The sequence below is a fragment of the Canis aureus genome, chromosome 4, assembly GCF_053574225.1.
Source record: "Canis aureus isolate CA01 chromosome 4, VMU_Caureus_v.1.0, whole genome shotgun sequence".
NCBI lineage: Eukaryota > Metazoa > Chordata > Mammalia > Carnivora > Canidae > Canis > Canis aureus.
In genome coordinates this window covers 10,115,600-10,186,865 of record NC_135614.1, presented here as the reverse complement: position 1 = coordinate 10,186,865, position 71,266 = coordinate 10,115,600, and the positions used below count along the sequence as shown (strand labels likewise).

Sequence of the window (71,266 nt, the reverse complement as noted above, 5' to 3'; positions counted from 1 at the left end):
CCTGCCCTTCTGACATCATATATTTTTTCCAATGATATTAAAGAAAGTTAATAAAGTTAAATAAAGTCGACACACTAGGAAAAAAACACTAACATGGAGCCTGTCAGGTCTGGTTCCTAGAAGGTTAATAAGAAGAAGCTTTCTCTAGCTGGGGATTCAAAACAACTCAACTTTGAGACTCAGATGGTGCATGACCTCTTTAGTTTCAGTGGCACTGCAGTCCTTCCTGACACTTATGGCTCTGCTATAGGGACGGAAGTCCACATGGAAATGAATTTTGGGCCCAACTGAAGTTATATTGACTTTATTTTTGAAAAAGATAATCTCCATTACTTGGTGTCAATCTTAGAACAAGCAAAGTTGTTCCCTTTGCTTTGGGAGACGGTGTTCTGCTTCTGCCCATTTCCCCACACAGCCCAGCAATCCTCAGTGATCACAGGGAAAGGCGGACGTGGGTCCGTTTGCCAAAGAAGGTGGAGTGGGAGCTCTACTTAGATGCAAATGTCGGGTTATACTCTCACTGTCAAAGGATGGGTGGATACTTGCTTAACTTTTTGGTTTCTTTTTAAGGAATTAAAATGTAAATTGATGTTTCCATCTTCGGAAACCAATCCTTGCCAGTATCTCCCAAATGGCTTATCCCAGATATGTAAAACCAACTCCTCTTCCCCTAGCTCTGCCACACTGACAACGTCTGCACCTCTGATCCTGCATCCTTAATCACTGATGAAGTCCAACATCCTTTCATGCACCCCTGTAATCCACCCACTTCATTCCCAGTCTCTCCTTTTTGAAAGTCCAGGGAGCAGAGTAATACGGAGAACCAAAGTCCTTGAATGGACACAAAAACTCCCAAACACCAACAAATATCTTCAGTGTCTTTCCCTTGTACTTGCTTTCTCTCAAGTACCCAATCTCCCAATAAATTTCTGTAAATACCTGTCATTCTATTTAATTTTATTTTGTGTATATGCTAGAATTATACTTTATGTTTTTTATTATTTTGAGTCAAATGTACTGTGTTTAAAATAAATGACTGATTAGGAATATTTTTAGGAGAGGCTTACATGCAAGTCAGTTATTTTAACCCACTAATTCATAAAATAGCTTTCTTTAATATCATTGGAAAAAATATATAATGCCAGAAGGCCCGGGAGAACTTCCTCTCTGCTACTGCTTATCTCTTGTGTCTTGTACAGTACCTGCCCATTTATTTTTTATTTTATTTTAAAAATATTTTGTTTATTTATATGACAAAAAGAGGGAGAGACAGAGAGCACAAGCTGGGAGAACAAGCAAAGGGGGAGGAAGAAGCAGGGAGCTTGACATGGGGCTCCACTCCAGGACCTTGAGATCATGATCCAAGCGGAAGGCAGATGCCTAATTGACTAAGCCACCCAGGAGTCCCCGTTAATTTATTTATTGATATAATAATATGATCATATTTCATATATTATATTTTGTATATCATATTTTATATTAATACTGTATATTCTTTTATAATTCTGTATTATGTATTAATACATATATCAACATTTTGTTATATAATAATTGGTATTCGTATGGAATATTAAATATTTATTGAAGCAGATTCCAATAAAATATTGGTTGAATATGTAAGGGTTCAGAAATAATATCTTTAGATTCACACATCAGTATGCCAATGTCAATTTTAACTCGAGGAAATACTTTGTAAAAAGTTTTTATTAAAGTAATAGAAGTACTAAGCTTGCTTAAGTCTCTGTCACCTTGAAATCTATTGGGCAGAATTTGAAACAGCTAGAGGAATTTAGGGGTGAATCCTGGCACTCATGATTGTGTCTTATCATCTTGTGAGAAAGAAGAACCAAGAAAACATTTATAGAAGAAAATACAAGAAAGAATAATCAGATGGCAGTTAGGGACATATGTCCTAGTCATGTTTTGCCATATTTGCTTTGTCTTCAGCAGGGAGGTTGCTTCTCCCCCTTTGCTTGTTCCCCCTGCTTGTGCTCTCTGGCTCTCCCCACCCCCACCTGCCACCCCGTATAACACCAATTCTGGCAAGACTGTGGAGCAACAAGGACCCTCATTCATTGTTGGTGAGAATGTAAAATGGTACAGCCACCTTGAAAGGTGATTTTGCAGTTTCTGGGACACCTAGGTAGCTCAGTGGTTGAGAATCTGCCTTCCGCTCAGGTTATGATCCCGGAGTCCTGGGATTGAGTCCCACATCAGGCTCCTGCTTCTCCCTCTACCTATGTCTCTGCCTCTCTTTCATTGTCTCTCATGAATAAATAAATAAGATATTTTTTAAAAGGTGATTTTGCAGTTTCCTACAAAACTAAACATACTTTTATCATAAGTTCCAACAATCATGCTTCTTAGTATTTGCCCAAACGAGCTGAAGAGGTATGTCCATACAAGAACCTACACAAAAGTATTTATAGCAGCTTTATTCATAATTGCCAAAATTTGGAAAAGAAAATATGCCTTTCAGTAGGTGAATGGATAAATGAACTATGATATGTCCATAGTATGGAATATAATTTGCACTAATGGTAAAGATCAGAGAAAGAGGAATTTGACTCTCTCCTGTCTCTTCCCACAGGGCACTAATCCCATTATTAGGGCCTCACCCTCATGACCCTAATAACCTCCCAAAGGCCCTATCTGTAAATGTCATTACATTGAGGATTAGAGTTCCAAAATATGAATTCTGAGGAGGGGCACATTCAGTCCATAGCAGAACCTAAATAAATTCTTTTGTAAAAAAAATGGGAAAAAATTAACCAAAATCCATTAATGTAAAAAGCAATAAAAGTATATTTTATTACTATATGTTTATTTCACAACTGCAAATCTATAATATTTACCTTCATATAGTCAATCACCTGACTTGATGGAAAATGTGTAAGTAGCAGTTGTGGTTGACAGTTTGAGTCAGCTTCCAAACTATATCTGTGTTTTATTGTATGTTTACTTGTAGTTGTTTCTTGAGAAGAATTTGATTATAGAGATAAGTAATTGTAGATAAATGCTGACTCATGACAATTTGCCTTGAAATCTCAGGGCACTCTTTAATTAACCTAAAGGCTCGAAGAAAAGATGATAAAGAGTTTTGCTTCAAAGTTGAATCACTAAAAACGTTAAATATGTGTTCACGTTCCTAAATATAAACACGAACATTTTATTAAAGCAGTTGAAATTTACACCGTGATATGTTAGCTCTCACTTGCTGTTGTATAACGGCTATCATATCCCCTCCAGGACATTAAAATCTCAGGAAAGAACATGCAACGAGCTATGCCCATTGGAGCAAAGCAAGTGCCCATTTAGCATCTTTGCCTATGGTTTTACAGAATAGTTCAGAAGAAGATACTTTTGGCTGAAAACCAACCTGTACTTTGCTCCTCAAGCAGCTTGCACAACACAGAGCTGCATCTGCCCAAAGGAAGGAGCTTCTTTTCCTAATTCACACACAGACATCAGATAAAGATAGGAAGGCACTATATAACCAGCAATGTGAGGGGTAGTTATGTATTCATGCATACAGTTTCGATTTTATATGCATGGATATTCACAGGCCTGAATTTTTTAAAAGAGCAGTTCAGAGTTTAAAATTTCCTAATTAACTGAGTATTTGGAAGGTCAAATATATGCATAATAATGCAGAGAAAAAATGTATTCATTAGTCTGAATGAGGATAAATGAATAGTGACTGCATAAGTAGATGGTGGTGGCCTGTACTGCATTGAAATTCAGAATATACTAAACCTAGAGTGTTGTTGTCATCATTTTAATAAAAAATATGAATAAAAATATTTTTAAGACACGTGAGTAAAGACTAAGTGTGCAATCTTACAGGCTCTCAGCATAAAATGAGGTCACATATCCATTAAATCAAAATTAAAATGGCTTAAAGTTCTCACTTACTTCCCAAGAAGGAATGTAAAGGTCAAAGATTGGGCAGCCCCCGTGGCTCAGCGGTTTAGCGTTGCCTACAGCCTAGGGCATGATCCTGGAGACCCTGGATCGAGTCCCACGTCAGGCTCTCTGCATGGTGGCTGCTTGTGTCTCTGCCTCTCTCTCTCTCTCTCTCTCTCTCTCTCTCTGTGTGTCTTTATGAATAAATCAACCAATCTTTGAAGGTTGAAGATTGCTGGAGCTATTGCTTGGGATACCATTGTTGGCACTGCCACCTTGCAATGACAAATATACACAAGTTATTGTGGGATTATAAAGAAAGCACACATAAACCTGGCTTGGGGGAGAGACTTAAAAAGTATCAGGGATGATGAGTAATCATATCTTTTCTTTTCTTTTTTTTTTTTTTTTAGATTTTATTTATTTATTCACAAGAGACACAGGGGGAGAAAGAGGCAGAGACACAGGCAGAGGGAGAAGCAGGCTCCATGCAGGGAGCCTGATGTGGGACTCCATCCTGGGTCCCCAGGATCACACCCTGGGCTGAAGGCGGCGCTAGACCACTGAGCCACCTGGGCTGTCCTCTTTTATTTTCTATATTCTGATGCTTTGATAATTGGGGCCTTGCTGACCCTAGAAGGACTGCCCCTCCAGGGTTGGTCAATTCCTAGAGAGAGTAAACAACTCACCTGGGAGTGTGCTTTTTAAATGCAAAGCAATTAATGCAGAGTCTGGATCCCTGACCACCTCCTCTGTAGAACTCATCACTCTTAACCACCCCCGGCCAGGTACCAGACAACCAGAGACAGCCCCTAGGCCCCAGCACCTGCTGAAGTATTCAAGTGAGCCAGTCCTAAACTGCTGTCCCTGCTTCCCCCATTCCTTCCTGCAGGAATCACAATAAAGGTTCTTATTTCTCAGTCCTATCCTGACAGACCCTCAGTACTATCCTGACAGACCCTGGTGCTTCCCTGTGTCCTCCTCAACCCTACCTTGGTGGCTTGGCTGGCCCCCTTCCTTCTGGGATCTGTGAGTAACCAACTATCTTTTCAATGGCAGTGGTCTCCTGGTCTGTTGGCCTTACTATCCCTAAATAATAGTAAAACCCAGAAGTCAAAACAAAGACTTCATGGAGGAGGTGTTGTATGAAGTATATGATGTATGAAGAATGTCCAAAGGTATTACCTTCATATAACAAGCCAGCAAATAGTGTTTCAGGCACAGCAAGTAGGTGTGGCTACCTGCAGGTATGTGAGAGCCCAAACCATCCAAGAATTCACAGTAGTTCACTGTGATTAGAGCACAGAACACTAGGAAGGAACAATTAAAAGTGGAGTTGAAGAGGTCATTAGGTGCCAGATCTGCAAGGTCTTTAGGTGCCATGTTTAGTAAATGGTGGAAGCTGTTGGCCATGTGTTGTGGCTGACCACTGTGCTTTCTCACCTCTCTCTTCTAGGGACAGAATGCCCATTGCCTGAGGGTAATTTCTTCCATGCTTTATGCAGTCTGGTGGGGAACCACACATATGAACATTCAGTGATTGGTCCCCCTGACACAAATAGGACCAATTGCAGCCTCCCTGGGATTGATGTGTAAATGGCAGGAAGGAGACATTCTCTTTTTAGTGAAGTTGCTGGCCTTGCTAGATGGGATTCAGGAGCTGGCAGTGGCCATCTTCCCTGACATTTGAAGAGACTGTCCATAAAGAAAGTAGCCACGTGGAGACAAGTAATCATGAGACATGGACAAAGAGAAAAGTATTCTGCTTTCCAGTCCCTACCTCTTGACTCTGCTAGCTCTGCAGCTCTTTTGATTTTATGAACTACCACAGTATTCTTCCCTACATGAACCGGAAAATTCCCTTTTTTTGTTTTGCTTTATTTGTTTCCTTTTTCCCTTTTGTTCAATCCAGTTTTCTTTGGGTTGCTGTCACATTTAATCAAAGGGTCTTCAGAAATCCTACACCAAGGAAATTCGGACATCTTTAGGAGATACTAATTTTCAATAGGAGAAGGATATAATGAGATGTGCATTTTAGAGTGATGATTTTGAAATAAATTTTTTTACTTTTTTGAGGTATCATTTATTTATTCTTAAGGACATAGAGAGAGGCAGAGACACAGGCAGAGGGAAAAGCAGGCTCTCCATGGGGAACCCGATGTGGGACTCGATCCCTAGGACCCCAGGATCACTACCTGAGCCAAAGACAGACACTCAACCACTGAGCCACCCAGTTGCTCCTTGAAATAAATTTAGAAGATGAATTGATGTGGGGAGGGGAAGGAGAGAGGCATAGGGCTGGGGATGGGAAGACAAATTGGAAGGCCATTACAGTAATTCTGGCAGTGTATAGTTAGTGCCTGAAGCAGAAAAGGGGGCAGTGGAAAGATTAAACATACACAAGGTGAAAGATTAATGAGACTTTGTGAAATCCGAATTTGTGAAATCCAAAATCATTAATTAGGCTTTTAACACACTTATTTTGGGATCTAATATTTAAAAACTTTAAAATTATCTCTAGTGGTGATGATACCGTAATCTTCTCAGTGATTAAGAACTCTGAAATCTTTTTTTAAAAAAAGATTTTTATTTATTCATTTGAGAGAGAGAGAGCACGGGGGTTGGGGGTGGGGGGAGGCAGAGAGAAAGAGAGAAGCACACTCCCCACTGAGCCGGGAGCCCCTGGAACTCAATGCCAGGACCAGGAGATCACAACCTGAGCCAAAGGCAGATGCTTAACCATCTGAGCTACCCAGGTGCTTCAAGAACTCTGAAATCTTCATCTGGCCTGGTCTGAAGACTGTCAACTGAGGCTTGAGCACAATGAAAAGCCATTGAAGGGTCTTGTTGTGGTGGGTTGTGGGTGGTGGTGGTATTCCTTTTGTATTTCTAAAAGATCATTTTGGCTGCTGTGTAGAGAGTGAGTAGAATGAAGGCAAAAATAGAAACAAACCATTCTGCAATATTTATGGAACACCTACTATGTGTCAGGTACTGTTCTAAATTTTAGAATAGTTAACAACAGACAAAATAAATTTACTGCCCCCATGGAACTTCCATTTTAGTGGTTGAGTGAAAAAATAAGCAAATAAATATACATATATGTCACATGTCAACATGGGTAGAAAGAAAAGTAAAGCTACATAAGGGGACGTGGAGGGTGGGGGTTTAAGGGAGTAGGTTGGTACTTTATAGAAGATTGTGTCAGGAAAGTCTCCCTCATTTGAGCAAATGGAGGAAATTAAGGAATAAGCAATCGTGCTATTTGGAGAAGAGTATTCCAAACAAAGCAAACAGCAAGCTCAAGGTGGGAGCACATCTGGTGTGTTTCAAGAATTACACTGTGACCAATAGTGCTGGATAAAAAATGAGCAAGAGGGCAAGTGGTAGGTGATAGGTAAGGAAGGTGGTAGGCTCAGATCACGTAAGGCCTCAAAGGCCATTGTAAAGATTTGTCTTTTTTTTTTTTAAAGATTTATTTATTCATGAGAGACACAGAGAGAGGGGCAGAGACATAGGCAGAGGGAGAAGCAGGTTCTTTGCAGGAGCCCAATGCGGGACTCGATCCCGGGACCACAGGATCATGCCCTGAGCCAAAGGCAGACACTCAACCGCTGAGCCACCCAGGTATCCTGTAAAGATTTGCCTTTAACTTTGTGCTAGACAAGAAGCCGTTGGATGGTTTTGAAGAGGCTTGACTTGACTTAGATTAGAAAAGAATCACTCAAGCTACTGTGTGAAGAATAGACTTATGGTGGGGGGCAAGATTGGAGGCAGGAGACCTGTTAGGAGGCCACTCGCATTAATATAGATTGAGATTTCATGACATTTTGGGCCACATAAATTCTTGTTGTGGGGGCTGTCCCCTGCACTACAGGATATTTACCAGGACTCCTGGCCTCTGACCACTAGGTGCCAGTAGCACCCTTTCCCCTAGTTGTGACAACCAAAAGTGTCTCCAGACACTGTCAAAGTCCCCTGGGGGGCAGGTGCACAAAACTCTCCTGCGTGAGGACCACCGATGTAGGTGAGAGGTGGTGTTGGCCAGGACCAGAGTGGTAAATGTGGGGGTGGGGAGAAGTGGTGAGATTCTGGGTGTATTTTGAAGGTGAAACACACAGGATTTGTAGATACATTAAGTGTGGAGTATGTGGAAAAGATGAGTTGGGATGATTTTATGATTTTTTGGCCTGAGGCACTGGAACGATGAAGTTGCCATTTGCTAAAATGGGAAAGACTCTGAGAGAATCAAGTTTGATGGGAAACAGGTGTTTGGTTTTGGAGACGTTACATTTGAGATGGTGGTTGTATCCACATTGAAATGTCAGGCAGGCAACTGAATACATGAGTTCAGAGTTGAGGGATGAGGTCCAGGCTGGAGACATAAATATGAACATCATTAGGATTTAGGTGATATTTCAGGCCCTGAGAAAGAGTGGACTTAGCTATGCAGTGAGTGTGGTTAGAGGTGTGTTCAACAGCATCTAAGGCAGCTTCGTGATACCTGTCCCCTTGTGTTTATCCTTTGAGTGTGGACGAGAGTTTGGATGGGACCTGGGACTTGCTTGTAGAATTTGGCAAGGTAAGGGGATGTCATTATTATGATCACAAGTTATTAAATAAGACTGTTTTTACTGATTGGACTGAGAGGCTTTCCTGCTGGCCCTGAAGAAGCAAAGAGCCATGTTTTGAACCACCTGTGGAGGCAGTCATACAACAGAGGACTGCAGGTAGCCTTTGGGAGCTGAGGATAGTCTCTAGTTAACAGCTAGAAGACTCTCCTCCTGACCTCCCATCAAACTATACAGGTGTAAGGAAATGAGTTCTGCCAACAACCTGAGTGGGTTTGGAAGCAGATTCTTCCCTGGTGGAGCCTGCAGGTGAGAATACAGATGACACCTTCTCTTGTCCTTTGAGTGAGACCCCAAGTGGAGGACCCCATTAAGCTGTGCCTGGCCTCCTGACAGACAGAAATGGTAAGATAATAAACTAAGTTGTTTAAAGCTACTAAAATTGCTATTATTTGTTATAAAGTAACTGTTAAAAACAAGACAACAGGCACAAAATGGAGTTGCTTATGCTAAGCCCCATGTCACTGAACCGAGACTTACTTATGATTTCAGCTCTCCCAGAAATGGAATCTGAAACCAGTCAATCAGTCATCACCTGATCAGCACTCCTTAGGTCTTCTACCTGATGGACCCCCACCACCCCCTGAAGGAAAGTCACCTTGCAATAACCAACCTGCTTTTTTTATTATTATTATTATTAATGTGACTTGTTTGCTCCTTCCTCCTTCTGCCTATAAAAGTCTTTTATTTTGTACAACTCCTCAGAGGTCCTTTCAGTCTGTTAGATCAGGTGCTGCCCATTTCATCAATCACTGAATAAAGCCAAGAGGTTTTTAAAAATTTGCTCAGTTGAATTTTGTTTTTAACACAACAGAAAATTCAGCCTGAAGTTCTGAGTCCGGGAGCACACTGATGTTTAAAGGTCAGGAAGTTCAAGAGAACCCAGCAGAGAAAGGAGCAATCAGTGACAAATGTGGAAAAGGAAGAGAGAGCCAAAATCTCGATGAGTAAAATAGAACACTTTAAGAGAAGTGAAGGGACTTCTGTGTCATTTGGAACTGATGGATTGAGTCGTTTGAGATCTGAGAATTAGTCATTAGATTTGGCAATGTGGTAGTGATTAGTGATCTTCAGCGATTTTGTAAAATATCTACATAGGTGTAGTCGTGAGACCAAAGTCTATTTGCAGTATCTGAAATGCAAAAAAATTTCAAGGTCTGAGTTCAAATGGGAGCAGTGGATATGAAGAGCAGTGATCAAGTCTGACTTCTGTTTTAGAGGTAAAATCAGTTGGCTTTGCTGATGGATTAAATATGAGATAAGGAAAGAAAGAACCCATCCCAGGGACTGAGGCTTTAGGTGGTAGGTGGGGATGCCATTTATTAAGACGGGGAGACTGGGACAGGAGCAGGTTGAGGAGGGAGCAGGTTAGAAATCATGGTGAAAATAAGACTCCTGTTACATATTCCTGGAGAAATGCTGCAGGCAGTCGGGCACAGGAGTCTCAGCTCCAATGTCAGGTGAGGATTAAAGATGCTAACTTCAGAGCCTTCAGCTTATACGAAGTACTTAAATCAATGATGCCAGATGGAATCATCTAGAGCAGTGGTTCTCAAACTGGGGCTGGGAGGCAAGGAGCTTTGCTCCCAGGGCAGATTGAACAATATCCAGACACGTTTTTGGTGGTCACAACTGGGTCAGGGGTGGCTACTGGCCACTCTGGTGGCATCTGGTGGCTAGAGACCAGAGATGCTTATAAACATCCTGCAGTGCGCAGGACAGGCCCCATAGCTGAGAATAATCCAGACAAAGTGTCAATAGTGCCAAGTTGTGAAACCCTGATGGAGAGAGAACAAAAAACCCACAATCAAGCTCCTTAAGGTGCAGAGATGAGTCAGAGAAGCAAGCTGAGGGTATAGGTCCAGAATGGTAGGAAGAGAAACCACGTGACTAAGAGTGCAGTAGAGAAGAAATGCCAAGTGTATGTCCATGTTTTCTAATACTATGAGGGTATGATGCACAAACCCCCTACAAGAATTCATGCACCTTGCACATTTGTAAGTTGACATCTGAAATTTTTAATCATAAATGTTTCATTGCAGTTTATGTATATTTTATTAACTAGACATTGAAAATATTAAACATTAAAAAAATGAAACAGGAAAGGATTGACTTCATTGGAATACAATTTTCCTGCTACAATTTGATTTTTTAAAGGAAGAACAACCTAGTTTTCTATTATTTTACTTACCAAACTACACTGGAATGAAACGACATCATTAAAATGCTTACTTGTTTTTTTCCTTATTATGTTTCTAAAAAAATATAATTTAACTTAAATATAGAGGAATCAGTGTCACTAACCCAAACTGGTTGTTTTTCTGATTTTAGAGCTTCAACATCAACCCAAATACCCTCTTTCCAATGCTAACCTTCAACCTTAATAAGGAGAAGAAGCCCTAGTGGTGGAGCCCCAAGATTACCCACTGAAGGATGTTACTTGAAACAAAACCAATAATTTCAAGTTTGGTATCTGCCCAAGTCATATGCTAATAAGATTTGGGAGGAAGTGAGAAGAGTATCATGAAATCAGACCCATTCTTGGGCATATCATTTATACTACAGAGTATAGATGGTGTTTGGATCTGAAAATGGATTTCCTTAAAATGATCTGCACATGTGGATTCTTTGAAGATTTTTCAGGTATCCTTGGGGACATGGTACCCTAATAGTGTACCCACAGGTATAGACAAATATTTTATAAGTAATGCTAGGAATGAGATGGGGAAAGAAATATAGAGGTGGCTATAGGAAGATGTAAAGTCAAAGGAAGTCTGTTTTATCTTGAGACAAAGGTCATTTATATGCTGATTGGAAGGATCCATTGGAAAGGAGACCTTGATGTTAACCCTGGGAGTGGAATCCTGACAAAGGCTGGAGGGAATAAATCCCAAACATGGGAGGGAGGCCCCACTGGGTGAATTATAGCCAGTGGGCACATGCTCCCCTGGAATAGTCTCTCTCTGCTCTTCTCAATAAACCTGCTCTGTCTTCAGCTCACATTTTTCTTTTCTCTGTTTCTTGTACATTTCTCCAATTACCATATAAAGTCCAGGATGCCAGGGACTTTTCCGTGTTGTTCACCACAAGTTTACAAACACTCAGGGCAATGTGTAGCACATAGTAGGTACTTACTAAATATTTGTTGAGTGAATGTTTAAAAACAAATAAAAATGGATACAAATGCAGGTATAAATGTGATTTAAAGGTGGTAAGAAAAGGGAATTCCTGCATAAAGTGGCTTTTATTCCCCACTCCCCACCCCCTCTCCAAAGTGTGACACTAGGGCATGAGCTGAGAGTGAAAGGACATTGTTCAGAAAAGGAGAGGCTGGGGGTTGCTGAGGCAAGTCTTGAAGGTGTGAAATTAGTCATCATTAGAGGCAAAGCAAACCCACTGGAGAGACAAGGGAGTTTGAAGTCAGTGTTGAGTATCCATGGAGGTTTGTGGGCAAGGGTTTTAAAGTACAACAGGTAGGCTCAGTCATATGATTGATTCCTGGGTTTCTGGTATATGCAGCTGGCATTGGTAGAGCCATTTTTAAAGAAGCAAAATGAAGGAGGATAAGCAAGCCTTCCAGAAAAGATAATAAATCAAGTTTTGAGCATTCTGAGTTTTGAGGCTCAGGTGAAATGAGGGTATAGGTGTCTAGGACATCAGAGTGAAATAGCACAAGTAAGTGGTCGGTTACATGAGTCTGGTGGGGAGGAAAGAAACAGATGGTGGTGATACAATGGGAGAAGTGTTCTATCGTAAATGGGAACTGAAGCCAAGGGCACAGTTGATATCACTACAGGAGAGGGTAGCATGGAAGAGAAAGGTTGGTTAACTGAACCCTGAGAAACACTGACGGGAAGTGTAACGTACACTTGTCAGGTATGACAATGTCTACACAGATTATTGGGGCTCCTCAGGGCCAGATCCTGGAGTTTGAGCTTCATTCATTCTCCCCACTGGCATAGTGCTGGCCACGCAAAAGGTAATTCTAAAATTCACTGATTTGATTTCTCTGCCCTTTTCATTTACCAGAATCCTTTCATAGGATGCAAACCACCCTGAGATGTAACCACCACTTCAAGCGAGAATCTCAAATGCAGACATGTATACAATCAATAATACTTAAATGAATTTGCTTTGACAGAAGCAAATAGATATGCAAATAGAATGCAAATGGATTCTGAAATGGCTTCTACCAAAGGAAAGAGGGGGTCAACTGTCCTTTCAGTGGACAAAATTCATTTGCATGTCCATAAGCAAGATTATTTGCATCCATATCAATCATGTACGATCTATAGAATTTCAAAGTAGCTCAAAGACTAGAAAGGCACAGAATATCCCATAGGATCGGTTAGCCCAGAAGGGTATGTGAGACACCTGTCTTCCCTTTGTTTTGTTTTGTTTTGTTTTTTATTTATTTTTTATTTATTTTTTATTGGTGTTCAATTTACTAACATACAGAATAACCCCCAGTGCCCGTCACCCAATCACTCCCACCCCCCGCCCTCCTCCCCTTCTACCACCCCTAGTTCGTTTCCCAGAGTTAGCAGTCTTTACGTTCTGTCTCCCTTTCTGATATTTCCCACACATTTCTTCTCCCTTCCCTTATATTCCCTTTCACTATTATTTATATTCCCCACATGAATGAGAACATATAATGTTTGTCCTTCTCCGACTGACTTACTTCACTCAGCCTGTTTTCCCTTTGAAGACACTATGATCTTTTAGGTTCATTTCAAAGTCTTTCATGATTTGCCCTGTAATACTTAAGAAAAGGTTATCCCATTCCTATTAGTTTGAAAAAAACCTGGTAAAATGTCAGTCTGTTGTAAAATACACATGGAAGAATGTTCTGGCACTATCATACCTGATTTGGGGTACTAATTGATTAGAGAGATGAAGCAGAATTTGGGAGGCCCTCGGATTAATCTGTTTTCTAGTTGGAATGAAAAAATTTTTAAAGATTTTATTTATTTATTTATTCATGAGAGACACAGGCAGAGAGAGAAGCAGGCTCCCTGTGGGGAGCCGGATGCTGGACTCCATCCTGGGACTCCAGGACCACGCCCTGGGCAGAAGGCAGATGCTCCACCACTGAGCGAGCCAGGCATCCCAAAGGTTTTATTTATTTATTTATTTATTTATTTATTTATTTATTCATGAGACACACAGAGAGAGGCAGAGACATAGGCAGACGGAGAAGCAGGCTCCCTGTGGGGGAGCCTGATGCGGGACTCGATCCCAGGACCCTGGGATCATGCCCTGAGCCAAAGGCAGATGCTCAACCACTGAGCCACCCAGGTGCCCCAGAATGGGAAACATTTAAGAATCAAACCAAATGACCTCAAATCCACTCTGGAATGAAACAAGGTATAGCTAAAATACAGAAGATGTTGAAATGGCCCTGTTGGCTCATTGTGAGCTTTCCCAGTCACATGGAGGCCTCCCCCCTGGTGCTTGTCTCCATGCTCCGCCCACCCTGCACCTGCTTTCCTGGCAATGAAGACCACCAGACTATATGCTCAGCCTTTAGTTCAAAATGGAAACCCTCTGTTCCCACAGTAGTGAACAAGGACGACTCTGGTTGCTGGTGGAAGAGTTGGCTGCTTTAGTCCAACAGTTCAGGAGAGGCTCAGAAGAACATAAGGATGATATTGGAGAAAATGCCCGTACAAATTTCCCGAGCACAATATTTCTCTTTGCAATTTTTGAGTGTTCTGTAGCAAACCTGCCAAAAATGTGAAAACTATAAATAGAGAAGAGTGGGAAGGAGAAATGAGGACCTGTCACAGTGCCAGTGAAAAGAGGGAACTGAGAATTTTCCAGAGAAAGTCAAAGGGGGTTAATATTTACTTAGACAGGAAGTAGTGGGCATAAGCTTTAGGGTGAAATGAAGGCAAGAAAGACAAATTAGGGAATATAGAAAGAGACTTGAAGATAAAACATGTCAACTTAAAGTTTCATCCCTCTTAAGGAAAGTACAGATAGATCAGAGAAGAGAGGAGAAATTAGGGTATACTGACCACCAGTTGTCTGGCATTGATAAGAAGCTTCATATCTACCTTCAAATGGAATCTTCCAGCTCCTGTTTCCTGGATTCCAGCTCCTATTTCCTATGAAATAGGTGTTATCACCAAAGACGATAGTCAAACATTTAACACTAGACAAATATTTAACAGCGAGACAAGTAACCAATCTAAAGGTGGCCAGAGGACCCCTGCTCAGCCATGTGTTACCTTTCTAATGTCTGGATCCTGAAGCCCTGCTAGGGATCTTGGAAGGGGTCAGGGCAGCAGGGGGGACACATAGCAGGCTCTGGCCAGAGTATAGCCCCTAACTTTGTGTGGCTGAAATGGTGTGTACCAACTGAATATCAGAGTGGAAATTGGGGACAGTGTCTTCTAGGCAGGTTTCACTTTACTGTCTTTCCTTTGTCCTCTCCAGGGTGTTCTTTTTTTTGGGGGGGGGGTACAGTATACTTTATTGATGGTACATGACAAGGTAGGGCTCCCCAAGCCCCTCCCCTTCCTCGGGGTCTGGGATGTAAATTGGAGGTCAGGAAATTCTCAGTGTGTTGGGGGATTAAGTTGGGGCAGGGACTCCCCAGCAGCTGAGGGCCTCTCTCCCTCTTGTTCTTGCTGGGGCTGGTGGTCCAGGAGGCTCTTACTCCTTGGAGGCCATGTGGACCATGAGATCCACCACCCGGTTGCTGTAGCCGAATTCATTGTCATACCAGGAAATGAGCTTGACGAAGTGGTCATTGAGGGCAATGCCAGCCCTGGCATCGAAGGTGGAAGAGTGGGTGTCACTATTGAAGTCACAGGAGACAACCTGGTCCTCAGTGTTGCCCAGGATGCCCTTGAGGGCGCCCTCCGATGCCTGCTTCACTACCTTCTTGATGTCGTCATATTTGGCAGCTTTCTCCAGACGGCAGGTCAGATCCACAACTGACACGTTGGGGGTGGGGACATGGAAGGCCATGCCAGTGAGCTTCCCGTTCAGCACAGGGATGACCTTGCCCACAGCCTTGGCGGCTCCAGTGGAAGCAGGGATGATGTTCTGGGCAGCCCTTCAGCCGTCACACCACAGCTTCCCAGAGGGGCCGTCCACGGTCTTCTGGGTGGCAGTGATGGCATAGCTCATGAGGCCCTCCACGATGCCGAAGTGGTCAAGGATGACTTTGGCTAGAGGAGCCAAGCAGTTGGTGGTGCAGGAGGCATTGCTGACAATCTTGAGGGAGTTGTCATACTTCTCGTGGTTCACGCCCATCACAAACATGAGGGCATCAGCAGAAGGAGCAGAGATGATGACCCTCTTGGCCCCGCCCTTCAAGTGAGCCCCAGCCTTCTCCATGGTGGTGAAGACCCCAGTGGACTCCACAACATACTCAGCACCAGCATCACCCCATTTGATGTTGGTGGGATCTCGCTCCTGGAAGATGGAGATGGGCTTCCTGTTGATGACAAGTTTCCCGTTCTCAGCCTTGACCATGACTGTGGAATTTGCCGTGGGTAGAGTCATACTGGAACATGTACACCATGTAGTTGAGATCAATGAAGGGGTCATTGATGGCGACAATATCCACTTTGCCAGAGTTAAAAGCAGCCCTGGTGACCAGGCACCCAATACGGCCAAATCCGTTGACTCCAACCTTCGCCATCGTGTCTCGGGGACGCGGCTGGCCCTGCACCAGAAGATGTGGCTGTCTGTCGGACGGGGAGGAGCAGAGTGCCTCTCCAGGATGTTCTATTAGCATATGGGATCTTTCCTGTTGCTCCTGGCTTTGGTTAAGGGCACCATTGCCGGAGCCTGGGGCTCGAGGCAGCAGCCCACTGTAGGGGGTCTTGGTTGTTCCCTACGGACTCTTAGAAGAGCAGGCAGCAGGAATCTTCATTCTTCATTGGCCCCTAATCCCTCAACATCCCCAAGATTAGCACACCAGGCTGCACAAGTTTAGGCTCATGTCTTTACGAAAGGCCTAGCAATAATTTCAGAAGGGAATTACGATGAAGGTAAGAAACAGTTCAACTCCAGACTTCGAGGGCAGGCAGGGCTTCCCACACAGCTTTGCTTGGTCTGCCCAGCATCCTCGCCTCCTCTCCTGGTGCTTTGGATGAGTGTGGGCTTTGCAGTTTGCGCTGCCTGGGTTTGCACTTGTCACTTATTAACTGCGTGGCCTTGGGCTAAAAGTCATGCCTCTCAGAGCCAGTCTGAGGGTTTATTGATTTTGTTAGGTGGCTTTGTGGGTTTGAAAGGAAATCTCTTTTCTTCTTCATCTTTTCTCCTTCTCTTCCTTATACTCCTTCTTCTTCCCCTCCTCCTCTTCCTCTTCTCCTTCTTCTTTGATGTGTAAACCAAGGTATTTGGGGAGCAGAGAATGATGTGGTGTTTGGGATTTTTTACTTTGAAATGTATTCCAGATGTTCCCCCCCTAAACCATATAGGGTGGCGCTGCAGGGGGCATGGTAGGAGGAGGGCACATGAAACAGAGGATTGGTGAAGCAGAGTGATGAGTACATACATGGAAGAGCAGGGATCCTTACATACTCTCGTGTATGTTTGAAAAAATTCCATAATAAGAGCAAACAAAGACCAAATAATGAGGCTTTCAATCCTATACCCAAACCGACATGACAGGGACATAGAGTGCACTTTTCCTAATTGCTCCCCTGGCAATTTATTCTGATTTTCCAGCTAAGATTCCAGCTCTCCTCTCATCTATCATATTCTCTGGGTATCGGCTGGTAATATTTTCTTCAACAAGCCTTGCCAGGCCCACTGCTAGGGAATATATTGTTTCGGATTCTATATGGACATTTTTTCAAAAAGTGACCACTTTCCGGTTTGGAGTGACTCGAATACAAGACTCTAATTATAAGGTATTGTCTTCCTCTGCTCCATCCCTCTGTAAGGACTACTAAGGGCTAATGTCACCTCCCGGGGAACACAGCACCGGGAGCAGCAGCCCGGGGCTGCAGGAAGTGAAGCGTGCAGGGGCCTTCGTGGGTTGAGATGTCAGAGTCAAAGGAGAAAAAAGAGAATCGAATCATCATTCGACCACGGCGTTCACACGAAAGGGGAGGGCAGCGGGACCGAGAGCAATGGAAGAAGAAAGAAAATCTCAAAAATAAATTTGGGGTGGATGGGGGAGGAGGGAGCGCCGGGGGGGGGGGGGGGCTCGCCCCAGGGAGGGCCACACACACGCACGTGCGCGCGTCCCCGCCTTCGAATAGGAACAGCCCCCGAGGCCGCCCGGCGGGCCGCCGCCGTCCCGCAGCCCCTGGAGCTGAGCCGGGGAGCAGAGGCTGCGCCCGCCGGGGTGCCGGGGCTCAGGGCGGGCCAGCTCCCAGGGGCCCGGGGACCCGAGGGGCGACGCGGCGCCGTGCCGACCCCGGACACCGGCCTCCGAGCCGCAGGGCCAGCGTCCCGCCACGGCTCTGCTTCCCGCGGGACAGTGTCGGGGAGGAGACAGGGGAGCAGCCCCGCGGGACGATTTTCCAGTGGAATCGGTGGGGCCGGGGGTGGGGGCGCGCCTGAGCATCCCCTGAGCGTCCCCTGCCGTCCCCTGCCGTCCCCTCCCCGGCTCCGATCGGGCCCCGCCGGCTCCTGGGCGGCCCGGCCGGACGGCGCGCGAGGCCGTAGTGCCGCCCTCCGCCTCGCGGTGGCAGCACCACGCGCCCGCTCAGCGGCGGCGGCCGGCGCGCCCCTCTTGGCGGCGGCGGCGGCGGCGGCGGAGGCGGGCCCGCGGCGTCCCCGCTCATTGGCCGCGGCGCGGGCGCCGCCATGTTGGCGGAAGCGGCGCCTGCCGGGCCGTGGAAGCTGGCGGTGGCCGCGGCCGCCGCGGCAGCGAGCGCAGTACCCGGCGTCTTCTCCTCGCTCGACGGTCTGCGCTGAGCGGCGGCGGCCGGCGGGATGGACAGAAGTAGGATGAACCTGCCCAAGGGGCCGGACACGCTCTGCTTCGACAAGGACGAGTTCATGAAGGTGCGCGCCGGGGCGCGGCTCCCCGGGCCGGGCCGTGCGTGGCCTGCCCTCGCTGCCCCCCCCCCCCCGGGCCTCCCTCGGGCTTCTCCCGAGCGCTCCCCGGGCGCCCCCGCCCGGACCGGCCCTCGGCGGGGACCTCGCTGCGCTTCGCAGTGAGCCTCTTGGCCTCAGGTGTGTGGGCGCAGCCCGGAGCAGGCGCTTGTGTGAGATCGTGCACATGCAGCGAAAAGGCCTGAAAGTTCAGGGCGAGTGGTTTTGAGCTGAACGTAAAAGTCCCCGCTGGGGCCCGACTGCGGTAGGGCGCAGGGCGCGGCCGGCCCGCCGGCCCCTGGCCTGACCGCCTGACAGTGCCTGGCGCAGAAGCCCAGCCAGCGTACCTACCCGGGCGTCGGGTCGGGTGAGAAGGGCACGTAGTCCAAAGTTCTTGCCTGACTTTTCGTCTCGAGGCCCTGAAATGAGAGGCTTAAACGGCCGCGGCCCTTACTGATTGATTCTGTTGCAGTGCTCCGAAGCAAACCAAGCTCCTTTTCTGACGTTGCCCTGCTTCCCTTCGTTAAGGGGACCTCGAAGCTGGTCTGCCGATAATCGTAGCACATAGATTTACAGAATGGAAATACGAACTGAGGACATTTTACTGACAATAAAGGTTCATCGGGCACAGTCTTGAAAATGTCCAAGATTTGAATCAGAGCTAGGAGGAACTCTGGTTTACTTATTATGTGTATTCTTCTGGGTCTTGTACTTAAACTATCAAAAAAAAAAATCTATGTTTAACGATTGGGATTTTTTTTTTAAGATTTTATTTATTTATTCATTCATGAGACACACACACAGAGAGAGAGGCAGAGACACAGGCAGAGGGAGAGGCAGGCTCCATGCGGGGAGCCCGACATGGGACTCGATCCAGGATCCCGCCCTGGGTGGAAGGGAGGCTCCAAACCGCTGAGCTACCCAGGGATCCCAACCATTGGGATTTTTAACATCACTTAGTAGCTAGTCTCGTGTGAGAAAGTTAAAAGCTCGGCTCTATAGGCACCTAAAAGTTTTGAAAGGAGTTTAAATTTCTTATTTTTTGACGGCTTCAAGTCATAATACGTTTTTTTTTCTTTTTTTGAGCTAACCAACTAGTCCCTTTTTGGTATTTGCATTCAGATCACATCTCCCAGACTCCGGCTTTAAGAAGTGTTTATATCTGGATCCTCTGCAGTGTGGCCGTGTCATTTTTAACATGTAGGACTGTCTGGACCGAGGAGTGCTGGACCCTTGTTCTTACACAGGGGTGTTTCCAGTAAGCCACTGTAATGACAGGTGTAACTTGAATGGGATGTTTGCAAGAGGGCAGAGCGTGACTTCACTGATCCAGAAACCCTTTGTTAACTAAAGGTACGTGACAGGGAGAGGTCACTGGAAGAAGAAGAGGCACACACACAGACCTGAATCTCAGAGCACAGAAATCTCTGGCTTGTCCGTCTTTCGATTTCTTCAGCTTCCTTTGAGCCTGACACCGGCATTCCCTCAGCCTGACTAGCCCCGCCATCTCTCTCACTCTGAGCTGACGGAATGCCTTTGGCCAAAGCAGCTTCAGAAAATAGAAATCTCAAAATAGAAGTTCTAAAGCAGGACTTAGAGGTAGGGAGAGAGCAGACCCGGAACCTGGCTCGAATGCCAGCAACTCCCTGTTCTTTCATGGCTCTTAAGCTTTTGAATGTGCCAGATAATTTGTGGTGCTAATGAACGTGACCTCTTCATGTGATGAAGGAAAGTACATAGAACAGCTGTGCTGTGTAAAACGTTGTTGATTGTCTAGGTGAGGCCCAGAGATAAAGGTCATTTGCAATTTGTGTTTCCTTCAGAGAGACATTTTATAACTTGCAGTTCCATGGCAGAAGCGATGAGTGGAGAGCTTGCGGTTGGGGTTATACGTCTACATATATGTCTCATTTAACACGTGTTGTAACTGGAGAGGTTTTGTACCTGAGGGAAAGTTAGAGAATATGTTTTCACTGGGAGAGTTGAGATTACTTAAATCCAGTCGTTGCTGAGAAATGTGTCGTTAGTCCGCCCAATGTGATGTGGACCTGGTAGGGCAATGGTAGTTGCTCATTCAGTAAGCAGGTGTTCATTGATCACCTACTGGGTGCCAGCCAGCGATCCAGACATGATGGCACAGAGATAGATGAGATACAGTTTTGGTTCTTGAGCTGGTGCTAGGAAGAAAGAACGTTTGTGCCCAGAATCTCCCCTTAGTCCACAGTGGCTGGAGCCTGGAAGAGTGCCCAGGATTGAGACCGGGGAGGTAGAAAAGTAGATGGGCTGGGGCTGCCAACTGTACCTTGGAGACTGCAGTGATGGATTTGTGTTGATGTTGATTCATTGTGGATGTACAGTCAGGTTTAAAGCAGGAAGTTGCATGATCGTATCTGTTGCACTGGAGCTGACTGTTGGCAGGAGACTACTTAAAAAGTTATTTCGGTGGTTTTTATGAGATCTAATGAGAAATACAGAGGAGAGGAAAGGTATGTGAAAGACGTAGGTGATCACAATGCAGGGGTGGCAGGTGGGGAGAGTCACCTGGTGCAGAGGTGGTGGCAACATCATACTTTGTCAGCTTAAAAATACAAAGATCCTTAGGATTGACAGCCAACTATAGGTGAATAGCACATAAGGTATTGGTAGTGACTTGGTAGGGGAGAGAAAGTGGCATAACAGAGATAAATTAGACCCATTTACATGGGTGTGCTATTGACATCATAGCCTTTCCCTTAAATCTCAACATGTGACTCATCTCCAGTTTTACAGAAAAAATAGCAGACATCAAATGGGAGCTCCTGGGCAGCCCCGGTGGCGCAGCGGTTTGGTGCCATCTGCAGCCCGGGGTGTGATCCTGGGGACCCGGGATCGAGTCCCACGTCGGGCTCCCTGCATGGAGCCTGCTTCTCCTTCTGCCTGTGTCTCTGCCTCTCTCTCTCTGTCTGTGTGTGTGTCTCTATGAATAAATAAATAAAATCTTTAAAAGAAAAAAAGGGAGCTACTTCATCTTGCCAATCACAGTCCCATTCTTGTATTTGTACCCTTCTCCTTCTGCTCCTTGCCTGTTATGTGAAGGGGCTCTCCTCCCTCCTCAGGCTAAGTTTTCACCCTTGCTTGGCAGCCATGCCGTCTTGCCTTCCCTGGACCCTGTTAGGATCCTCTCTCCTGCGCTTCTTCTATCAGCTTGCACACATGCTCCTATTTTAGGCTCTTCCACTGGACCCTCCCACCTCCAGGTATTGCCCTGTCACTCTTGCTCATCACAGCCAGGGCTCAGGGTTGTCTTTACTTTCTCACCTTTCACTTTTTTTTTTCACCTTTCACTTTTAAGGCTTCATTGTTCCTCTGAAGTTCTTACCAAGTTAGCCAGGTGTAAATCAATTCAGCAGACCTTTTTTTTGTCTCCTTACTGGACCTGGCACCAAACCAAATGTCCTGCACTGCTTTCTTTATTTTTTTTATTTTTTAAGATTTTATTTATTTATTCATGAGAGACACCGAGAGAGAGGCAGAGACACAGGCAGTGAGAGAAGCAGGCTCCATGCAGGGAGCCTGATGTTGGACTCGATCCCAGGTCTTCAGGATCACACCTCGGTTGAAGGCAGGTGCTAAAACGCTGAGCCACCCAGGGATCCCCCTGCACTGCTTTCTGATTTTTGTCATACCTCTCTGGTCTGTCTTTTGTGCATAATCATACTTCTCCTAGTAGCCATTAAATGGCTGGTTATGGGCTCAGTCACACGTCCTCTCCTTTCCCTGGATGACTCTTCATGCAGCTTCACCTATAGGCAGCTGAGGCAGATTCCTGTCTCTGGCCCAAATGCCTCCTGAGTACCAATCTTATATACTGAACTTGCTGATTTGGGTATGTTTGTGGTCCCTCAAACTCATCATGTTGAAAACTGAATTTGTGAGCTCCTCCTCCCCTGGAAACCAGCTTTCTTATCCTATTGCCTATCTCAGTAAATGCTCCACCAACCATCTAGTTGGGAGTTGGAAAACTCAGGAGTCAACTCCTTTCTCACCTTTCCAAAATCTAGTCTGTTACCAAGTCCTGTGGATTTCACTTCCTACATACCTCTTATATCCATCTACTTCTCTCCATCTCTTTTTGTACCTTCACAGTGCTCTCTCACCATCGTGTCATAGAGGCTTCTGACCCAGTCTCCTTGCACCTGTCCTTGTCTTTTTCTGGTCCGTGGTCTGCACTGTAGGAAGTGTGTCTAGGGTGTCTCTGTTCTCAAGGAATATGCATTCTAACTGACAACATGGAAAAGGGAAAAATGACCAGCTGCTCAGATCTCTTTGTGCTGGTTGAGTAGCTGTGACCCAGAGGTGGGGGTCCACTTTCAGCTCTGCTGTCTGCTTGTGTGTGGCTTGGGGCAAATCACTCGCCTCTGGGCTTCAGTTTCCTCATTAGTATAATGAGGCAGTGCTTATCTACATGATCTTTGCAGTCTCTTCCAGCTCTTGACATTTTATGCTCCTGTGAAAAAAAGACAGTGGTCGGTTTTTCTGGTTTGCAGGTAAGGAGACTGGGGTGTCATGACTTCCCCTAAAGTCACACAGCCAGTTGGGGCAAATCACAGGCCTGATGTCCTGACCGCCATGCATCAATCCTGGGAAATCATGCTGTAACATGTTCCTTTCTAGAGGCTACAGGTGGGAACTTTGGGAAGTGGGATAATAAGAATATTAAGAATAGCCCAAAAGCTGGTACAAAGTCTGTATGCCAAAGCGCCTGCATTTTATCAGTAGGGTCACTTCTTTCTTTCTTTACTTATTTATTTTTAAAGATTTTGTTTATTTATTTGAGATAGAGAGCAAGAGAGAGAGATTGAGCACGAGGGGGGGGGGGGAAGGGGCAGAGGCAGAGGGAGAGCAGACTCCTCCATTGAGCAGGAAGCCCAATGTGGGCTCGATTCCAGGACCCTGAGATCATGACTTGAACTGAAAGCAGACGCTTAACCACTGAGCCAGCCAGGTGCCCAGGCTGCCTTTTACTTTAGGAGAAATTCCAATAGGGCTGGTGATTTGGACTCTTGGCCGGTAGCTTAGGTATAATAAACAGGATCAGAGAGAAAAGCTGACCTGTTTGAGGTGGACTTTGTTGATGGCATCAAGAGATAGCAGCTGACAGAGAAGGAAGAGGGAAGAATTACAAATCACAGACAGCAGCGTGCAAGCAGGTCAGCCACTGTTTCCCAGTGGCCCCTCCCGCCCCCGCCCCCCCCCCCCCCCCCCCCCCCCCCGCTTGTAGGAGCACCCTTTGTGTCACTGGAGCTGAGTGCTTACCTTGTAGGTTCTGAGCTTGATGACAAGATTCCATTCTCTTCATCAGTTTGAGATGGACATCATCATCATAAAATTTGAATAAGTCAAATATGGAATATAGGCTATATCTCATTTTATAGAGAAATTTTCTTATGTGAAATACTTTCCTGGGTGGTAGAGATGTAATATCAAACAATGTTTATTTAATTGGCACTTGGTAAGAAGAGGTTCTGGCAAAAAGACGTGTTTTTTATTGTCCTTTTGATTTTTTGATTTTTTTTTTTAAATGTAAGGAATCATCTGATTTATAAAAAGATGCAACAAGATTTAAAGTGATACAGAATAGTAGTTTCAAAGCAGCATCAAAAAGTGAGTGTATTTAACCATACTCCACTCATAACAGAGCAAATCGGTAAAGGATAGATAATTCATGTGACAGAGTATTGCTATATGAACTGGCAACAGAAAAAGTTTTTAAAGTAAGGTTGAGGAGCTTTATCTTTTAAGAATTAGAACTGAGGGGCTCTGTAATCATCGGCATCTGCTCAGTATTGTACCTATGGTTAGAAGTGTACATGCTGGGAACTCCAGGGATCTTCTGGATCCTGTGTTTAAGGTCAGCTGATGCCTAATGGCTCTCTGTACTAAGCAGTCATCTGCATAGGACCCCTTGTGTGTGCATGGTAATCAGTCGAATCTTGGATCCTTGGCAATCCTTAGGGTCTCTCAATACTTTTACCCCAGTTTCTCAGTTTCAGCCATTACACAGTTATACAACTCCTGTGTATAACTTGGCATACAGACAGCCCATCATTGACTGTTACCAGGTCAAGTCTGGCTTTAATGGGAAAGTTGATAAAGTCAGTGTAACCAGGATATGGCAAGGTGGCCCAGAGTGTGTTTATATTGGAAGAAGGAGGAAGGGTGTTGGGGGACTTTCTTTCCTTCAGTACACTGGGATCTTTTCTTTCTTTGTAGATTTTAATCTGTCCTATTTAAGCCTCTGATCTTGGAGCTAAACATTTGCTTCATGGTTACAGTCTTTCTACTTTTTTTTGCTTCCCCAAGTTCATGCCACACTCTTGTTTCTCTTTTCTTTTCTAATTCACTTGTTGTAATGTTATAAAACTTATCCGTTGAATAAAATGTTGCACTTCTGGCCTACCGAGTTACTGATTATTAGTAATTTTTCTTTGTTCAAAATTTAAGAGAAAAGCATTATGTAAATACATTTTTTGGTTATTTAACTAGTCTTATAGCATTTAGCATCAAATTTCTTTAAATATTTAAACAAATTAATCACAAACTGGGATTTGGGCTTTTTCTTTTCCTTTTTTTTTTTTTTTTTAAGATTTCATTTTTAAGTAATCTCTACACCCAGTGTGGGACTTGAACTCATAACCCCGAGATCAAGAGCTGCACACTCCACCCACTGAACCAGCCAGGTGCCCCTTGGGTTTTTTTTTTTAAAGTTCCTCAGGTGATTCTAATATGCAACCAGTCCTTAGAACTTTAACCAGATAATTGTACTAAACAGTTCAAGAAAATAAGTTGGAAAAGTAAACTAAAACCCTGTATGGATTATGATTGGTGTTAAATTGAGGGGAAAGGAGAGAAAAAGAGAAGAAATCAACTGGAACAGAGGTACTCAAATATTTGTTGGATGAATAAATTTACAGAATACAGGTTTTCTTTGCCTTTTTGTAAATATGTCAAACAGGTGTGTGTGTGTGTATATATATATATAAAACAAAGAAGTTAGATATAAAATTGATTAAAATGTTAGAAGTTCCTTAGAATTTAAGTGTTACTATTTCGTGATACTTTAAAGATAATCTGTAGATGGGTGGAAAGAACTCGTTAGTGTATATTTTTAGTTTCTGAAGCTTGAGTAATTTAATCACTGAATAAAGATTTAAATCTTTTTTTTTTTTTTTAAGATTCTATTTATTTATGAGAGAGAGAGAGAGAGAGAGAGAGAGAGAGAATGAGGCAGAGACACAGGCAGAGGGAGAAATGGGCTCCATGCAGGGAGCCCGACGTGGGACTCGACCCCGGGTCCCCAGGATCACATCCTGGGCTGAAGGCAGCACTAAACTGCTGAGCCACACGGGCTGCCCTGAATAAAGATTTAGAAGGAGTTTGAGAGACACAATTTGAGTTTTGAGAGACTATGTCACCTGCCTGTCCCCTACCTGGGTGAGAGATTTGAGGGCAGGGACGGGAGGGAAGAGCTCCAGGGACATTTTTATGCATCTGCTGTTCCTTAAGCAGGGGCACTCTTCCCATGGCTAGCTCCTTTGTGTCATTTGGATCTCAACTCAGATGTCATTGTTCTATAAGTGTCTTTCTTGGTCATCCACATTAAAGTACAAACCCTTTGTCACTCATCTTTACAGTGTCCTGTTTTCTTTTTAGCTTTGCTCACTCTTCATTAATATGTTTGTTTTCATGTTTATTTTTTCATTTCTGCATTAGCATATATGCTCCTTAAGAGCAGAGGCCTTGTATTTCTTTATCATGGCTGTGTCCCCAGGTCTTAGAGCAGAGCCTAAGTTACATGGTACATATTTAATATTTGTGGGATATTACAGGGGCATTTCTTCATCTCTGTTGTCCATTGGTTTTCAAGAATGGTTGGAAATACATACACACAAGCCCACACTGACTTCTTATGTCTTTCAACCCCTATTTAGTGTGTAGGCTTAACTATTTTGGTTTTTTGTTTCAATGAAATGGAATGTGTTTTAGGGTAGAGATCAAAAATTTCATGTGCTCTCTTAGTACCTCTCAAATACAGAATGATGGTGTCGGGGGATTATGATTCTGTGTGGAGATGGCAGGTGGTGATTTTATAATTCCTTGTATTTGGGTGGGGGGAGTGTTTTACTTCTTGGCAGCTTAGAGAATTTTGGTCTTTCCAAGGTTCTGTGTAATTTTTATAGTGGTAAGAATACTAGTATTTGAGTCTTTGGCAGGTTTTAAATGATTAATTCCCAAATTATTTTGTGTTATTCTTTGCCATCCCTGAATGTAGCTGGTTATTAAAGTAGGTAAACTTTAACTGAAGTCCATTAGTTACATTAGGGTTCTCTCTTCTGTCTATAGTTCTGTGGATTTTGACAAATGTATAATGTTATTTATCTATTACAGTATCTTACAGCAGTTTCACTGCCTTGAAAATCCCTATACGTCACCTGTTCATTTCTTCTCTGTCTGCACCTTCCACCCTCACTCCTGCAACCCCAGATCTTTTTACAGTGTAAGTTTTACCTTTTTGGAGGCATCTGACTCTTGAGCTCAGGGTCATGACTTCCAGGCCCCCATTGGGTATAGAGATGACATTAAAAATAAGTAAAAATAAAAATGCTGGTAGATTTTTGCCTTTTCCAGAATGCCATATAGTTGGAATCATATAGTATTTAGCTTTCCAGACTGGTCTTTCACTTAGCAATATTCTTTTAAGTTTCTTCCAGGTCTTGTGGCTTAGTAATTCATTTTTAAAAATTCCTGAATAATATATTATTGTGTAGATGTGGCACAATGTATCTAGTCACCTACAGAAGAAAACTTGGATTGCTTCCAAGTCTTGGTACTTAGGAATAAAGCTGCTATAAACATCTGTGTGGGGGATTCCCTGGGTGGCTCAGCGGTTTGGCGCCTGCCTTTGGCCCAGGGCACGATCCTGGAGCCCCGGTTCAGGTCCTGCGTTGGGCTCCCTGCATGGAGCCTGCTTCTCCCTCCTCCTGTGTCTCTGCCTCTCTCTCTCTCTCATGAATAAATAAATAAATCTTTAAAAAAAATCTGCAAGATTTTTATATGGACATAAATTTTCAACTCTTTTTGGTAAATAACAGGGAGTACAGTTACAGGATCTTATGATGAGAGTGTATTTAGCTCTGTGAGAAACTGCCAAACTGTCTTACAAAATGTCTACAGTTTTGCATTCTGACCAACAATGAATGAAGAGTTCCTGTTGCTCCACATCCTTGCTAGCATTTGAGGTAGTCGGTGTTTTGGATTTTTGACATTCTAATAATATGTAATAGTACCTTGTTTACATTTGCATTTCCCTAATGACATACAATGTTAAGCATCTTTTTAGATCTTTTCTCATTTTTATTTTTATTTATTTTTAAAAGATTTTATTTATTCATGAGAGACATACAGAGAGAGGCAGAGACACAGGCAGAGGGCAAAGCAGGCTCAATGCAGGGAGCCCGATGTGGGACTCGATTCTGGGACTCGGGGATCACGCCCGAGCCAAAGGCAGATGCTCAACTGCTGAGCCACCCAGGCGTCCCCAAAAGCTGCACCTTTTCTCATTTTTAAATAAGGTTGTTTGACGTCTTATTGTTATTAAGACATCTTTATATCTTTTGGTTTTATTTTTTTTTAAGATTTTATTTATTTATTCATGAGAGACAGAGAGAGAGAGAGGCAGAGACACAGACAGAGGGAGAAGTAGGCTCCATGCAGGGAGCTTGACGTGGGACTCGATTCCAGGTCTCCAGGATCAGGCCTTGGGCTGAAGGCGGTACTAAACCGGTGAGCCAACTGGGCTGGGCTGCCAATTTTGCATTTTACATTTAGGTCTTTGAGCCATTTTAACTTAATTTTTTGTGGAAGATGTAAGAAACTTATGTCTTTATTCCTTTTTTTTTTTGCATGTCGATGTCCCATTATTCAGTACCATTTGTTGAAGACTCTCCTTTATCCATTGAATTGCCTTTGTATATTTGTGTGGATCTATTTCTGGGCTCTCTCTCTGTTCCATTGACTTATTTGTCTCTTTTGCCAGCACTATTCTGTCTTAATCACTATAGCTTTAATAGTAAGTCTATTACTCATGAATGGGTAAATAAAATCTTTAAAAAAAAACAAAAAACTTTAGAATCAATTTGGCATTCATTCATTCATTCATTCGAGACACAGAGAGAGAGCGAGAAAGGCAGAGACACAGGCAGAGGGAGAGGCAGGCTCCATGCAGGGAGCCCAACATGGGACTTGATCCTGGGTCTCCAGGATCAGGCCCTGGGCCAAAGGTGGCACTAAACCGCTGAGTCACCCGGGCTGCCCTCAATTTGTTGGTATCCACAAGATAACTTCCTGACATTTTGATTGGGATTGTATTGAATCTGTAGATAAATTTGGGAAGAACCAACCTCTTAACAGTATTGAGTCTCCCTATCCAAGATTATGGACTGTCTCTCCATTTTGGATCTTACATTCCTTGCTATATTTCATCAGAATTTTGTATTTTACCTCATATAGGTCTTTTGTGTATTTTGTTAGATTTGTACCTAAGTATTTAATTTTCTTTTTGGTCTGTTAATGTAAATGGGGTTGTACTTATAATTTCAAGTTCCACTTATATGTTGCTGGTATATACAAAAGCAGTTAGCTTTAAAAATTTTTTAATTCAATTTAGTTAGTATATAGTGTATTAGTTTCAGGGGTAGAATTTAGTGATTCATCAGTTGGATATAACAGCCAGTGCTCATTCCAACAAGTGCCCTCCTCAATACCCATCACCCAGTTACCCATCCCCACCCACCATTTGTTGTTTTGTTGCCCAGAATTATTCCTTTTTTTTTTTTTTTTTAAGATTTTATTTATTTCTCCACGAAAGGCAGAGACATAGGCAGAGGGAGAAGCAGGCTCCCTGCTGGGAGCCCAATGCAGGACTTGATCCCGGACTCTGGGATCAAGCCCTGAGTGGAAGACAGATGCTCAACTGCTAAGCCACTCAGGCGTCCCCAGAATTATTCTGTCTTGATGAATGTTCCATAAGAGCATGAGAGGAATGTATATTCCACTATTACTGAATGAAGTTTGTCTATCAATGTCCATTGTATGTAAATTGATGGTGATATTGAGTGAACTATATCTTGACTGATTATATGGATCATATTGTCCTATTCTTAGACATGTCCATTACTGATGGAGAAGTTTTGAAGTCACCAGCTATAATAATGGATTTATTTATTTCCCCCTACAGTTCTGTTAGGTTTTGCCTCACCTTTGTTGATTAGGCATATATACAGTAAGGATTATTGTATTTTCTTGGTGAATTGATTTCTTTATCATTAGGTAATGCTCCTCTTTATGCCTGATAATTTTCCTTGCTCTGAAATCTGCTTTGTTTGGAAATCATATACTTACCTTAGTGTTCTTTTGATTAGTGTTACACTCAGTTTTTTATTTTTATTTTTTTATTTTTTATTTTTTTTAAAGATTTATTTATTTATTCATTCATGACAGACATAGAGAGAGAGAGAGAGAGAGAGAGAGAGAGAGGCAGAGACACAGGCAGAGGGAGAAGCAGGCTCCATGCCGGGAGTCCAATGTGGGACTCGATCCTGGGACTCCAGAATCGCGCCCTGGGCCAAAGGCAGGCGCTAAACTGCTGAGCCACCCAGGGATCCCCACATTCAGTTTTTTAACGTATCGGAACATTTACTTGTTGATATTCGTTTCATTTTTCATTGAGACATAATTCTCTAAGCATAACATCATTTTAAAGTGTATTCTTCAGTGGTTTTTAGTATATTTACTGTGTGGCGCATGTGTCACCATTGTCCAATTCTAGAACACTTCCATCACCTGAAAAAGAGACCTGTTAGTTCCAGTTTTCCTCCCTCTTATTCTCTGGCAATCACTACTCTACTTTCTGTTTTTATGAATTTGCCTACTCTGGAACATCTCATATAAATGAAATTATACAATATGTGACCTTTTGTGTCTGGCTTTCTTTAACCTTAGATTAGAATGTTTTCAGAGTTCACTCCTGTTGTGGCACGTAACAGTACTTTATTCCTTTTTATGACTGTATTAGAGGCTCTCCACATTTTAAGTCTTCATTCATCAATTGATGGACATTGGGTTCTGTATACTTTTTGACTGTTATGAGCAAATGCTGCTGTGAACATTCATGTACGGGTTGTGGTGTCAACATCTGTCATCAGTTCTATCAAGTGTACACCTTGTTGTAGAATTGCTGGGTAATTATATGTGTAACTTTTTGAGGAATTGCCAGGCTGTTTTCCACATTAGCTGCACCATTTTACATTCTCACCAGCCATCTAGGAGGGTTCCAGCTTCTCTGACTGCTTGTCAACACTTACCTCCTTCTTTTTTTTTTTCTTATTTTCTTGTAGCCATCCTAGTGTATGTGAAGTGGTATCTCAGTGTGGTTTTGATTCCCATTTCCCCAATGACTAATGATATTGAACATCTTTACATGTACTATTGACTATCTGTGTATCTTCTTTGGAGAAATGTCTATTCAAAAGTCTTTTGCTAGTTTTTTTTTTTTTATATTTATTTATTCATGAGTGACAGAGAGAGAGAGAGAGAGGCACAGACACAGGCCGAGGGAGGAGCAGGCTCCATGCAGGGAGCCTGATGTGGGACTTGATCCCAGGTCTCCAGGATCATGCCCTGGGCCGAAGGTGGCGCTAAACCGCTGAGCCACCCAGGCTGCCCATTTTGCTAGTTTTTAAATTTAGGTTATCTTTTTATTGTTGAGTTGTAAGAGTTCTTTGCATATTCCGGTTATTAGACCTTGTCATATAGACGATTCTGTGGGTTGTCTTTTCACTTTCTCAGTAGTGTCTTTTGATAACAAAAGTTTTTATTTTGATCAAATTCAGTTTATTATTTCTTAATGCTTTCTGTATCATATCTAAGAAAGCATTACCTAGAGTCACACAGATTTTCACCTGTTTTCTCCAAGAGTATATTGTTTTTGCTCTTATATTTAAATCTTTATTCCGGGCAACCCGGGTGGCTCAGCAGTTTAGCGCCGCCTTCAGCCCAGGGCCTGATCCTGGAGACCCGGAATTGAGTTCCACGTCGGGCTCCCTGCGTGGAGCCTGTTTCTCCCTCTGCCTGTGTCTCTGTTGCGTTCTCTCTCTCTCTCTGTGTCTCTCATCAATAAATAAAAATAAATAAATAAATAAATAAATCTTTATTCCATCTTGAGTTATATTTTTTGTGCATGTGTGAGGTTGGTATTCCAAATTCATTCTTTTGCATGTAGATACTCACTTGTCCCAATAGTAGGCACTTGAAAAGGCTGGGTTTTCTCTCCATTAAATGGTTTTGGCATCCTTGTGAAAAATCAATTGACTATAAATGTATGGGTTGTAAATTCTTTCTTTTTAAATGCTTGCTAACTATACTATATTATGAAGTAGGACCATTCCTGGTGAGTGAAGTGTGTCTGTATTCTGCCTCTGTGAGTTTGGGCTTGCTTGTTACAGCAAAAGATGCCTAATCCAGTATTCACATATGCGATGCTGCAAGTTAGTCTTGTGTTATGCAACATTTGTTTACCTGAAAACAAATACGTAAGTGGTGTTGAGAACTAACCTTCTCTAATAGCATTTGTTCAGTAGGCCTGAGTTACACCATTTAGAATGCCATCATAAAGTTCAGATCTGAACTTCATCCATGTGAAGTGCAGAGCTTCAAAGAATATGTAACCGAGGCAGGCTAAGTGATCACCTAAAAGCATATGGCTGGTTAGTAGCATGGCCAGCATTAGGAGCTGAGTCTTCCTCCCATAGTTTTCTCTGGTGTAAGCTGTTGTCTGAGGTGGTCTCAAGAGACAAAAGTCTAGGCTAATTCTGGCCGCAGTTTAAAAAGCAGGTGGTTTTCAGTAGATGGCTGTGAAATAATGGTATGAAGTCCTCTACTCTGACACTGCCAAGGTAGGTGTTTGATTAACTAAGAAAATCAGTTGAAACAAATACTCTTAAGGAATGGTGCATATAGTTCTTGTTTTATTTGAAAATATATGTGTGTACATTTATTCTCCATTGATGTAGTACCAGACTCTTCTCTGAAAGCTGGTCTGCTGATTAGATTTCTGTCTGGTTTTTTTTCTTTCTTTTTTTTTTTTTTTGCATTTAGTTCAGTTTCAGTTTCTTTAACTGAATTGAATGAGAATCCTGTGATCACCCTCTTACTACCTGATTCATGGTCATCTCACCCATACTTAATTTAGCAAACATTTTTTTATTGATTTCTTTGTACCAAGTCTTTTCAAAGTTTCTGTCATAGTTTTCTTTTTTAAAAAATATTTTATTTATTTATTTATGAGAGACACAGGCAGAGGCAGAGGGAGAAGCAGGCTATATATGGGACTCAATCCCAGGACCCAGGATCATGCCCTGAGCTGAAGGCAGACGCTCAGCCACTCTGCCACCCAGGCATCCCATGCCGTAGTTTTCATAAGAACAGTGATCTTTTTGCACTCATATTTTGTTGGTTTACATAATGTTTTATAAAATTATATAGTTACGAAGTAAGTGTAAGTACCCTTAACTAGTTTGGGAATCATTACATCTGATTCTTTTTTTTTTTTTTTAATTTTTTATTTTTTTATGATAGTCACAGAGAGAGAGACAGAGACAGAGACACAGGCAGAGAGAGAAGCAGGCTCCATGCACCGGGAGCCCGATGTGGGATTCGATCCCGGGTCTCCAGGATCACACCCTGGGCCAAAGGCAGGCGCCAAACCACTGCGCCACCCAGGGATCCCTACATCTGATTCTTGATGACTAAACAGCTCAATGAGTAGCAGAGTCATAGGTGAAGTAGATACTGATTTGCTGCCTCTAAGCAGGTTAGCCTACCAGAGGCATCAGTGTGTTATAAAGGGGAAACAGGGGATCCCTGGGTAGCGCAGCGGTTTAGCGCCTGCCTTTGGCCCAGGGCGCGATCCTGGAGTCCCGGGATCGAATCCCATGTTGGGCTCCCGGTGCATGGAGCCTACTTCTCCCTCTGCCTATGTCTCTGCCTCTCTCTCTCTCTCTGTGTGACTATCATAAATAAATAAAAATTAAAAAAAAAATTAAAAAAAATAAAGGGGAAACAGAACATAGCTAATCTTGTGAGACTAGTACTTTGAAATTGATTAGGAAAGATTCTGAACATCTGTTCAATGGAACACTCCACGTCCATATAAAATACTAATGGAAATATGTATGTTGTATGAAAAGACATTGAAGTTATATTTTTAGACGGGAAATAGTTTAGAAAAGCATGAGTATTAAGCTGTGTGTGTGTGTGTGTGTGTGTGTGTGTGTGTGTGTGTATGTACATATGTATGTGTGTGTACACAGAGAGAAGGTCTGGGTTTCATTTCAATAAGGTGGTGTAGGAGGATCTTGAACTCATCTCCTCTCTTGGATACACTGAATCTGCAGCTGCATATGGAACAATTTCCTCTGGAAGAAATTCAAAACTGAGTGATTCCTACACATTAAGTGAGTAAGAAAAAAAAAAAACTATGTTGAAGTGAGATTCATTCTTGCCATAAACCCTACCCCTGCATAGTGACCCATGATTGGGAGGGTACTCACAACCCCAAGCTTCTCCCTGAGGAGCAAAGGGTTTGAACCCCACATCTGGCACCCCAGCTTTTAAGACCTGCACTTTGAAAGCCAATAGGTCTTGCATCCTTGAGACTCACAAGGCTATAGCAAACTGAGAAACAGTTCTTAAAGCATTTCACGTGAGTGGACTTCCCCACCCCAAGACTCAGCACAGAAGCAGCTGACTGAAGAGTGAGTGTTGAGACTTTCTGTAAGAGAGGCTCATCTGCTTATCTTAAAGCCCCGAGGGGTAGGCATTGAATTTAACACATATCTAGGGGCCTACTGAGTTTTTTTCCAAAGTTGGAGCTAGCAGGTTCCATCTTTGCACTGTCCCCCTGCCTCGCTCCTGTTCGCTGATTTCTCCTGGAAAGAAGCTTGTATGCTTGTATGATGCATCAAGTTTTGCAGTTGCTACTAAGGGATACCTCTAATCACCTGGCTCCAGTGGCTAGCAAGAGTTATACTCACAGTAGTGAGTATTACAGTATTTACAACAGCCAAGACTTGGAAATAACTTGTGTCCACTGATGGATGAATGGATAAAGAAAATGTGAAAAAAAAATGTGGTGTGTGTGTATACAGTGGAATATTACTCAGCCAAAGGAAGAAGGAAGTCTTGCCATTTGCAACAACATGGGTAGACCTTAATTAAGGATATTATGCTAAGTGAAATAAGTCAGAGAAAGACAAATCTGTATGATCTCTCTTAAATGTGGAATCTAAAAACCAAATAGGGATCCCTGGGTGGCGCAGCGGTTTGGCGCCTGCCTTTGGCCCAGGACGCGATCCTGGAGACCCGGGATCGAATCCCACGTCGGGCTCCCTGCATGGAGCCTGCTTCTCCCTCTGCCTATGTCTCTGCCTCTCTCTCTCTCTGTGTGACTGTCATGAATAAATAAATAAAATCTTTAAAAAAAAAAAATAAAAATAAAAATAAAAACAAAATAAAATGAAGTCAGTTTATAGATTGGTGGTTGCCATAGGCGGTGAGAGTGTGGAGGCAATGGATGAAGGGGTTGAATGGTATAAACTTCCAGTTAATAAGTTCTGGGGATGTAATGTACATCATGGTAACTATAGTAAATAATACTGTATATTGTATATTTGAAAGTTAACTCTTTAAAGTTAGCTCTTAAGAGTTCTTATTACAAGGAAAAAAATATGTATGTGTGGTGATGGATGTTAATTAGTCTCACAGTGATCGTGTCACAATAGATAGAAATATGGAATCATTATGTTGTACAACTAAAACTAACATGTGTCCATTATATCTCAATTAACAAAAAAAGTGTATATTTTAAAGAGAAAGACCAAAACAAAGTCTGGAAGGATCTGAATCACAATGTTAAATCGTGAAGAAAAACAAACATTAATAGTGCTTAACTGTAGAGCATCAGAGAGTGGGTGATTTTTTACTCTCTCTCATATAATTATTTCTTTGTTGGTTAAAAGTTTCACATTGATCATTTGTTACTTTTAAATTAAGTAAAAGCTGTTTCTATTTTGAGAAGAGCCTCTATGAAATGTATAACTAAAAAAAATTAAATGCCTTGTAGAATTTGGGCAACAGGAGAGAATGCTCTTGGTGAGGCCCCTTTCCTGAACCTTTATGCAGTGAGCAGACCCCCTGGTGCCTCTGTGTACTCAGAGGTACTTCCCCCCCTGCCGCAATATAGCCTCTTAAATAAATAGAATGATGTTTCTCTCTTACTCTTTCTCTGATTTTATTTTTATATGTAAAATGTGATATCATTGCAATCATTTTTTTCTTTCTGGTTTGATTTTTCAGGAAGATTTCGATGTCGATCATTTTGTGTCTGACTGTAGGAAGCGTGTCCAGCTGGAGGAACTGAGAGGAGATCTGGAACTCTACTATAAACTTCTTAAAACAGCCATGGTCGAGCTCATCAATAAGGATTATGCAGATTTTGTCAACCTTTCAACAAACTTGGTAAACCTGAAATTCACAGGTCCTATATACACAGAGACGCAGTTTCTCTCTCACTGATATTTATTCTTAAAAGATTGGAGTATTTTTTTAGAAACCTTTCAGTTGATTTTATACCCCCATCCTGCCCCCAAGAGAAATTTGAGATTAATAATCTCCTTAATAAAAGAACTAAACTTTTTTTTTTTTTGGGGGGGGGGGGTTAGTTGTTATTCATTTAAGGCTACTCTAGCTTGATTACTTTTTGAATTTGTTAGTAGTGAAAAATAAAGGATTATAATATCGGAATGGTTGTTTTGTTAGTTGCTAAGTGATTACCCTGAAGTCTTACTTGGTTTAGACTAATTTGCAAGAGCAAACATCAACTGTTTAATGTTTGATTTAAGGAAATGTTTTACTTCCAGGTATATGTGTTAGCTAGAGCTAGGTTGAGGGAACATTAGCCAATATTGATATTTAGAAGGCTTGGTTTTATAAAAACGTAAGAATGACTTATAATGAGCATATGAGTTGTTTGTAAAAGCCATTTAGAAATGTTGAGTTTTAGGGATGCCTGGGTGGCTCAGTGATTGAGTGCCTTTGGCTCAGATTGTGATCCTGGAGTGCTGGAATTGAGTCCCACTCAGGCTCCTCGTGGAGAGCCTGCTTCTCCCTCTGCCTGTGTCTCTGCCTCTCTTTCAGTGTCTCTCATGAATAAATAAATCTTTAAAAAGAAAAAGAAGAAAAGGAATGTTGAGTTTTATTACCTGGCAGAGAAGTCTCTTTGCTGGTGTTTCATTTTTAATTTTTTAAAAATTATTTATTTATTAGAGAGTGGGAGCATGAGCAAGGGGAGGTGCAGAGGGAGAAGAGACTTTCCACTCAGCAGGGAGCCCAATATGAGGCTTGATCCCAGGACCCTGGGATCATGACCTGAGGCAAAGGCAGACATTTAACCAACTGAGCCACCAAGGTGCCCCTCATTTTGTTTTAAATATGTTTGCCCAGAGAAGTACAGAAAATAGCAGCTCCGTGGGAATTTCAAGAAGCATTAAAATTAATGAGGCGTATTGGCTTTTGGGAAATATACCACTAAGATAAATGTTCCAATGGAATTAGAAACTTAGAAAATTTTATTTCTGTTCTATTTAATTTGGATTTTTCTCAAGGGTTATAATTATGTTTAGGAGAGACGTAGCCCATCAGACTTTCACGTCATCTGGCTGAGTATCATAAATTACAGACACAGAGCTGTTCACTTTCCATGAAATTTTTTTACATTGATTTACAGTGTCCTCCAAAGGCAAATTGTTTGTAAGGAAGCTTTCATTTATTGTGACTATTTTTATAGTCTCATGTATCCAACAGATTTTTTTAATATTCTGTGAGCAACACTAATGGCAAAATAACATTTCTATTGTTTAGCTACTTAGCAAAATATGGTCGTACCAAAAAAAAATAATGTAAGCTAGTACTGCTTTGATCATTAAACAGATAGGTCACTATTACTCCTGATGTGTGATGTGTTTGTGTCAACCTGATTTGCCTTTAGGTTGGGATGGACAAAGCCCTTAATCAGCTTTCTGTGCCCTTGGGACAGTTACGAGAAGAAGTTCTGGTAAGTTCCCAAATAATATAAAACAATCTGCTGTGAAGCATGTTGTTCTTGTTTGCTTTCTCCAAGAATTCCTTTCATCTGTTAAGTTTGTGGTGGTGGTTTTTAATGGTTCGTGATTATAGTATTCACCTTCAGAAAAGTTGTAAATAATTTTCTATTTTTGCATGTGCTGTTACAACCTGAAAAACATGTTCAATTTGCAGAAGACAGATTCTTAGGGTAGACAGCCTTAAAATGTCAAGGGAGAGGAAGTGTATTTCCAAATTCAACTTATTCATGCCACTTAGCTCCTATGTAAGTGGTTTCCAACTTATGAATGACTTGTATTTTAACGATTTGTAATTTTTTTTAGTATCCTTCCCCCCCCTTTTACATGTGGTTAGGATCCTAGACTGGTCTATAAAAGCTCTGTAATGCCCAGTGTAACTGAAGGATAATAGAAATGTATACCTAATAAACATTACATTTTAATGTTTTGCTCAGAAAGTCTCTACTGTGGGAATGGGACTCCCCACCTCTAAGCCATTGGGAATAGGAACTCCACCCGGGTGAGCAGCGGAGGGGGAGTTTTGGTATCACTTCCAACAGGAACTGTGCTGCCCTGTCCTCCCCAGCCCCCATCCCCATCTGTGCTGGGTGCCCCGACTTCCACCCTCCATCTGTTTTGATGCACTGTTGTAAACTTGGTGCACGACACAATCATTCCTGTGTGTGTGTCCTCTAGCTTGGATGGCCTCGTGCACCTAGCCCCTAAGACGGTGCCTGGAACCTAAGGAGAGAATATAAGTAGAAGATAATTTAAGGGAAGACAGAGTGCATGGTTAGAGCCAAGAAAAACGCGAAGTAACAAATACCAGTGTTGAGAAGCCCAGGGGAGGGGTAGGCAGGAGAGAATTCGTGAAAGAGGTAAGTCTGGAGCTGTGCCTTGAGCTAGTCAATACTTTTCATTGTTTATGTCTTGCTTGAATTTTACAAAGTCTTGTTAAGGTACTTTTCCTTGGAATGGAAGAGTGATTTTTGTAGTCCTCTGTTGGATTCCACACCAGCCACTGTATGGTTCTCCTGACTCCTTTTTTGTGTGCCTCTTCCTGCCCCAGCCTTGTAGCTGTGGTATTTCCCAAGCACAGCCTTCCCTTGGCCTCCCACTCTCCTCTCAAACCCCCTCCCTCAAGGCAGATTTGCTCTGCTGACTGCTGCTCTGCTCACCCAAGCTCTTGTCCTGCCTCACCCCCCCAACCCCCACCAGCACCGTATCTGTATCCTCTCCCTTTTCCCCAACCATCTTTATAGCCACTTTTGTCCTACTCAGCCATGGGCCTGACCTACCTTTCTGATCCCAATTCATGGAGCTACTCTGTGAGATTCTAAGATCATTGAGGGATAAGACTGTTTCTTCTTCTTCATCATTGTATCCTCATGGGCTACCAGAGTAGCTGATGTCCAGTAGGTATTTCATAATGTTTTTAGTATATGTGCTGCCGAAGCGAGCACTGTGCTGCCAAAACGAGCATGGTATTTCATAATGTTGATGGAGTGAATTAATTCACTTTTCTGTAGAATTTTTGTGATTTGTCCACTTTATTCTATTTGCTTCTATTAACCTGTGTTTTGGCCCTGATTCCTCATTGTCTTGTACTTGCTTTCATTCATTAGCTTCTGGACATGTTTCTCCACCTATGCATTCTCCCTTTTTCTAGCCTTCTGTTCTTTATGTTTTGATTGCTTATATTTCCAAAACAGCATTTCATCCTGGTGCATCAGTGTTTAACCATTGTCTAGTTCTCCAAAATATGCAGAATCTAAAGACCTTATCTGAGTGAAGTCCTCCTAAATTGACCCTCGCTTCTTATTTCTACTTCTCTGTTTTTTTTTCTTTTTAAAAGATTTTATTTATTTATTCATGAGAGACACACACACAGAGAGAGAGAGAGAGAGAGAGAGAGGGGCAGAGACACAGACAGAGAGAGAAGCAGGCTCCCATACACGGAGTCCGACATGGGACTTGATCTCAGGTCTCCAGGATCAGGCCCTGGGCTGAAGTTGGCACTAAACCACTGAGCCACCAGGGCTGCCCCAATTTCTACTTCTCTCTGAAATGAAGCCTGCAGGGCACATGGCTGTGTGCCTGTCTGACCCCAAGCATGTACACACTTACATCTTACCTTTGTCTTCTAAACGTCCCCTCTCCACTTTAGCCAACAAAGGGTTTCAGAGTTGGATTCAAGCCTCACCCATTTTCTAGACTCTCCTGTACTTTGCTTCAGATTATCCATTTTTTGCCCTGACCCCCCATGACTTTCACTGTATAAGTACTGTTATTCTTCTGGCCGTGAGACCCTGGCTTTCTGTCATTTTGCCCCCAAATCATGAGTACCCTCAACAGCAATTGTGTCTGGTATGTTGTATTTTTGTTAATATCTACATAATACTGGCGTGCAGGTATTAAGTTCTGTGGAATTGAATTAAATGCATAAACTTGATAATCTTGTGAAATAATTTCTACAATACATTTTCTTTATTATTCTTCTAAAGAGTCTCAGGTCATCTGTCAGTGAAGGAATCCAGGCAGTAGATGAACGAATGTGTAAACAAGAGGACATAAGGAAGAAAAAGGTATCCTCCAGTGGCTTTCTTATGTAGCATGCCAGTTAAAGCCCTCCCCTCTTATTTCTTTTTACTTGTTAGTACTATTCAACTTTTTTCAAAACTCTTGTGCATGTGCATATTACACATTGTCATGTTATCTACTTGAAATAATAAGAATTTTGGAGGCACCCACATGGTCTCAAGATCTCTCACTTTTTCCAGAACAAGAAACAGTAATAACTAATGTCAGTGAAGCACTTAACAGTTTAACTGCCACATAAATTTTCAGTGAACCGTAAAGAAAATATGTCTTTTTAGAGATTAGGGTAGAAGTGGCCTTGAAACAAATTCAGCATTCAGCATTCTGTTGCAGGTTTGTTTTTTTAGAAAAAGTAGTATGTTGCTCTCTCATCCTGCCATGTTAATTTCTTCTTTTGTTTCCCTTCTTCAAGTATACCTCTGCATGTTCTTCCCTTACTTTTCAGTGGTGGTAGGTTTTAATTTTATTTTCTAATTTTTTTCTTTCTGTTCCAGTGTTAGCTTTTATTTTACTTTTAAAGTTTCAGTTAGTTAGCATGCACTGTTCTGTTAGTGTGTAGGACAGTGAGCTGGCACTTCTGTATACCCCCTGGTGCTCATCACTACAAACGTACTCCTTAGTGACCATCACCCAATTAACCCATCCCTGATTTTTTTTTTTTCCCATCCATGATTTTGTTAATGATCATAATGATGTAAGGGCACAGTGGGAATTGGGATTCCAGACTTCTAACTCTAGCCTGCTGCTCTATCCAGTGTTTTCTATGTGTATTTATTAGCATATTTTTTAAAATATCAAGGGGAAGAAGCCTATTTTAGAGACCTTCTGTTTAATTTTCCTTTAGATTTCCTCGCAGCTTTTGTCCAAATAATTCATATAGTGCATTCCCAGACAAGATTTTTTTTTTAAAGATTTTATTTATTTATTCATGAGAGATACAGAGAGAGGCAGAGACATAGGCAGAGGGAGAAGCAGGCTCTATGCAGGGAGCCCAATATGGGTCTCGATCCCGGGACTCCAGGATCACACCCTGGGCTGAAGGCAGGCACTTAACCGCTGAGCCATCCAGGTGCCCCCCAGACCAAGATTATAAGCTTTATGCGAGCAGGGTATTTTTCTTGTTTTATTTACTCATGTCCCCACTGTCTGGAAGAATGCCTAGCTCCTGGAGGTGTTCAGTAACTATTTGTTGAATAGATCACTTTATATTTTTTTGTTCTTTTAAGGATGAGAGTTTTTAAAATATCCTTCAACCTCTTTGATAATATTTGTGGTGTAAAATGTCTTTAATGAATTGATACTTGGATATAGGTTTATCATGCATAATAGGATAAATATGATCAGAAACTAAAATTAAAACATGAAAAAAGGGCCATAAGAAAATAAACAGAGCGGTACCTGAGTAGCTCAGTTGGTTAAGCATCTGACTCTTGGCTTTGGCTCAGGTCATGATCTCATGGTTGTGAAATTAAGCCCTGTGTCAGGTTCTATGCCCATTAGGGATCTGCTTGAGATTCCCCCCCCCCCCAAGCATGCAAATCTTCTAAAAAAAAAAAAAAAAAAAGGGAAATAAAGTGCCCATAGAGAGGTTCAGGATGGGAAAAAGAAGAAATAAGAATACAGGATATGAAAAAGCAAAAAGTCTAAGTTTTTGTTTTCTATAAACTTGCAACAGAATATTGAAATATGGTTCTTCTAGAAAGTCAAAATTAAGATTTGCATTCTTGGTAATTCTGTGTTTTGTAGAAATACTCAAAATGTAGGTTGCTCTGTATATTTGAAGGTGACTTTTTGGTTTTATATTTTCCTGCATTTAGCATGGAAAATAAAGATGATTAAGACAAAAGGTCATAACTTTCTTCGTTTGCTTAATTTTTATTTTTCTAGATGTGTGTGTTGAGGCTTATACAAGTTATTCGATCAGTTGAAAAAATTGAAAAAATCTTAAATTCTCAAAATTCTAAAGAAACATCTACACTAGAAGCAAGCAGGTAAGTATTTCTTTACTAAATAGCACATAAGTTAGTACTTCACATCCAGTCTAAATTTTTTTGGTTTTTTTTTTTTTTTTTTTTTTTAGTTAGAATTCATTTCTGAACAAGAAGAAAATCCAAGTCTGTGGTGTAATGTTTTTGAATATAGCTCCAGGAGAGTGGAGCACATGAACTGGTAAAGTTTATAATATGTCACTATAAACTCTTGGCAGTTACAGGCCACAATTCCAACGTGTCACCTTTCAGGAAGTCAAAGACCATGTGCTTCCAGGGAAAATTTTTTGTATTTGGAATCACCTTCCCTGAGGATTAGGAAAAGCCTTACTGATCTTCAAAGTGTACCATTTGTAGTTCTTAGATTTTTTTTCTGGACCTTCCCAGAGTGTAACCATTGATGTATTTTGCACCAGCATTATATCGTGTCTATCGAGGAAAAAATAGACACATTTAGTTGAAAGTTATAAACAGGAAAGAAAAAGCTTATGAAACAGAAAAAGATGAACTGTGACTGTCTTATTTCCTTCCTGGTGTGAATTTTCAATCAGCCAGGCAGATGAGTGACTCAGAAAATGAGTTGTTAGATCATATCAACACTAGTGGGGTGCATCATGGTATGCTGAGAAGAGCATGGGCTTGTGTTGCATGTACCACCTGGGCAGCCCGAGTCAAGATCCTCTGGTGCTCTGTATCCTCTCTAATGTAAGGCTAACAATTCACTCCACTTGCAGGGTTATCTCAACCCGTGAGATACTCTCAGCCATACCTGGCATACACAGGTGCTCCTAGGTGTCAACATGGGCCTAACATAAGTTTTTCTTAAAATCACATGGATAGCTGTAACATTTTTCCGTGAGTAATATTGGATAATCTGCAAAACCAGCCAATCAAATCCAAATTGAATATACCCATAAAAAAAAAAAAAAAAAAAAAAAGAATATACCCATAGTTCAAAGGCTTGGTCATACTATAAAGGCATGTTAGATTTCTTTTTTTCTTTTTTTCTTAAAGATTTTATTTGTTTATTTGAGAGAGAGAGGGAGGGAGAAGCAGACTCCTCACTGAGTGGAGAGTCCAATGGCTCGATCCTGGGACTCGGGGATTGTGACCTGAGCTGAAGGCAGATGCTTAACCAACTGAGCCACCCAGGTGCCCCAACATATGGATTTCTTAATTTTAGCAATTAAGGTTTTAGATTTGGAAAGGACTTGAGAGACCCATAAGCTCCAAATCTCTGATTATGTACATTGTCAACAGAGACTTCCCAAAGGAAGAAATTCTTGAGTCCTAGGTCTCTGCCTCTTTTAATATCAAGATGTGTAAATAAGTGGTCTATACCTGGCACATTTGTTTGTTCAGCCCATTGCTTGTGCTTCTGCCCCTGTTCATCTGCACTTAGCAGAGACTCGGTGAGCGTCCATTCTGGCCAGTCCAGTGGAGCCTGTCTCCAGCTGCTCTGCTTTGCTGTGGCCCTCGGAGGCTCTCACAGCCCCACCAGCCAAGTCCTTCCAGCTTTCTTCCCATCTTTGCCCAGTCCCGCTGTGCTCTTTTGATCGAAAGACCTCAGTGATTTCTATTTCTGTAATACTATCCCCTCGCAATTTTGTCTTTGATAAATAGACATTATGTTCTTTCTTGCTCAGAATCACCTTTGAGGATTTTTTCTTTACTCTAGAACCGTAACTCTGAGCTGTAAGAGTAAGGAAAGCCAGAGCAGTGTTGGTGAATAGTGAATATATCATGCTTGCTTAGCCAAGAAACATTGATATAATGGATAGATATTTATTTATTTATAAGATTAGTCAGTCACACAAGATTAGTCAGTAGAGTTAGGAATTAAGCTTCAGAGTTGGTCGTGCCGGGCATTTACTTTCCTTCACGCTAGTTCAGATTCTACAGGACTAGGCACACTGCTGCTGGTGTTCACACATTTTGTGTTTCCTTATGATGCGGGCTTTCCCTGCACTACCTGACTGCTCCTCAGATGCAGGATGCCTCAGAAAAGCCCAGCAGGTGCTTTGGGTTTGGGGCCTTTATAGTTTTCTTCTTTTCTTCTTCTTTATAGTTTTCTTCTTTTACAATGCAGCTTCTTTTTAAGTGGTGTTGGTGCTTTATAATGTGTTTGGGGTATGGGGAATGGGGAGTGCATTTATTACACTTGGCAGATTCACAGTGAGTGTTTTCTCACTAGAACCCAGAGCATATAGATTGCTCTTTCTGCTATTTGGTAAATGTAAATTTAAAGTAAGCTATTTTGAGTATTTCATTTATTGTTACGAAAGGGCCAGTTTTATTTGATTGAAGAAACAGTATTGGGTACTTTGAAGTAGTAGAGGTCTTACAGAGGGATGGAGAATGAGGCGGGTGGAGAAGAGGAGGATTCAGGTATGACTGATAGGATAGGGCTAGAGAGGGAAGGAGTGTAATCATGAATGGGAGAGCCTGAGGAACGTGGCAGAAACACACAGTTGTACCCACGCTGACCTAGTCCAGCTCCTGCTGCTTGTCTGGCCCTGTGGCCAGGGCCACGCAGTGTCAGTGGCTTCTGGGTAACAACCTCCCCTGCCCTCACCGTTGCCTGGAACCTGCCCCACAGATGGCTTGCTGGGAAAAATTGATGGCACGAAGATGCAGGTGCAATAGCTGTCACCTTGTAATGGGGACCCTGGGAACACACTGTGAAGAAAATTACAGCACAGGGGGCGCTAAAGCCTCACTGGGTGATGTGGTCTTTGGGAAATTAAGCTTCGGGAATTACATTTCTATAATTGTCTCTACTAGTCCACTTTGGACTGGACAGATTTTGGAGAGAATTGCCACAGAATTTAACCAGTTACAGTTTCATGCTGTTCAAAGCAAAGGCATGCCTCTTCTGGACAAAGTAAGACCGGTAAGTGTTGGTTTAGATTTTCAGTTTGCTGTTTGCGAATTTACTGGATGATTTGGTTTAACCTAGCATTGCCCCTGATAATTCTTGTTCTATGGGATTTTGAAACTAGCTTTGAATTTTTTCTTACAGTTTTTGTTGTTTGGGACCCTGCTTCTAGCATGGCGTGCTATGTAAATTTTGTGTAAAGATGCAAGCATAGCCTCCATACTAAACTAGTAAAATTAATTCTGAATTTCATGTAACTGGACATATTACATGATATAGTCAGAGTTCATTTATCCAAAGCCCTTGACTGGGTTTTAATGCACTTTTGTCAGATTTACTCTGTAGCTTACGAGGAAAATAACTTTTTGTCATTCTATAACATTCTGTCTAAACTTTCCTTTCATAAAACAAAGATTTACTTACAAAGAAATAGTGGGGAGGAGAGGAGATTTGTTGTTACTCTCCAGGAAATGCTAATATTTGAATCTTATATATATCCTAGTAGAATAAGAGGTTTGGGATATGTGCGTGTGTGTGTGTGTGTTTGAATTTTTAGAAATTGTTCTACCTGGAGCTTTTCTTTACTTTTTCCTCACAGCGTATAGCTGGCATCACGGCCATGTTACAGCAGTCTCTGGAAGGCCTGCTGTTAGAAGGTCTTCGGACTTCCAATGTTGATATAATTCGGCACTGCTTACGGACCTATGCCACAATTGACAAGACACGGGATGCAGAGGCATTAGTTGGCCAAGTACTAGTGAAACCGTACATGGATGAGGTTTGTGCACCTCATGTTCTTCAACAAACACTCATAGAACAGCTACTCTGATTTTGATTCTTCTCTGGCTATGAAGGATAGATCGGGGATCTTTCTGTGAAGATTCTCATGGTTACTACGCTACCGGTTGTAAGAAAGGGTTGTCACCATGGATTACTGTCAGGTATACCAGGCGTCAGGTATACTCTGTGGTATCTTCTAGTGATGCTGTAGTTCAGTTATGCCATAGCTCGCTCATAGCTTAATTAAGATGAGCAAGGGATCATCATAATTTAGTAGGGGTGAGGGTGTTGCCTAGGAAGAAAGTATGGACCAGAACATTTTCAGGTCAGTTTTAAGTTCTGTAGATTACACGTAAGTGAACTTGTTGAAGAGCATGTTAGCACTGCCGGGGGAGAAATAGAACAGTTAGGTGGATGACCACACTGCACGTGCCTTGTGGAGGAATTGGAAGACAACCCTGTGAGTGTGGAAAGCCCTTGAGGGAAGATGTCTTCACAGAATAGATTTGGCCTACATCTTGAACACCATGGAGTTTACCAGGCCAGGAAGATGGGATGGAGGGAATATTCAAAGATGAAAGGCTTTTATCGGCAAGTTAGCAGGGTAGAACCTTAAATCCAGACTTGGCTGCTTAGTATCTTTCACCTAAGACGATATAGTTAATGCAGGAGGTAAGTATATCCTGTCTTTGAGCAGCCGGAGTATAGGCTTTGGGGTATGAGGTTGCCGACGCTCAACCATTTCCAACTTAGGAAGTGTCAGTTTCATCTGGTTGGAGCTGATAGAAGTCATAAAGCTGGTCCTCAGTGTTTGAGGACTTTCTTCCAGTCACCTGCCAGCATGAGTGTGCTTTCTGTCCAGTAAGTACAAAGTTTCTACCCACCGTGACTTCAGGATGAAAGCCTTCCAGTTTTAAAACGGATGTGAATCCCATTGATAAAAGTGAAATTGAAGGATTAATTTTAGTAATCCTCTGAGTTTTATTAGGATTACTAAAAATAGATGATCTGTCAATTCTCTGTGTGTATCCTATTATATACTTCATAGCTATCTCTGGGGGGGTGAAAAAAGATCATGTTATTCTTTATCAGTAAGTGAAAATACTTTAGTTACTAATTTATGCCTTTTTTTGCTGAACTGAACCTATGTGCTATATTAAGGAAGGACTTTAAGTTTCAGTGGCATATTAAATGAACTCTGGCCACATTTGTATTTAGAGTTTCTATGCTTGTCATTTACCTCCTGACACTCAACCTTACCACAACAAATGAAATAATAAAGCAAAATAAAATGTATTTTCTTCCATCACTCTCTGTTTCAACGCTTCCCCTAATCTGGAGATGATAGACAACAAGGCCTGGGTGAAGACAGTACAGAGCTGTTGTCCGGGGTTGTGGTACTTGGCTTTTAAGCTCAGAAGGGAAGCAGATGAAGTGTGTGTGGTGTTTCAGCTTTAGGCCCATGTCTGTAACCCAGCCTTTGGATTAGAACCCTGGGTCCCTCAGGGTTAGAACCATGTCCCCTAATCCTAGGAACTAGTTTTTAGTGTAACTACTACTTAACTCCTGTTTAGAAAGTATGTCCAGCGGGGAGGACGAATGAGGAAATGTGTTCTTCAGGTTTTCTTTGTTTTTTCTCTTTTGTGTGTAGTTCATACTTCTTTTTTAGGTGCTTAAAAAAAATGCTATTCCTTTTGATAGGTGATCGTAGAGCAGATTGTTGAATCTCATCCAAATGGCCTTCAGATCATGTATAATAAGCTCCTGGAGTTTGTTCCTCACCACTGCCGCCTTCTTCGAGAAGTCACAGGAGGAGCCATCTCAAGGTGATGTAAGCTGCTGTGCTCACACCTTAACTCAGTTTAGTTAAGACCACTTGTTGTGTGCCACTGATCATTGGCTGTCTTCTCTGAACTGAAAACGTGTGTGCTTTCCTATTTGTTACCAGTGCTCTGAGGCACTAGCCTGGGTTTACAGGGAGGGAAATGAATAGTGGGCACTAACCTAGAAGGTTACATTTCTCTGAATCCAGAGGCTCTACTTTTCTCTACACTTTCTCCTTAATCAGGTTTGAAATCAAAATTAGTTTCCTTCCATTATTCTGATGTCATCATTCTGTGTAGAAATAGCAATTTGATTTTAATTCAACAAGTTTTATACTGATTGTGATTAAAGTGTTCAGTTTTCCCTCCCTCTTTCATTTCATTTCCATAGCTTTCCAGTTCTGTGTTATGAATATCCCATTACCTTTCGCCATCATCGTCCCAGTCCAGGCCTCTGTCATCTCTTTTCCAGAAGAGCAGGCTCTCCCCACTCAGTCTGCCTGGCTCCACCTGTCCCTCTTCATTGCAGCCCTTGGCTGTCCCACCTGCCCGGAACTCTGCTGCCTTTTTAAGTCTTCCATGGCCTTTCGTTGCTTATGGAGGAACATCCAATCTTCCTGGCACAGCATGTGAGGCCCTTGATGCTTTGGTTCCAGTGGTTCTCCACTGTAGAACTTGCCACATACCATTTTGGTCCCTGCACCAAACAGTAGTACTTGCCCTTCCCTAAAACACCTTGTATGGAAGATCCCTGACTTTTTTTTTTTTTTTTTTTAATTTTTATTTATTTATGACAGTCACAGAGAGAGAGAGAGAAGCAGAGACACAGGCAGAGGGAGAAGCAGGCTCCATGCACCTGGAGCCCGACGTGGGATTCGATCCCGGGTTTCCAGGATCGCGCCCTGGGCCAAAGGCAGGCGCCAAACCGCTGCGCCACCCAGGGATCCCAAGATCCCTGACTTGACATTGATTCAACTTACGGGTTTTTGACTTTACATTTGTGCAAAAGTGATATGCATTCACTAGAAACCATACTTCAAACTTTGACTTTGGATCTTTTCCCGGGCTGGTAATCTGCAGTTGGATCCTCTCCTGTGATGCTGGACAGGGGCAGTGAGTGCAGCTCCCAGGCAGCCACCCAATCACAAGAGTCAGCAACAACACACTGAAACCATACTGTTTCTCATTTTTCAGTGCAATGTTCAGTAAATTACATGAGATATTCAACTATTTATTGTGAAATAGGCTTTGCGTTAGATGATTTTGTCCAGCTGTACCATACTGTAAGTGTTCTGAGGACATTTAAGGTAGGCTGGGCTGGGCTCTGATATTCAATAGGTTAGGAGTATTAAATGCATTTTCAGCTTATGAGATTTCCAACTTACGATGGGTTTATTAGGAACTAACTCCCATCATAAGTTGAGGAACATCTTACTCTGTGCTTCTGTTTTCCCTCATTGTCTCCTGCCCTTCCTATCCCCTTTGTCTTTCTGTTGACCTGTCACTCCATACAAAGCTTCACTTAGATACCACCTCTTTCAAGAGACCATCCTTCATCTTGATGTTCAGCATTATCTACATGCTCTGGATTATAGTACATGTTGACCTTTACCTGTGTTGAGACTGATGTTCATAAACATAGCGTGTACTCCCCTTCTGCACTGCCCACACCTTTCTCACTTGGCACAGCATCTTGAAGATAGCAACCCCCCCAGTGTTTGTATAATGAAAGAATGAATCTGTTTCCAGCATTAGAAAGGCAAATGAGGTCCCTAATCTTTATGAAGTAAGCAATCAATATATTTGGTCTTGGATTTTTGTTCTTTGGAAAGAAAAGTCTGGGGTAATAAATGTGCCACGTGACCATTGAAGTGTCCTATTTCCACTACATAATTTTAGAGAAAGCCTAATTTTGCCACTTGTGTTTAGTAATCTTGAAGATTTAGTTGGATTTGGATTTTAGGTAAGAATTTAGTTTAGCGCCTGCCTTTGGCCCAGGGCGCGATCCTGGAGACCCAGGATCGAATCCCACATCAGGCTCCCTGCATGGAGCCTGCTTCTCCCTCTGCCTATGTCTCTGCCTCTCTCTCTCTGTCTCTCTCTGTGACTATCATAAATAAATAAAATTTAAAAAAAAATATTAAAAAAAAAGACTATTAGAATTTAGAAGTCATGATGTGATATAAGGATACCTGGGTGGCTCAGTCGGTTGAGTGTTTGCCTTTGGCTCAGGTCGTGATCTCAGGGTTCCTAGATTGAGCCCCACAGCAGGCTTCGTGCTCAGTGGGGAATGTGCTTCTCCCTCTTACTCTGCCTTTCCCCATCCTGCTTGTGCTTTTTTGCTCTCAAATAAATAAATAGAATCTTTGAAAAAAAAAAGTCATGATGTAAAATTAAAGAAGCCACAGTTAGTAAACAATCAGTCGTCACTTAGATTTGACAAGGCTAGTCTTAGTTCTGAAATGTCAGATTTCAGCACTTTGGAAGTTCTTTCCCACAGATTTCAGTGTGACAGAATTCATGTAGAAGCTTCAGAAATTTCAGGAATCAAAGTTGTACCTTAATAGATCTTCATTTGCCCGAAGCACCCTCATTAGGCCACCCCTGACTGTCCCCCTTGCTCAGCTCTTGCCTTCAGGTTTCCACAATCTCTGCTTCCCTCTCCATTCTCTTCTTTTTCCCTCTGTTGTTTTCTGTATGTGCCCTTTAGAATCTGGCAGCTCCAGCAGCATGTAGTATTTATCTTCCAAAGAATAAGGATTCACTTTTCTCATTAGCCATCTGTTTCAACTGTTAATCTTGCAGATGTAAATTTTCTCTTTGGGGCTTTCAGTAGGTATTTACCTGGGGGATGAGGAAATCTTGTCATTTAATATTGCTTATACTATGTGCCTCTGTAGTTCTAAAATCCTTAATTTCATTCTTTCCTTCTCTAGATATCTTAATAGAGCTAGTTCTTAGTATGAGTAAAAGTATGGGTGTGTGGGAAGCAGGCATCTTCTTTGCCTTCCCTAGCCCTCTTCCCAGCCAGTGATTTCTTACCAATAATGAACTATAGTAAGATTATTTGGTATCCCTTTCTGGACAGTAAAGCATAGCTTCCTTGATAACCTATCTTTCCTGATAATTTTCACTAAGTAGGAAAATTACAAAAGCATTTTTCTGTTTAATACCAGCATAGTTGGGCAGCCTGGGTGGCTCAGCGGTTTAGTGCCTGCTTTTGGCCCAGGGCGTGATCCTGGAGACCTGGGATCGAGTCCCACATCGGGGTCCCTGCATGGAGCCTGCTTCTCTCTCTCTGTCCCTCATGAGTAAATAAATAAAATCTTTAAAAAAAAAAAAAAAAAAAACCAGCATAGTAAATCCCAATTCCCTATCACAACTTGGCTACAAAACTCCCAGTTTTGCTGAAATAACGTATATTGAATTGCTGACCATCGTTAAAGAAAATTATCTTAAAATAGAGCATATTATGCAACATACAACAATCAGAATGGGTTGTAATTGAGGGGACATTTGCCTCAAAGATACTTATGTGTCTTTAAATTCAGGAGAAACTTAAGGAATCTGTCTTACTTATTTACTTAATGTATATAAACATCACTAACATAGCACTTACTGTATGCCAGGCCCTAGCCTAAATGCTTTACAAATGTTAACCCGTATGATGATCCTATGATCTGTATCCTATCATCTCTATCTAAAGATGAGCTCCTGAGTGGATGCTTTATCTCAGTGTTGCCTCTCATCTGAGTTGTGAATTAGAAATCCAAAGCCCAGTCTTTTGCTAAAAAATGCAAAATAAAGCATGGACACACAACAAACCATTAATGTAACAAGTTTTTTGTATCAAGATTTATGATCAAAATTTTACACAGAGCAGTACTAGAATTTTAGAACTGAAGGTGATCTTAGAGATAGCATCATCTTCACAAAGCTCCTAGTAATTGATAAATTAACATAATTTACAATGTTTTATGGCTTACTAATATTAAGATTGGGTGCAAAGGTTGCTTTTCTTGTGTTATTGAACTACTACTTTTCCAAGATAGAGTGTTAAGTATGGTGGCCTAATTAGGAGGGGAATCGTGCCAAGGCAATTTGATGTGGTAGTTTTGCCTTAACCTTGATACCAGCTTGCTCTCCTGTGTGATAAATAGAGGAGTCAGGATACAGAGGACATATCAGCTTCAAGGAGAGACTGGGATCAAGGAGTCAAATAGAAGTGTGAGGCTATGAACAAGTTAATTGACAAAGAGAGTTTTTTTTTAAAGGTCAAAATAAGTTTTAGACTGAGGAACTTTTAGTAAAAACACCACAGATAGAATTTTACCCTTTTTATTTTTATTTATTTATTTATTTATTTATTTATTTATTTATTTATTTATTTTTAATTTTTACCCTTTTTAAATAGAAGAGCACAGTGTATCTGATTGAAATTTTGCTCTTGTCTTACAGTGAAAAAGGCAATACTGTTCCTGGGTATGATTTTTTGGTGAACTCTGTCTGGCCAGAAATAGTACGAGGATTAGAAGAAAAGTTGCCTTCTCTTTTTAATCCTGGGAATCCTGATGCATTTCATGAGGTACCTTTTCCTCCATCATCTTGATTCTTGAAGATAATAACCAGAGGCTTGAGCCTAATCATGTTTTCTGCACAGTCTTGGTTTAGTGGTTTATTAAAAATAAAAATTTAGGTTCGTGAGTGAGCATTTACTTAAAAATTGTTTCATTCAAGTAATAGTCTCTGGCACTTTTGGGAATAAATATTTTAATTTGAGAATGTATAGTAAAATTCAGTCTAAACAATTATGAGATATGTGCATTATTTTTCTCACTTTTAAAAAAATTATTTATTTTCTCACTTTTTAAAAAAGATCCTAAAGACCATTAAAAGCCAGTCTTGTCACAGTTTTCCATGAAAAATTAGATTTGCAGATCTGTATGTACTGTATTAATTTTAAGGAAAACTAAGCATATTGATTGGATTGTAAAATTCTATTTAGTTTTTAAAGTGTAGAGAGGCAGACAGTAAGTGTGATGAGCCTGGGGCCTGATGGACTTCAAAAACAGGTAAGACAACAAATTTGGAGCTTTATTTTTCCAGAAATCCCACTAACCTCTTTTCTTAACTAATTGTGTGATGCTGCAGTATGTTGAACAATATGATCACTTGGTATTGTTTTCAGTAATTTGTGTTATAGCAATTTTTGTGATTTTTAAAATAGGGCTTTTAAAAATAGATACTATAAGCAGAATGAAATAGTGGTCTTAAGCACAAGCGTTTTAAGACCCTTTGTGTTTTGCTGTGCTTTAGGGAATAGTACTGATCACGTTAGGCTTAGGTGATGTTTCAGCTCAGAAATGACACTTTCTCATAGAATTTTGACTTTAGAATTCTAAACCAGGACTGAATGTTGGTAGGTATATTTCCAGCAAACATGGCATTTGTCAGTTTCTTTCAAAAAAGGCTTTCAGCATTACTGTAACAGGCTTCTTGTGAAGAGAGAAATAGTTTTGTATTCCTTTAGCATCCCATCATCTGCAGAGGTATATATAGTTTGATCCCAGACAGATGAATAATACCTTTGCCTCAACTCCGTACATTTAGACCACACTCAGGGGATTCTATTTAAGTGTTGCTCGGACCAATTGAAAGAAATTAAAAATGTGTAGTGCTGAGTACACTACAATTCTGGCCTAAGCACAGACTTCAGCATATTTAGGTGAATGGTTTGGTAAGCCAGAATTGAGTCCTCTTAATTAAGAAGTATATGGAAAGTCCACAAATGTTCTCCTTAGAGCCTGGGCGCTTGGGGTCTAGAGTACCTGCAGAGGAAGGTGCATTTACAACATCTGTGGTTTTGCTCTGCTGACCACTCATGGTTCTGTGCCCTTTATTTCTTTGGGCAAATTTTCTCTGAGCTTAAACAGAAGAGGAAACTTCATTTTTAAGATAATAACAGTTATTACCCAGTAGGGTAGTTTTGTGGGCTAAATTAAATAAGACCGTTGTAAGCACACGCACAGGTGCTGAATGCTAAGTAGGGTTCAGCTGCTGCTCTCCATGGCATCGTGAGCACCCCCTGTCAACTTCCATGCTGTCTCGTCTACAGAAATGATGTGATTGCTCACCTGGATGATTCTTTCCTTTTAAAAATTTTCTACTCCTGTTGGAGCAATACTTAATTTATGGTCTCTACCAATTCCAATGGACTAGGTTAGGGTTGCCCTAGAATATGAGAGCCGTCATTCACAGAGCACTGGGTTTCCAGGTGGGCTTGCCCATGTAAGACCTTGAGCATGTCACCTTGAGCGTGTCATTGAGCCACTTTGGGCATTACCTGGTCTTCAGGTCAGGACCTGCAAAGAAAGCTCTCTTCAGGTCCCTGTCAGCTCTGAAACTGAGTCACAGTGTTCACCTCCTTTATCTTGATGATAGTTTTTCCAGTAGGTTCTCATCTCTGGTTAGTTGGCTTACAATAAAAATTCCACCTGTTTGTTCTTATTTTAGAAATACACCATAAGTATGGATTTTGTAAGAGCATTTGAACGGCAGTGTGGATCACAGGCCAGTGTTAGAAGATTAAGAGCACATCCTGCCTATCACAGCTTCAATAATAAGTGGAACTTACCTGTTTATTTTCAAATAAGGTCAGTAATTTATTCCTCCCCCTACCTGCTGAAAAGGAATTTGAATACTGGCAGGCTGTTGCCCCACTTAACAGCCCTTCCTTTGAGATCATTATACTGTTCTTGGAAGCAAAATGTAAAGGGGAAACATGTAAGAAGTGTTTCGATTGCCAAAGTTCTGGCTTGCACGACAAGAAAGAATTTGGTAATTAGGGGGCCGAGAACACCAGCCTTGGATTTAAGGTGGATTCTGGGCCCAGCTCCATCTGCCCCCAACTCCATCCCCTGTCCCCCAACTCCACATACATGCCTTGAATGCCCTTATCCATCACGCAGAGGTAGACAGGAGGGGCTCTGGAGTAGCATACTCTCCCCTTGCCCCTTCTCAGCACACCCCTCTGTCAAACAGTGGACCCAGCCCAATCTGTTGTTGGCTTCCCTGGACAGTTCTTTCCCTTAGAGAGAGTGGGGAGAAGCACAGCCTTAAGTGTACTTTGTATTTTGTTCCATCAATCAGTTTATGAGAATCCTAGTTATTTTTGGCTTTCCTTTATAATCTGACATTTGTTATCTCTGTTCTGGAAAATGATGATGCTTCTAACAGATGTCACGATGATATCATGTATGTAAATAAGTGCTCCTAAAAACTATCAGGGAAATTTAGGATAAAATCCTAGCAGTGTATGTTCCACTAGAAAAATAGATGAGAATAGGCATTTTTATACAGTCTTTGAATGAGGTAAGTTCCTTCACAGAATGACATTAGCTAGAGTGTTTTAGATAGAATGATCCATAAAGAGTCACAGGCTTTTTCTTTAAATCACTGAGTGATTCGTTATGATGCAGTCCTTTTCCCTAGAGTTCTGAGGGAGAATTAGAGAGAGGGAAATATATTAAGGATTAGGTACCTTGATTATAATTGCTTGCCATGATTGAGAATGTATGTAATCATCCTCTGATAATGAAATCACAGTTATCAGAACGTTAGTGAGATGCCCTTTCTCATACCATACTGTGTTTTATGCTTAATTTCCCGAGGTCATATCACCACGTAGCTTGTCTCTGAGTAGGAAATTAAGGATCTGTTCATCTAAGGTATTCGCAGGCTGCACTGGAAGTAGTTTTTAGAAGATAATCAAGATCAAGCCAGGGCAAGAAGCCTTTTGATTCAGGAGCAGAACTAAAAATAGTGAAGCATTATGTCACAGTATAAGACGCAGTGGAGAAGACATGTCTGCATTTTAGTCCACGTTTAGAGTTAGCATGCTTTAGGTGCCCAGTACCATCATGCTATATAGGCCTCTCTGCTGCCTCCAGACTCCTCTTGTTACCCGCCCCCCCAATCCCATGACCCCACGCTTGGCAATCTTGTCCTGTCACCCTGCCTCCTGGGCCTGCCCTCATGGAGCTCCAGGGGCCTGTTTTGGCCAGCCAGGCCCCACAGTGACAGCACAGCCTCGCCTTGGCTGGTTCTCATGGGGCTGGCAACTGGGCCTTAAAGTATGTTGAAAGTCAGCCAGTTCCCTGAGAGATTTTTTACCTTCATCAGAAACATTAAGCATTCCAAGGGATTGGTTAACTTTTGTCTGTAAAGTGTTTTAAAATTTGTGAAATTTTCAAAAATGACGTTTGAGTTACGAAGTGTGGAACTTGTATTCAATGTTTGTTTTTCCATTTAAAAAATAAATTCAGGTAATACTTTGTAGGACAGTTCTGTTGATTTTTACCAGGTATTGAATTGTTTACTCTGAGGGATGACAAAAAGTTCCACAAACATGACTAGGGTCAGAGTTGTATTGTTACCGAAATCACTTCAGGGTCATGTAAAGGAAGCTAAAAGCCAGTGGGGTGGTATGCTTTGACATATTTATAGGGAGAAATATTCATATTGCACCCTTGAGAACAGGTTTATGCTTCTGGTCTGACTGTAGGCCTACATCCCCACTGTCTTAGGAAAAAGGGCAGCACTCCCATCCAGCACCTTCTGGAGCATACTTGTACCCCCACACTGTTCCTGAGACCCTGCTGGGTCTTCATTTCACTCCTCTTTATAGGCATATTGGAAAGTAGCTTCAGGACTCAGTTTCTCATAAGATGAAAACGAATGCAAATGTGTACAAAATGGTGTCAAATTGTGTGTCAGTGGCTACCTAGAAACAGGTGTTAGTCTCTTAAATCCCAAAGGTTAAGGTTTACGTCCTTTAATTAAAATCTTATTAGAATATTATATACTCCCAGAATGTTCACAGTATGTACTGTGTTTGGTACATGCCAAACATAGCATATTTTCTCCTTAATTATGTGGAGTCAACAGCATTGATGTGCTTATTACCCTTTGCCTTCAAGTATGTGTGTGTACAAAGTAGAGATGTGCCCTGCAACATTTCTGATATACCACTGAGCAGAAGGAAATTCTCATTGCCGTATTGATTTTTATAGGAGCACTTTTGGAGGCTTGCAGACCTGTAGCATGCATGGAGGAAGAGGTTTAGAGACCTTCCCCAAACCCAAATTTAAGCATTTAGAGATGTTTTATTTGGGATTTGTCCTTGTTACAAATACCCTGGTGAGAGCAGAATGGCATCACATGTGCATGGGCAAACCATGGCATGGCTTCTCAGGTTCCACCAAACTAACCTCTCACTTTTTGCTGTTTTGCAAGATGACCTGTAACCTATCACTTCAATCCTGGCAGCTAACTGCTCTGCAAAGCTGCATGAGGTGCTGGTGCTGGGCTTCTGGCTGGGGAGGCACAGCTCTGTCAAGTGACCTGGGCAGTTACACTGTCAAGAGTCTTCCCACTTGGTCACACAGGCAAAGGGCTGTGTGAAGGCAGTGAGATACCAGGGATCCTGTCACCTTTGGTTCTGGTACCTTCTCACGTGTGTGTTCTCATTGTCAGCATAAACATACACATAATTTTGTGTCCTGTGTCTTTACTCACCACTAAATTATTTATATTTGTTCTTATTGCTGGGCAGCTTCAAGCCAACTTCTTCTCATACCACATTCTAGGATGAATGTGCCACACGTTTTGTAACCATTTCCTTACTTGGGGCCATGTAGCTTGCTTCCAGGTTTTCCCAGCCATCAACAGTGCCAGGTTAGCTCTCAGGCCTTTTCCCTGTTGGAACTTACTGTCTGTAGTTTGTATAGGTTTTGGAAAAAGTGGTGGTGTGAGGGGCCCGAGGCTGAGACCTGGGGCTGGTGTGTTCTCCCATCTTCAGAGCACCTCTTCCCCCTTCTCTTCACTGGGCACAGGGTCACCACCCCTCTTGTTGCCATTCTCGGTTAGCCTCCCAGGGTCCCTTCTCACCCCACCTTTCTGCCTCTCCCTTGTTCCCCCTGTGCCTGTCGCCAGCAGCTTGGGGAGGCGAGCCTTCTGTGGGCTTCCTTAGGCAGTTTCTGTCTGTGTAGGCTACAGGAAGCTCTAGGAACTGGGCTAGCTCTAACAGTGTAGGGCGGCCTTGGGCTCCTGGGCTTTGTGCTGTGTTGCACATTTGTGGAAGGCATGGCTGCCGCTCTTTAACGTACTGTTCTTTTCCCCCTTCAGAAAGTTTCCTTAAGCTCCATCTCTGAACCACTTCTAAAAAGCACACATATACTATAAAAATCCAGAATGCTCAATTAGGTAAATTAATCTTGAGTGCATGTCAGAATGTGTTGCTAGCAAAGGAACTAGCTGGTGATAGGAGTGTGCTGGGAAAGATGCGACGGGGGAAGGTATGTAGTTGGGAAATAGATTGCCACATGAGCAGCTCATTTAAGAAATACACACACTTTTCATGTCACAAAGTCCTAAACATGTGCCCACATCAGTTATTAAAACAAGTCTGTGATGGGATGTTGTGATGCCTGGCAGTCCAACACAAGAAACTGACCCACAGAGCAGTGATGCAGATGCTGGGTGGCAGTGCCAGCAGGGTAGGTGCTGGACAGCATGAGGGGCTCAGTAGAAATAGGAAGCATGTGAGCAGCAAGCTGTTATAGTGTTAATGGGCTATTTGCAGTGGCTTTTCTCTAGTTTGCAAAGACACGGAATACAGCCTTCCTGTTCCTTAGTTTGGGGACGTGTCCTTTCCTGGGATTGTGCAAATCGAAATGGATTGGAGATAAATACCATCTTGTGGCTGTGAGGTGATGGCATGAGTCCAGCCAGCTAGGACTTGCCAGGCACAGCTTCTTGATGGAGGCTTACATGGGCAGCTTGTTTAGTTTGAAACATGTGGGGTTAGTTGTGATTCCTCTCAGCTGGAAATAATAGAGAAGCCCTATGTAATAGTGGCTGAATCAAGAAAAATGTATTCCTAGTTTAGTTAAAAAAGATGTTTGGGAGAATAGGCATTCTGGGGCTGGTTGGGCATCGTTAAGAGCGTCAGGCTGAGGGACAAGTGGGTGGAGGTGATCCTGGTCCTCAGGAAGGTGGGAGAATGGGCAGGGAAAGGCATTTAGCAGCTGCATAAACCATAATCTGTGCTGTTTCTATTTCAGGTTTAGAGAAATCGCAGGATCCTTAGAAGCAGCACTTACAGATGTACTGGAGGATGCTCCAGGTAACTTCCTGAAAGTGATTCCTCAGAGAGTGAGTGAAGCTCAGCCAGTCACCTAGACCTTCACATTCTGAGGGTACATGCCCCTTGTCCTGTCAGGCAGTAGGCTAGACCTTCAAGGCGTAACTCAACCTCTTTTTTTTTTTTAAAGAGGCTAAAAGAAATCAAATTTTTTTTTTTGTTTATAGAACTTCTTTATAAACATGATAAAATAGGGATCCCTGGGTGGTGCAGTGGTTTGGCACCTGCCTTTGGCCCAGGGCACGATCCTGGAGACCCTGGATCAAATCCCACGTCGGGCTCCCGGTGCATGGAGCCTGCTTCTCCCTCTGCCTATGTCTCCGCCTCTCTCTCTCTCTCTGTGTGTGTGTGACTATCATAAATAAATAAAAATTTTATAAATAAATAAATAAACATGGTAAAATAATGAGATATTATTTCAGCTGTAAAAAAAGAATGAAATCTTGCCATTTCAAGGACATGAATAGAGCTAGAGAGTATTATGCTAAATAAGTCAGAGAAAAACAGATACCATATGATCTCACTCACATATGTAATTTAAGAAATAAAACGAGCAAAGAGAAGAAAAAGACAAACCAAGAAACACTCTTAACTATATAGAGCAAACTGATGGTCACCAGAGGGGAGGTCGGTGGGGGGAGGGGGAAATAGGTGGTGAGGATTAAGAGGACATGTATCATGATGAGCACTGAGTAATGTTCAGAATTGTTGAATTCATTATATTGTACACCTGAAACTAACACAATAGTGTGTTAACTGTGTTAACTACACTGGAATTAAAATTTTTAAAAATGCTTTAAAAACATAGGAAGCAGACCTCATTTTTGTTTCTGAATATAATAACATGTGAAGGGGACCCCCCCCCCCCAGGTGATCAGCTCTCTGTATAGCAAACTGGCTTCTATCTGCTTTCCTCGCAGGCTGAGGTAAAGGATCAGTATGGCCCTTCCCAATATAAATAATAGTGAAAGGGAATAGAAGGGAAGGGAGAAGAAATGGGTAGGAAATATCAGAAAGAGAGACAGAACATAAAGACTCCTAACTCTGGGAAACCAACTAGGGGTGGTGGAAGGGGAGGAGGGCGGGGGGTGGGGGTGAATGGGTGACGGGCACTGAGGGGGGCACTTGACGGGATGAGCACTGGGTGTTATTCTGTATGTTGGCAAATTGAACACCAATAAAAAATAAATTTATTATTAAAAAAATTAAAAAAAAAAAAAAAGGATGGCCCTTCCCTCCTGGGGGATGATTCACAACTGGGGTTCCTGCCCCAGGCCTCCAGGGTCCTCAGCCCCCATCCTGGGATATTGGGCAGGTGACAGTGGTTTGGGTGGGTTCCAGACATGCTTGCTTTCCTTAATAGCCTCATTAATCTAATGTCCGGTGGCCTCTTACATGCTCTATGTCTATTTCTGTAGCTACATAGGTCTCTAGGCTGCTCTGTTGAAATTCGGTTCGTTTCTGTGTGGCTAAGTCAGCCTGGACTGCACTGTCTTAGCCTCAAAGTTTGTTCCCATGTGTCTTTGCGAAACATGGTCATATATAATTGACTTCCTGTACATAAATAGTGTGTTCAGGTAGAGGAACACAAGAATAGACAAACAAAATAGGACACATTCAAAACTAAAGTCGAAACCTTTGCAGGTGACTGTCACTCCTTTTTTTTTTTTTTTTTTTTTTTAGTGACTGTCACTCCTGATTGTGTTTATTGATTTGGTATAAAATACCCTTTAACAAATTATTTTGAATGCTGTGTATGTTTAATATTTCTCAAACACCTGGGAAGGGGAATTGTATAAAATTAGAAAACGCATTGTCATGAAAGATATGATAGCATGGATTATGGCCACTTCTTCAGTCCGGAATTACACATTGAAAATATTAGAATTAAGCCTTGAATTGCCTGTGATTCTTTACATGCCTCTTTTCCTCTCTAGCCGGCAGTTCGTTTTGCCTTTTGGCTTCTCACCGGACATGGAGCAGCCTGCAGAAGTGTTGGTCAGATGAGATGTTCTTGCCAGCGCTGGCGCATCGTCTCTGGAGGCTCACGCTGCAGATTTTGGCTCGGTACTCCATGTTTGTCAGTGAGGTGAGGGCTGGCCCAGCAGCTCTTATGCATTCAACGCTGTTGGGAATTCCAGACACCTTAACACTAGGTGTGCTAAGATTTTACAAGGCCGTGTTGTCACGAGAGGTTGATCTGGAGGACAAGAGTGGGCTCCTTTCTCAAGTTTGCAGCCATGTTTGTTTCCTTTTTTGTCTCAGCACCATTGCCTTTTATGGGTGTTAATTATCACATAGTCAGTGCTTCCTTTTATGGGAAGGTGCTGCACTGACAAGCTCTTGTTCCCTTCTCAAGGCCAGAATTTTTGAGGTGCCTCCATATTAAAACAAAGATGCTCATTTTAATGAAAGTGAGTAGGAATAAAAAATACATTTTAATTGTATTTGGAAGTTTTAAAAAATCATGTGATCATGGAGATTAAAAGATAGGAAAATTAATTAACCTTCTCTTCATTTCAAAACAGCCTACTTTTCTCTTTGTCAAGTAGTTGATTGTATTAGATTTGCACACACCTGTAAAGATAAGGTATTGTCCATAAAGTGTTCCTACAGGCCAGCACTGAGCACGCAAGCAGGCCCTGCACCTGTGTCTTGGCCTCAGAGAGGCCCTGCCTCCTGGACTGTCTCCAGTGAGACAGATAAGCAGCCTGTTAAGTGTATGTGAGGAGTATGAAGATAGGCGTGTGTTAGCTCTCAGGAAGGACAACATGAAGAAGCCTCATCTTTGGGAGGGAATGCCATCTCAGCTGGAGTAGGCGACAAGCATGTCGTCATCCTGCTGCATGTTCTAATGGAAGGAGCACAGGCTTCAGTCAGAATCAAACCCAGGTTCTGCCACTTTTATATTTTGTGATGTTGGGACAATTAGCTCTAGGAGTCCCAAATTCTTCATCTGTAAAATGGGAAAGCAGCTTCTCTGTGTGGTTGTGAGGAGTAAAGAGATACTTGTTGACCAACAAATTGTTGACAGAAGTGCCTGGCAGATCCTGGAAGCTCTGTGGAAGCTAGTTTTCTTTTTCTCTTTTGCCTTCCTCTGCTCAAAAGGGTCTTAGCAGACAACCCATCCTTCAAGCTGTTTCTGAAGAGCACTGTGTAGTCAGTTCCAGGGACACAACGGGCCTTGGTGCAGTTCTTCAGTTAGGCCCAAGTTGGCCGCTTCATGTGTTCTTAATAAGTTACTTTGCTTTGAATATTTGTTATTTCATTTTTTTCTTGATGCCAAAGTATCTCTCTCTGGTTTTTCCCTTGTAACAATACATGATGTGAGTCACTTTTGTTTGTAGTATTTGAAGCATAATGAGGTTTGATATTCCAGAAATTAATTTTCGTTCCATTTAGGGACCTATTTTATTTTTACCTGTTATGTTTTTTATCAGAAATTAGACACAGGTTTAAGGATAAGCATACTTGAGGTTGTATGTAGTTTGACCTTGTTTCTCCTTGTTGTGCTTTCACTGGTGAACTTGTACTGAGTACTTTGTAGATAGCTGTCACTTTAGGTGAGTTGTTGACCCACAAAAATAAAAGCTCAGAGATGTTGCTAGTGGAAAAATAATCATTGAAATGGTTTTTCAGCTTTTACTCAGGCCCATCTCTAATGAAAGTACCAAGGATATTAAAAAGCCTTTGGTAACTGGTAGCAAAGACCCTTCCGTTACCCAAGGAAATGGTGAAGACCAAGGAAGTGGCCCTTCGGAAACAAAGCCTGTGGTCTCCATTTCCAGTACGCAACTTGTGTATGTGGTAGCAGACCTGGACAAGCTTCAGGAGCAGGTAGGCCCATGTCCTGGCAGAATTCCAGCTGCTAGCTTCAGTGCTCCCACAGGAGGCCGTATGTGCAAAGACCTGACACCATTTGGCTTCACGGGGCTTAGCATCATGGGACCCAGGGGTACCTGGGGAGATATGTTCATCTGTCCTTCAAAGTGTCTCTCCCACAGGTGGGCTCTCTGCCTCCTTGCTTATCAGTCTAGTCTCGTCCTGTGTGACCCTGGGGCCTCTGCTTCCTTTTCAGTGGCGCTGTCATTAGCTCTGGGGGAGCCACGCACCATCTGTCCATTAGCTCCACTTTCTCTGTGCAGGCATGATTGCTAATGGGCTGGAGTTTAATTGCTTCTCCCGCACTTGACCACTTATTTCCTGGTAACATTTCATCTTCAGCTGTACTTTGAAAGTGCTGAACTGTTAAAATTTCCCCCTCTGTTTTCCCTAGATAGGGGTCCATATTGAGGGCCTTTATCATTAATGAAGAGGGCTTTGTGGATTGAATTTGTGTTTGAGTGCCCTGATACATAACTATCCTTTCCTCCGGTTTAAATATATTGTGGCACTTGAACAAATAATATATTTTGAGCAAAATCTGATCTTCCTTGTAAGCTGTTTTTGGTACTGGGGTGACCCACAGAATAGAAAATGCTTCTGCTAATTCCCTGGGTCTGCTTATAGCTGTGGACTGCTTTTCCTGTGTTGTTGGATTCTGTGATCATGAAAGTGTAAAGAGTTTTATTTTCTTCTGATGAAAATGACAGAAAGTCCTGAGTCTAGTTTCAGCATTCATTAACAATATTTTAGAGTTTATAGATGCAAATAGAATTGCCTCTTCCTTTGATTTATAAGAAGTAACTGAATATATAAAGTGCATATTTATTTCAGCTTCCAGAACTCTTGGAAACAATCAAGCCAAAACTTGAAATGATTGGCTTTAAGAATTTTTCTTCTATCTCAGGTAAAAATGAATGTTTAGACTCAGCAAATCTTTGATTAAGAAATAATTTAAAATAAAACTTCAGAGACTGTAGGATGTATATGCCATTTTCTTCTCTAGTTGTAAATTCTTGGTTGTATCTGTATTCTGTTCTGTGATTTTAACTTCTCTAAATGAGATATTTTGTTTAATTCTCATGATTTGATTTGACTTACTGTCGTACACTCTCTAACTACTATGACGCTGTCTAAAATAAGATTCACATCTAGGCCTGAGTAAGTGGTTAAATTGAATCTATATGTCTCAACAGCAGCCCTGGAGGACTCTCAGACGTCTCTGTCTGCCTGTGTTCCTGCCTTAAGTAACAGGATCATCCAAGACTTAAGTGAGTCTTGTTTCAGTTACCTGAAAAGTGCCCTGGAGGTTCCCAGGCTTTACCGAAGGACCAATAAGGTCAGCACCACTCCCTGAAAATAATTTTGAAGTGGGGAAATACATAGTAGGAGAGCCACCAAGGGGGTAGTGGCAGATCAAGATACAGAGATGGGTGCCCAGGGGCAGCACTGCCCAGAGGCAGACCTGCTCAGCCTCATCCAGAGAATATTTGAGAAGGGGGACCCCCCCCCCCCCCCGGGTAGATGGTCAGCTGCTTTCGGAATTGGACTCAGACAGTACTGACTTGTTTGGATTCCTTTGGCCTTAGGGAAAGAGAGTAATTTCAGAAGAAAGCATTTTAATAAAATATTTTTAATTCCTTTATACCCTCTTGGTTTTTGTAGCTTATATTTGAAAAAAAATGGAATTTACCTTGTTCCCTTCATAGTGCCCTAGCACGTACCTACCTTCTCCTGTTCTTTAACTTGATAAGATTTGAAAAGCTACATTAAGAGTATGAAAAGCATTTATAAGACTTCAAAAAAGTGTGCATGCACACTGATGTTCAAGGTCGAATTCTCCTGTTGTCACATCTTATAGAATGGTGATTTGGGGACTTCATTTTGACCAGTGGTTTAGTTTCCTCTCCTGAGCTCTCAGTTTCAGGCATCTCTATGCTCATTTCCTTCTTGCCACATGTCATTTAATTTTCCATCGAATTTTCTTTTTTTCCTCAATTGTAGTGTTGGATGTTAGGCACTTTACTACTAAAATTATTTCCAAGAACTGTGAAAATTCCCAGGACATTGTGCTTTTCTGGAGTCTCTCTGGAGTTCCTGTGTACGTCCCTGTTTTAGGGCAGCCTCAACGTTGGCATCTTCCCTGTTTATGTTACTCTGCCTGTCTGACTCGGTGTCCTGGAGGCACTTGAGGGCTGAACTGAGCTTCAGCAAGTCTCCTTTGTGGCTACTCCTTTTTTCCTTTTAAAATCTGCGTGTGCAATAGGCTTACCACTTCCAGCAAGAGTACTTTGTCACCCGATTTTTCCTTTCTGATCTGACCTGAAACTCCCATGTCAAAGTGGGAGAGAGAGACCTACTTTATATTCCCAAATTCGTTAATATTCTTTTACTAAGCCACCAGCTTTTCCTGTCTGTTGTATATGATGTTAATATATTTACCAGGTGCTTGGGGGTCAGATACTCTCATTTGTTCTATAAAGTGAATGCCAGTGTCCTTGTTTGCAGACAAAGAAACTTAAACTAAGAAAAGTCCAATTACTTGCCCTAGATCCTTGCTGGTCGGTCAGTCCACCTGGTGGGAGCTCGTTGGAAATGCACCAAGTCAAGCACAACCCTCCTCCTCTGTGTACACACTTAGGTGCTTGTTCCCTCTTTCTCTCTCTTCCTCTTTCTGGCTCTGCTCTAAATATGATTTCCCCTCGCTTTACTCTTCTTGGCCCCCTCCTGTTCTCCAGGTATTTTTCTATAGACATTAGTGTTATTCTGGGGAGGGAATGACGTTTGTACATGTCTCAAAACTGATACATCACTAGCATCTCTTTGAAGTTTTGAGTAACTTATTCTCCTTTTTTTTTTTTTCTTTATGTTTTTTTAACCTCTACCATCATTATTCCAGGAGGTGCCAACAACAGCCTCCTCTTATGTGGACAGTGCTCTGAAGCCATTTTACCAACTTCAGAGTGGGCACAAGGATAAGCTCAAACAGGCAATAATTCAGCAGTGGCTAGAAGGCGCACTTTCTGAGAGCACTCATAAGTGAGTACCTTAGAAGTAGGCTATTCCAGACTTTCTTAGAAGATCCCTGAGTCAGAGACCACTGAGGCCACCAGGGGATTGCATGTTGACGGGGTGGTGAGCACATCAAGTCAGTGTGTCACTGGGTGAGTCAGGTACAGGTGCTTAATACTTCTGTCTGTGTTGATGGCTGAGCTGTGCTCGCTTCACTCCTCCTGCACCCAGAGCGCTTTGGGCCACCTGCCTCCACCTAAACCGCCTCCCAGCTTCCCTGGGTCTCACACAGGTCCTGCACTACCCTGGGCAGGCCTGGGTTTTGCTGTCCATTATACACTTCATGCAGGCCTCTTACTGCAAGTCCAGGCATCGTTTTTCCTTGAGGATTCTTTCTCTCCTCAGCTGTGTCAGTCGAAAATGGGTCTGATCACTCCAGATAATGAAAGACTCCTACTGGTGAGGCCACTGCAGTCTAGGAAAAGAAAACATATTTTCTGAAGTATCATTACAATGGATAAATGTTCAGTGCCTAAAACCCTGCAACCCTTGAAAACATAAGGAGGTCTTCAGCATCTCCGTGTTTGAATGTCTCCTTATTTCTCATTTAATCAACTCTTCTCCAAATGCCAGCATTGAGTTATGTCCGAGTATATTATTCAGTTTTATTATTGAATTTTGTATAATTATTTTGCAATAATATTTGATTTATTTCAATTGTTTCTGAATTAAGTGACATTTGTGGGTTAATTTAGAACAGAACCATGAGTTACAGTGTTGTTTTTGTAGGCAAATATATTCCAAGTGCCAAGTAACCAGCTTGTAAACTAAGTTTTGAAATGCAACTCATTTATAATTTGCAAATTTTATTAAGATTATTGTGAAGGAAATTAGTTTTATTTAAAATTTTGAAATGCTTCCATTCCTTAAAAGATGAGCCATTCCTAGGACTGATTCTAAATGAATCTGTTGCTTGCACTTGGGGAATGAGCTCCAGCTGCTCACCCTTCAAGTAGGAAAGACAGTTTGGCCCACGATTTCCTCTTAGTGTTTGGGAGTAAAATTGTACAGAGAGTCCATATACATATTTCTTCAGTTCTGAGGGAATGCAGTGGTAGAAAGTCAAGACTCTGGGTTTTTTTCAGTCCTAAGAAACATTGATAAATGTACCATGGCTGATTTTTTAAGTGGAAATGAATTTTGTCTTAAAAATCTCTTGCTTTGGTCCACAAAGCCAGTTCATCTGTTTGGGGATGCACACAGACTCCTCCGTCTTACCAGTGGGTGTGTCTTATGCTCCAGGTACTACGAAACTGTGTCAGACGTTCTGAGCTCGGTGAGGAAGATGGAGGAGAGCCTGAAAAGGCTGAAACAAGCCAGAAAAAGCACTCCCACCAATCCCGTCGGTCCTAGTGGTGGTGGCATGAGTGATGATGACAAAATCAGGCTGCAGTTGGCCTTAGATGTGGAGTACTTGGGAGAGCAGGTAAGCCCCGAGCCATCATCAGCCCCGTGTGTCTGACGCAAGTTCTACGGGCCCAGCCATCTCCTGGTGGCTGTTCTGAGCCCACACGTGCTGCCGAGCAGGGTGGGGGGCGTCCACTCCCAGAGCTGGAAGAAGGGTCAGGGCCCCAGACTTGAAAGAGATATGGGTGTGTACCCAACACTGTAAATTGACAGTTGAGGTCTGATGAACTGGTCTTTGGTGCAGCTGACATCTGCTTGGCTCACGGGCCCTCATGTTCACAAAGCCCGCTGTAGTATGGGCTCACAGAAGATGGTGTCCTTTTTGTCCACTGACCGGAAAGTGTCTGAGACCTAATCAGGCGGTTAGAATAACTAGAAATGCATTAGCTCGTGGGTTTCTCACTGCAGCCCTTAAGGAATTGTCTGAGCCTGACTTCTTTGTTTCCCTGGCTGGGTTTTCTCAGGTTTTAGAGTCATGGCAGGTAGATGAACGTTCCTGAATATAGTGCTACTTAGGAGGCAAGTATAGGTTCTGGACAGGGCCTCTGCTCATACAGAGGTGACTTGCTTAAGGACTGTGAAACTTGTTGCTCTTGATAAGCTGGCTTTCTAAGCTGTTCACATTCGCTGTATGGCATGGGTCCTCCAGGAAATTTCCTTTGCTAGAGGAAAAGAAGTGAGATCCTAAAAGCTCCCTCAGGAGATGCTTGGTTTTCTAGCTCACTGAGGACTTGCATATCAGGGTCGTCACTGGAGATCCACATTTGCTGCTTTGAGGTGAATTTACAGATACATCCCGGCAGGAATCCATTGCTCCATTTCTTTATTTCACAAGGGAAACTTCCAGTCTTTTTTACAAACAAGACAGCTTGCTACAGCAAAATGAGAAACAAAGAAACCAGACACAGGCGGGGTGGGTGGAAGCAGGGGGATGAAAAGAAATGGTACCCTGTGGTCCTGGTCCCCAGATGAGCGTCAACATGCCCACAGATGTGAAGTACTTGGTGTAGATTTTCCCAGATTTTCCTGTGAGTGTGTGGGGTTTGTTGCCGTTGTTAACAACAGTGGGAACATGGGATGCCACAACTCGGTTGCCTCAGTAATTCACTCTGGTTCTCTGCCACAACGTCCACAATTCATCAGATTCTGAGAAAAGGTTGTTGATGGCATGTGAAGAAAGTAAAAGCGCAGGCCATTGCTTTTTGGAAAAACTCTCTGCTTAACAAATAGTTTACTTTATTATTCTTTTTGTGTGAATTTTCTTTTCCAGTTCACAAAAGAGGCTCTTACCCTGGGTAAGCCTGATTTGATGGACTTAGATAAATGAACATGCTGGCTTCATAGAATGCTAACTTTAACCCAAAAAAGTGAAGCTTTATAATGAGTAAATCCTTTGCTGTGAAGGGAAAAAATACTCTGCCATTCTTTGGGGAGCTGCCTTTTTCTGATTTCTTGGAGGGTGGGGGTGGTAGTTATTCTTGTGTTCTTCATAAGGGCCTTTTGTTCGTATTCAGCTGAGACCACAGTGCTTTTATTCACTTTCGTGGCCTTTGCAGATACAAAAGATGGGCCTGGCAACGAAGGACATAAAGAGCTTCCCGGCCCTGGCAGAGCTGGTTGCCGCCGCCAAGGACCAGGCAACTGCAGAATAGCCGTGAGCATCTTGGAAGAGCCCACAGGGAGAGGAAAGCTGGACGGCAAGCCTGAAGGGAAGAAGGTGGCTCCGTCCTCTTTCCAAGCCTCTGAGGCCAAGAAGTGCTTCCACATGTCTCCAGCAACATGCCAATGCGGCTTCTCTCCGCACACCTGGGTCTCCTTTCACCCAGAACAGAACACAGAAGCCTTTTTCCGTTGTATGGAAGATAGTTTTTAAGACACTTAACTTTCTACTATAGTTTACAGAGCAAATTATTTTATTTTTATTGTAAATCTTAGCGTGGAAGAGCCGATTTCTTAAAATACGATTAGAGGAAATAAGATGTCTGACTATGGAAAGTTGGCCCACTGACCCTGCCATGGGAAGCACCTGCCTGCAGGGGTGACCGCAACAGGTGGCTCGCTCCCCTCAGCCCCTCCTCTGCTGGGCCCTGCTGTGTGAGGTGACACTCTAAAAGGCAGGAAGCAATGCTGCTCCTCCGTTCTCCCACTGGGTGTTCAGTGAGAGTGCTTCCCATCACATCATCATTCCTGGCAGCGGCTGGAACCAGTAGGGAAGATGTATTTCCTGAATAAAAAAAGTGTCTGCCAAAAGTGTGTGCAATTTTTATTTGTGGATCCAGTGCAAGTTAAATGGTGCTCCTCCCAGGTGCCCTGTGAGGTGTGTCTCCTTGAGGGCACCTGCCTCCCACACCGCTTGTGGTGGGGCCTGCCTGGGAAAACCTCCTGCAGGTGTGGGAGGTGACAAGGCCACGGACCCATGCGTGTCAGGAGGTAACAGCTGCAGGAATTTTGGGAAGAGGTAGGAGCACGAGGTGGGCTGCTGCTGACCGACCCCACAGAGGCAGGCGCGCTTCCTCTGCTTGTGTTTCGTTACAGCTCAGCGTCTCCTCTGTTCAAAGATCAGCTCTGGAGAGAGAAAGGAATGGGATAAGCAATAGGCAATTAAGAAAGAAGATCTGGGAGCTAGCAGCAATTTTTTTTTTTTTTTTTTTAGTGCAGTGATGAAGCAGAGCTGCAGAAATAGGGAGCACAGGAGGAACCCCAGTAGAAGCGACAAGAGCAGCAGCAGGAGCTCCCGGCCACATGTCTTCCAGCCCATGGGCAGTGTGGCTTCCCCTCTGTTCAGGGCCTGTGCCTGCACCCTGTGGAGAGCGCGCGTGCCTGGCCTCAGCAGGGAGCGCCCTGCCCCCACTGGATTGGCCTCTAAGCAGACCATGTTGGCAGCCTGGTCAGACCCAGCCCCGTGGGTGAGAGAGCAGAAAGGACTCAACATCAGGGTCGGAACTCACCTGGCTGCGGGAGCCGGCTCAGCCGTCTTGTCTTTGTGGGCGTTGCCTCTGCATGGTGCTGGGCCTTGAGGCAGCAAGGAGCGGTCGGGAAGGAAAGCCAGGCGTGAAGTGAGAGAGCAAGGCCAACCTGGAACCAGTGGAGATAAACTGGCACCCACCTTTGTTTCTTGCTTCCTCTAGACGCCAAGTTCAGGACAGGGGGGGCCTGTGGAAGTTGTGCTTCCTTGAAGCTGCTCGCACCCAAGGGAGCCAAAGAGGTCCAGCAGGTGAGCCTGCAGCTCAGCGGAATCTGTGAGCTGCCATGGTGGCCTCCCCTACACTAGCCTCCGAGTGTCAACAGGCCCTTGTGGGCAGCGCTGACCTCCCACCGTGCCCAGTGGGGTGTTGCGGGAGCAGAGACCCAGCCCTACCAGGCTGACGGTCTGCTGGATAGCCACGTGGCTGAGCACCTCCCTCCAGCCTGGTCCCGGACTGCTTTGCCTTTCTCCTTTGTCCCCACATGTGGTTGGCAGGGATACAGTGTATTAGTCCTTCCAACTCCACATTATCCCCATTATGCAGATGAGGAAATAGAAATTAAAAAGTTAGATAACTAACAAGCCAAATTTAAACCCAGGCAAGATTGTTCCAAGTCCAGTTTGCTTGCCAACAGGTAGTTCTTCCTCCGTAGTAAGAACATCGGTACAGGGAGGCTGATAGTCCAGGGTCGGGGCCCCAGGCTTGGCCTGGGCTCAGTAACACTGTGTTCTGGGCTTGTTTCCGCAAAGCTACACACGTGGGGCCCTGATCCCTATTTCTAGACTGAAGAAACAATCTTTAATAAAAAACAAAAGGTTCTACAACACTTCTGGCTTCCCCAGACCATCTCCTTCATTTAGTGTGTGTTTTGTTAGCTTTGCCTTGA

The 71,266-nt window shown here is 42.6% G+C and overlaps 1 protein-coding gene, 1 long non-coding RNA gene and 2 pseudogenes across 3 annotated transcripts; 1 reads left to right on the top strand and 3 right to left on the bottom strand.

Moving 5' to 3' along the window:
* Positions 1-13,705: 13,705 nt before the first annotated feature.
* LOC144311781 (glyceraldehyde-3-phosphate dehydrogenase pseudogene) lies at positions 13,706-16,762 on the bottom strand (annotated as a pseudogene).
* A 1,555-nt stretch (positions 16,763-18,317) lies between these two features.
* COG2 (component of oligomeric golgi complex 2) lies at positions 18,318-69,664 on the top strand. Of its 2 annotated transcripts, none has more exons than XM_077894542.1 (18): positions 18,318-18,518; positions 36,000-36,161; positions 37,690-37,755; positions 40,288-40,368; positions 42,269-42,372; positions 45,154-45,262; positions 45,846-46,025; positions 47,729-47,853; positions 52,309-52,435; positions 54,364-54,503; positions 58,974-59,035; positions 60,991-61,142; positions 62,693-62,890; positions 63,770-63,842; positions 64,135-64,274; positions 65,835-65,974; positions 67,250-67,433; positions 68,971-69,664. In XM_077894542.1, exons 1-18 carry the CDS (start codon positions 18,447-18,449, stop codon positions 69,064-69,066), a joined length of 2,211 nt encoding a protein of 736 aa, XP_077750668.1. In that variant the 5' UTR covers positions 18,318-18,446; the 3' UTR covers positions 69,067-69,664. The 2 variants fall into 2 exon arrangements, with proteins under 2 accessions (XP_077750668.1, XP_077750667.1); XM_077894541.1 differs by having other exon boundaries at positions 64,132-64,274.
* LOC144311979 (rRNA-processing protein FCF1 homolog pseudogene) lies at positions 24,332-26,111 on the bottom strand (annotated as a pseudogene).
* Positions 64,130-70,882, bottom strand: LOC144312168 (uncharacterized). The gene is made up of 2 exons (XR_013377596.1): positions 70,363-70,882; positions 64,130-69,979 (listed from the first exon to the last, which is right to left on the bottom strand). It is a non-coding gene; the product is annotated as an uncharacterized LOC144312168 (long non-coding RNA).
* Positions 70,883-71,266: the final 384 nt, after the last annotated feature.

Excerpts from the sequence above, each read along its gene's own strand:
- COG2 (XM_077894541.1), top strand. The coding sequence starts at position 18,447 with ATGGACAGAAGTAGGATGAACCTGCCCAAGGGGCCGGACACGCTCTGC. Across the intron at positions 18,519-35,999 it reads ACAAGGACGAGTTCATGAAG|GAAGATTTCGATGTCGATCA; the intron begins GTGCGCGCCGGG and ends TTGATTTTTCAG. Across the intron at positions 36,162-37,689 it reads TCAACCTTTCAACAAACTTG|GTTGGGATGGACAAAGCCCT; the intron begins GTAAACCTGAAA and ends ATTTGCCTTTAG.